The sequence below is a fragment of the Peromyscus leucopus genome, chromosome 6 (genome assembly GCF_004664715.2).
Source record: "Peromyscus leucopus breed LL Stock chromosome 6, UCI_PerLeu_2.1, whole genome shotgun sequence".
In the NCBI taxonomy this organism is placed as follows: domain Eukaryota; kingdom Metazoa; phylum Chordata; class Mammalia; order Rodentia; family Cricetidae; genus Peromyscus; species Peromyscus leucopus.
Genome location: NC_051068.1, coordinates 104,121,613 through 104,177,298, shown reverse-complemented (window position 1 = coordinate 104,177,298; position 55,686 = coordinate 104,121,613). Strand labels below are relative to the sequence as shown.

Genomic DNA, 55,686 nt, shown 5'->3' with positions numbered 1-55,686 from the left:
TGTTAATAAGACCTTATGGATGTAGCTTCTGACATGACATCCCTAGAAGACAGTCTCACAGCAAACTCCCCGGGCCTCTGGCTCTTACAGTCTTTGCTCAGTCTCTTCTGGGGTGGTCCCTGGGCCTTAGGTGCAAGGAGTTGTGTTGTAGGTGTGTGAGCACCTATGCTTCCTCACGGGACCAAGGTCACCTGATATGGCCTCGAGGAATTAAAATCTGGCCAGTTGGAGGGGCCACAGCACAACTGAGCCTGTGACAATTTTATTGAGAGCAATCAGACTATTTGTACCTTTATCAGATACAGACTATAATGACAATTGCCAGGATCATACAGCTGTAGTTGCCAGGATACAGTGACGTTTGCAAGTCATACAGGGTACACAAGGTTAATGTCTAATATCAGTTGTCCTGTCAAGCCTTCATGCTTCCTTGACTACTAAGGGAACGTACAGAGAAACACAAAGCAGTGCTTTGCTGCCCGCGGGAGTGCATTGGTCTCTCAGGAACTGGAAGGTACATTGTGCTCCAGGAGCCACGGACTCTAACCTGCAAACCCTGTGATGCATACCTCTCGAGGCAGCTAGGCCAGGCCAGCTCCATGGTTCCCTGTATAAATGTGTCCATTGGGACTGAGCTCCACACTCTGCACTTTGATTGGTTGTGGTTTTCTGTAATTGTCTCCATCTGTTGAGAAGTTTCCTTGACGAGGGGTGAGGACTACATTCATCTGTGGGTGTAAGGACAAACGTTAGAACGTAGTTAGCAATTATGCTGGTTTGGTGAGGTGGTGGTGGTAGGTTCTTCTCCAAGATCCATGAATTAACTATCCCTGGGTACTTGGTAAGTTTTCCAGTATCAGGCATGATTTCCTACTTGTTGAGGAGGTCTTACGTCCAATTGGACAGTTATTGGTTACTACCCAGGTATACGTGTCTGTCACTCCTGTGCCCTGAGGGTAATTGTGTCATGTGACCCTTGATGTGGTTCATAGGTGTCAGAGCTGGGTAAGACTATCGGTTGCTTCTATCCCTTAGAAACTTGCATGCCACCGCATGGTATCCTGAGAGCTAGTCCTCAAGGAGGAGGCATTTGGGTCAGTTCAAGTTCAGGGGCCTCTGGGCCTGGTGTGTGAAGTGCATGGAAATTCAGCTAAGGAAATCAAAACCAACACGCTTTAATTAATGGTAATACAAGGCTGGAGAGATGAACCAGCCAGTAAGATTGCATACTGTTTTTCCAGGTGACCAAAGTTTGGTTCCTGGCACCCACTCCAGGCTTCTCACAAGCTCCTGTGTCACCTCAGGAGATCCAGTACCTTCTGGACTCTGTGGGCACCAAACTTGCCACTGCATATGTGCACTCGTGTGTACACACACACATACACACACACACACACATACACACACGTGAGCCTTAAAATATGTTTTTAACCTCTAATCTTAAAAGAAGAAAGGAAAGATGTTAGAGACAGTTTGGGCATCCTTAGCTCAAGGTAATAGAGCTCAAAGTAATAAGAATCTTATTCACAAAAGATTCAAGGTGATAGACATGCTCAGCTTTTGTCCCAACATTTAAACTGAAAATAAAGGAAAGGATACTGTGAAGCTACATTAATAAATTTGCCCCTAAAACATATATGTACTTATGGTAGAGGTTTAGACAATTGTCCAAGTAAGTTTTATCAAATTACATTACTATTACTTACTTTTATTTGTTATTACTTTTATTATCAGGATCTGGAAGACATCTTCCAGGTGTTCATTTTTCTCTTTGACCCACATTCTCTGCAGACACGTGCATAGGCGTTGCCCTTGGAAATCACTGTACATCTAAATACTACAGCAGCCAGCTCTCCTCTGCAGAGGGGAGCATCAGCTCCTTCAGGAGCCATGGCGAATTCCTTCAACTCTTCAGTCCTCTTCAAGTCTTCCCTCTCTTTGTGATCACTAGCAACATCATGGGCATGCTTAGTGCTGGCTGCTAAGGGAGGCACACACCTTCATGGGTAAGCTCACTAAATGCTCAACAAATGGTAGCTAGAAGTCAAAATAAACAAATTCCTTAAAAGTGATAAACATCTAATATTTTTTTTTTCCTCACACAAAACCCTTAAATGACCAAAGCATCATTTTTGCTTCATATTAAAGACTTGACTCAGCTGGGCAGTGGTGGCACATGCCATTAATCCTAGGAGGCAGAGGCAGGCTGATCTCTGAGTTCAAGGCCAGCCTGGGCTACAGAGGGAGTTCCAGGATAGCCAGGACTGTTCCACAGAGAAACAACAACAACAACAACAAAAAAGACTTGACTCCTAGGCTGGGAAAATGAGTGTTGGCGTACCACACAACCAGGAGGACATGAGTTCGGATCCCCAGTACTCATTTAAAAGCTGAGTGCAGCCCCATATGTCCATAACTCAGTGCTGGGGAGGCAGAGACAGGGGGAACCCTAGAGCTTGCTGGCCAGCAATAATAAACTCCAAGTTCACTAAGGGACCCTGTCTCAAAAGATAAGGTGGACAATGACTGAGGAAGACACGTCCACATTGTACATACATACATACACACATACCAGCATGCACACATGCCCACATACATACACAAACATATGCATAACACACACAAAGATGAAAAGTAAAAGATGGACTCCTCATGTTATTTGTTCATCCTCAAGTATTCTGGCTGTTTGGTATTTTCTCTATGTCCTCCTACAAATTAGAAATATACATCTTTAGTAACCTGCTGTTTTCTTTCCTCAGTTTTTAAAACACTGCTCAGCTACTTTGATGGTTTCTCCCTTTATCTAAGCTTGGTGGTGCATGCCAATAATCTCAACATCAGTAAGAATATGGCAGGGATATCACAGCTTGAGGCCAGTCTGGTCTCCATAGTGAGGCCCTGTCTCCTGGAGGGCAAGAGGGTAGGTTAGAAAACTGGGAGAGAGGAGGGGAGGGGGAGGGGAGGGGAGGGGAGGGGAGGGGAGGGGGGAGGGGAGGGGAAGAAGAGAGGGGAGGAAGGAGGCCAGGAGAAGAGGGAGGAGGGGAGGAGAGGGGAAGAAAAGAGAGGAAGGGAGAAGATAGGAGAGGAGTAAAGTGTGAGGGGAGGAGATGAGAAGGGAGGAGAACAGAGGGAATGGAGGAGGAGGGGGAAGAGGGAACTGAGGAGGAGAAGAGGAAAGAAATTCTTGATTTCTGGTTCTGACTTCAAATTTCCGTCAAGACTCTACCTACATTTTGAAGTAATCCGTTTAGACGGCAGGAATTTTACAAATAAATTCTGAAGTCGGACACTAGATGGCAATGTCTGTAAACTACGCTCTTTGCGGGGAGTTGGTGTCCGATGGTTTCCTCTGTTTAGGTTTCCTGTGGGGATGGGCTGTTTGTGCTTAGTTTTGACTCTAGTGGGGTATAAAAATGGATGATTATTTAGGCTGTTCAGATTTTTTATGTTGTTTTTAAAAAATCAAATCATTTTTGAAACAAGATTTTCTCTCTGTGTAGCACAAGCTAGTCTGGAGTTTCCTGTATAACCCAGATTATCCTTGAATTCACAGTCCTCCTCCTACCTAGACTTCCCGAGCTCAAGCATCGCAAGTGTAAGTCACCAAACCTAGAAAAAGACGTATTTTTATTAGTCGACAAAGAAACCCTACCTTTCATTCTTAAAAGTAAGTTCTTTTTATATCTTGTATGATCATTAATTTAAATATTTAAATATTTTCTCACTTTTTAAAAATAAATTTAATTCATGGCACTTTAAGTAGATTTATTTCTTTGAAATAACTAAGCTTTCTTATTTAAAATCACAGAGGTGCAAAAGTGAAACCAAATGATATACATAATAGAAAGACATGCTTTTCCTTATTTAATATATTTATATTATGAGAGTTTGGACACAGAGACTAGAAAATAAAATGGAATACTTCTTTGAAACGCAATTTTTTTTCGAGACAGGGTTTCTCTGTGTAACAACCCTGGCTGTCAAGAACTTACTCTAGATCAGGCTGGCCTCAAACTCACAGAGATCCACCTGCCTCTGCCTCCCAAGTACTGGGATTAAAGGTGTGTACCACCATGTCTGGCTGAAACACAATTATTTTAAGGACATACACCTTGAATTCTGGCTCTCCAGAGGTTGAGACAAGAGGACATCAGAGCAAGGCCAGCCTGAACCAGATAGTTAAGACAACTATATCAACAAATAAAGCAATAAAGTCACTGTTCCATGAATCTTCTATTTTTCTTGGGAAATTAAACTGCCAACTGGCATTTAGTTCATAGTAAACATATAATCAATTAAATAAAATATAGTTATAATAGCCAAAGAGTTTTCATTATAAGAAGTCATATAGAGTTCTTAGACAAATATGCCAAACCCAACTCAGAAATTGACCTTAGGACCTTGGTCAGATTTTTGGGCTTTTCTGTAACACGATTTTATAATATCTGAAATCATGTTGTCTTCGTTCGTCTTGTTCTGATATAATAGAATACTCCCAGAGAAGGCATTTTGGTTTATAACTTGAAGGTCCAAGGCACAGTGGCTTCTGAGGAGGACCGCTCATAGCAACACATGCTGGATAGGGACTGTGAAAGACACTGAGGACAGGAAACAGGAAACAACCATACAAGAAGACAGAGGCCAGGGAGGAGGCGGGCTTGCTATTCCTGAGAAGTCATTCTCAAAGACTAACCAGTGCTGAGAACTCTGTACCTAGAGATGAGCATGAAGAGTACCTTCCAAGGCTGGTATCCTGTCATCCAGTTGTCTCCCACAAAGCTTCACCTCAAAAAGCTTCTCCCACCTCTCAATATTATTCTACCACAGAGCAAGTTTCTAGGGTCTGATCCCGTGTGGAAACAGACTATCGCAAGCCACAGCGGAGGTTCTTCAGGAAAACGGACTAAAATGAACTAACGTGAGCAAAGGTCTTAAGAATACTCACTGAACTGACAGTATTTGAGGTTTACAAGTTAAAGAAAACACACTGCTGTGTATTTTTAAAAAGATTAACACGTATGCGTTTACACAGACAGTTATTATATGTAACAGTCATACTAACACTTTGTGAACGCTACCTCTACGATGTCACCTGTCTAACTTTTCCAGTAGAATGAAGGACCGAGTAGTTGTCAGAGGAATCACAGAACTATAAAGATAAGCAGATAAAAGTCTAACAGAAAAAATGGTCTGAAAAACAGACAAAGGGCTTTCTAGATGCTTAATTGCTTAAGTTGTTTGTTTTGAGACAGGATCTCACTGTGTAGACCAGGATGGACTCAAACATACCTGCTTCTTCCTCTCAAGTCACTGTTCATATTTTTTTTTAATTTTTAAGCAAGCAGGTTAATGTATTAAAGATATCTATAAATAAATCAGAAAACAGTAATTATAAACACAAATGAACTAAGCTCATCGGTTAAGTGCTCAATTGTCCAACTATATCTTATTAAATCCAGATAAATATTGCATATTAGTGAAAATATATGCTTAATAGATACTAGCCAAAAGAAATCTTGATACATATCAATATTAAAATAATTGTTATGGCCCCAAACAAAAACAGACTATCTCAAAACTTTATTATGGGAGTCTGAGTTCATTGAGAAGCTTTATAAATTTGATGTGATGATGCATGTCCATAATCCTTAGGAGGTAGGTGCAGGAAGACCACAAGTTCAGGGTCATCCTCAGCTACATAGAGAATTTGAGGCCAACCTGGGTTCCGTGAGCTCCTGATTCACAAACACAAAATGAAAGCAGAAATGAAACTACAATGATTTTAATCTTGTATCCATCTGATGAAAATGTCCAAAACTGTCAAGTCATTGGCTGATAGAGTTCCAGAAGAAACTGGCAAATATACCATATAAACAGAAATTTCAGTATCTATTCACTCACTTCCTTCAATATCTGTATGTTTCCTTGCTAGGAATCATTATTATTGGTAGTGTACCTGCGGGCTGAATGATAAAAACCCTCAACTCTTTGAAGCCTAGATTATAATGGAGGGACAGAAATATATACAAGTACATAAATACAGTAAAGCCTTGCTAAATACACCTAGGATATCATGAATTCTGACACAGAGTAGGTGTTTTCCTCCTGTCCACCACAAACCCCAATATCTATACTCAATTTTCGCAAACTGGGCCAACAACACTACGTTATGTACCAAGGAATTCCCAAATATCATTGATACTTTCCTGAAATTCATTTAGAGAACAGCCACCACCAGATGGCGCCAAGCCAAACTTAGGACCACTGGACAGTGGAAAAAAAGTGTTATCAAGATATCAAATTTGTTTTTAAAGTCAAGAAAAAGTAGATCACAGACAACAGTTTGGAGAGAAAGGGGACTTTTTTGCTGTTTTCGGAGACAGGGTCCCTCTGTATAGACCAGGCCTGCCTCTGCCTGCCAAGTGCCGAGATTAAAGAGAGATGATAGTTTATATAACAATCCTAACCTCAAGTAATAAACACATGCTGTGGGATGTTCTGTATGTCCTGTGGGAGCCCTTCTTGGGTTCTTTGTGGCGTTACCCAGCAGGTCCGCATAGAGGATGATTAGGACCATGGGCCTGAGTGCAGGTGTTTGAGATGGTCTGCACTTGGCTGTGCTGGGGGATGGTCTGTATGTCAAGTTGTTCTGATTGATCAATAAATAAAACCTGATCAGCTGTGGCTAGGCAGGAAGGATAGGCGGGACTAACAGAGAGGAGAAATAAAAGGACAGGAAGGCAGAAGGACTGACTGCCAGATGCCGCCAGCACAAGAAGCATGTGAAGATGCTGGTAAGCCACGAGCCACGTGGCAAGGTATAGATTTTTAGAAATGGGTTACTTTAAGATATAAGAACCGTTAGCAAGAAGCCTGCCACGGCCATATAGTTTGTATGCAATATAAGTCTCTGTGTTTACTTGGTTGGGTCTGAGCGGCTGTGGGACTGGCGGGTGACAAAGATTTGTCCTGACTGTGGGCAAGGCAGGAAAACTCTAGCTACAGACACACCTCTTAAAAGTGCCACTTTCTTCAAGCTTATGGGGACCAATTACAGTCAAACTACCACAGTATCTCATACCTCTAATCCCAGGACTTCAGAAACTGAGGTAAGAGGTTTCCCATCAGGGGCTAAATAACATGACCCTGTCTCCAAAAAGGGAAAAAAAAAATGGGGGAGACTTGACTAATCAACATCAAAACCAATGATTAATCTATAATAAATAAAGTTTTTGAGCAGAAAAAAAAATGACAAAACAAAGATACCAGGAAGGTCAAAAAGCATGTGAGAAGACAGGATTATTAATACCAGCCGGGGAGGAAACACTGAGATTGAATAGATGGGTTTCTGATTTATAATGAATTCATAATGAATTGGGAAGAGATACTCCTCTCGTGTAGAGGGAACGATAGAAGTAAAACATCACCATTTGGCAACCTCCATAAAAATAATGCATTAGGACAAAATTGCCAACCTATGCTAAAACTATTGGCTTGAAATTTGGTGAAGAACAGGATAGTCCTATAGCCTCAAGAGATCTCTCCACAGATTATTACAGAGAGGGAAACAGAACCATGAGAGACCTGGAAAACAACCGCAGAAGCAAAGTTGGCATCACTCAAAATGGAGAAAATTGACATTTTATGGTTCCTGGAATGTGGCACTCAAAAGAACACCCCCCCCCGTTAGTGTTCTAGCTAAGTATGAGTCATCTAAATAGAATGGACGAGATAATTTTCTTGTGAATAAGAACTATATTGAGAGACATTTCATAAAACAGTTCACCAAGACTGTAAAAATTATCAAGAATCGTGGCAGGAGCCTGTGGAAGTATCCCAGATCAAAGAAACAAACGGGGCAGCTAAACGTAATGCCTGGTCCTAGACTGGGCTCTGTGCTAGGTCAGGGAGGGGCGGGAAAGGGTGAAAAGGGAGGATTATAAAAGACACTGGGACAATTGATGAATTTTACAATTTACTGTTGATTAGATATAATAAGCTGTGTTAGTGTTAACTTTTCTGACTTTGATAATTGAATATCTTCACTCTTAAAAAATATAGCTTAAGGATTTGAAGCAAATTTGGATCATAACTCAAATGATCCAGAAATAACATACATAAAAGAGAGAATGAGATATCAACGTGGCTAAAATGATAACTGAACTGGACTGGTGAAGGGCCTCCAAGAATGCTTTGTAATGCAATCTAAACCTTTTTAATGCCTTGAATTATTTTGAAATTAAATGCTAAAAATAGGAAGGAAATAAATGAGAAAAAATAAAAATAGTAACCATTTGCTTGCATAATTTTCTCCATAGTTTGCCTCTTTTTCATATGCCAAAAGCCTAAATGAAAAACTTCAACCAAAGGCAAACTGGCGGGAAAAGAAAGAAAAACACATTTAGCTGTACCAGTAGAAACTTCGATTTCCTGAGTTAAGTGGTGGGATGACGTACATTTATTATTTTATTATGCATACATATTTGCGTACACATCAAATACTGTATCTTGTAAGAGAATGAGACTGGGCATAGAGGGTGGGGTGAATCTCAGGAGCTGTGTGCCCTTGAGGCATCTGGCCTTGAATATGTTTCTCTCTCTGTACTTGAGGTTTCTCAGCTGGAAAATGGAATAAACCGGTCTACTGTGTAGTTTTGTTGGAACGCGCTTGGCAGCAAGGACATGTTAAATGGTATTGTTATTACTGTCTTTTCTCTACCAGGCAGTTCTCCAAAGAAGGCATAAAGAAACATCTACTCCTGTTCACCACAGACAAAACAGGATAGACCTAAGAAAAGACTGCACCCATGTGCAACTTGGTGAACCTAGGTGTTTATTGCGGTGACTTATAGGAACGTGGATGACTCAAAGGCAGGTAGTTACACTGTGGAAGAGTCCCACGCCCAGCTGACATGACTCACAAAAAGCACCTTGAGGAACTGAGGTGGCTAGGTTAGGAAAGAGTCCCCAGCAGCGTGGATGTCTCTTGAAAATGCTATAACCGCTGAAGAGGCCGAGGGCAACTCTCAGGCACCTACACTACTGAAGACTTCCGCTCCATCAACTGTTTACCTCCAGGAGAGGAAGGACCTGGTGATCCTTGAGGAAAGAAAGTTCCTGAGCACCTGGAGCTCCGCCTGCCCCAGGAGTCCTGTGAGCACCTGCCCTCCTCCCACAGGAGAATATTAATAGGTCTGACCTCTTGATGGTCTTCTGTGGGTGATCATTACTGCTCTAATTCAAGATGGCAACAGTTACAGCCAGCCCCCAGAAAACAACTGTGTTGTACAGCCACAAAGATGGGGCTTGATGAAAGTGATAAGGGTTTAGAATAATTCTGATAGTCAATTGGTATGGAAGTTATCTAGAAATAAAATTAATGTAATGTTTGAAATCATCAGATAGTTATAGCACCAAGAAGCTCTGTGTATCATTTCCCAACTCACTCCATAGCCTGGAAGGAAGAGACTTGGAGAAAAAAAAACAGACATTTCTATGGAAAGGTCCAGAGGAACACCCCACAGTAAGAGAACCATGCAGGAAGTACTGCCTCAGAAGAGGTGGATGTAACCAGTCAGGGATGCTGTCACGGGCGTCACCTTTCTTTGCACTCTTTGGGAGGCCACCACTCAGATCCCAAATAAAAACACTGAGGCCTATTCTTAGTTATGAAAGCCTGGCCTCTGTTACTAGAAAACACAGTGCTTTTCTCCTGAGCAAACTCCCTGTTCTAGTCATATCGGTAAATGCAGTCTAGCTTAACTTGTTTCTAGCCAACTTTTCTAACTTAAACTATCCTGTTTCTCTTTAACTGTGTTTTGTCTCTGGGCTTTTTACCTTTCTGTATTCTATATATTTTTCTTTCCTTCTTACTCACTGGCTGGCTGTGTAGCTGGGTGGTTGGCCCCTGGCATCCTCCTTTCCTTCTCCTGTTCTCACTCCTCCCTCTTCTCTAGATTTCTCCTTCTATTTATTCTCTCTACCTGCCAACCTCACCTATCTTCTCTCCTGCCTAGCTATTGGCCATTCAATTCTTTATTAGACCAATCAGGTGTTTAGGGCAGGCAAAGTAACACAGCTTTACAGAGTTAAACAAATGCAACATAAAAGAATGCATCACATCTTTCTATCACTAGACAAATATTCCACAGCATAAACAAATGTAACACATCTTAAACTAATATTTCACAATAGTTGGGTGCTAATTTCCTAGATTAACTAGGAGTGTCTCAAAGCATGCCTGACAGGATCATTTTCTACCATAGAGTAAGTGAATCCATTTTGGCATGAAGGAAAAAAATGAATCTTACATGTGCCCACCTTGCTTAAACAATTTCCCTAGAGTATATTTACTTTAGGTTTTTATTATATAAAACAAATTTTTTTAAAAAGCTCATCTCTCAGGCCGGGCAGTGGTGGCGCAGGCCTTTAATCCCAGCACTCAGGAGGCAGAGCCAGGCGTATCTCTGTGAGTTCGAGGCCAGCCTGGGCTACCAAGTGAGTTCCAGGAAAGGTGCAAAGCTTTACAGAGAAACCCTGTCTTGAAAAACAAAAAAAAAAAAACAAAAAAAAAAAAGCTCATCGAGAGAGAGAGAGAGAGAGAGAGAGAGAGAGAGAGAGAGAGAGAGAGAGAATATTGTGCCCATGTCATGAGACCCCTGAGCAAGACCACCACAGAGCCAATATCTGACGAAAAACACACAGGGGTTTATTGATAACAAGCAAGCCCAGGCTTGGTCCATGTCCAACACTCTGACACAGTGGGTGGAGGAGGACGGCCCTGAGCTCTCAGACTGAGGGGTTTTAAAGGGAGAAACCGCAAGCAGGGTGGTACAAGCCTTTCTGTCATATGATTGGGTGAAGATGTGTAACCTCTGAATTTACTGGTTGGGAGTTACAGTTATCTTTTGTTCATGACCCTCCCAGAAACTGCTTGCTCAAGTCTCGGGAAACTGAAATTGAGGCCTGATCTCTGAGAGAAGACTGAGCAGCCTGTTATGGCATCTGCTTGGTCCTTTCAAGAGCAATCCCTTCATTCAAGGACAGTTTTCTGTCAGGGATCTAGAAGAACTGACTGAACATTTAGTCCTTCTGAATCATTTGTCTTATGAAAACGGAGTTCACAGACAGCTAACCTGAGCTGGTTGAACTTAAGACAGTACGAACAGAAGAGCAAATCTGCCATTAAAGAACATAAGCAATACCAGCTGTTTGGCATTGCAGATCCCAAGCATTTTCCCCCGGGCATAAAGTAGAGGCAACCTTTCTATCCAAACACTAGGAATGATTGCTGATGAACTGCTGTGCTAGTCACGGCTGTGTGGGAAACACTGGTGGTCACTTGTTTCAGTTTTTTGTTTGTTTGTTTGTTTTGGTTTTTTTTTTGAGACAGGGTTTCTCTGTGTAGTTCTCACTCTGTAGCCCAGGCTGGCCTCGAACTCTCAGAGATCTGCCTGGCTCTGCTTCCCAAGTGCTGGGATTAAAGGCGTGCGCCGCCGCCGCCGCCGCCGCCCTCAGTTTTTAATTTCATCAGTATTGGTGATTAATATTCAATATCAGCTGCACACCCTCTTGTTTCATATCACTGTGATGAGTGTTAACTAACACAGTTCTACCCCTCCTTTGTCCTTTGTTGCTTTCTATATACAAGTGGAGGCAATTCAGAGATGATGGCAGATAGTACAGCGGGGGGCTTGTAAGGAAATTCATTATCAAATCCTTAGAGCTACAAGTGTAAGAATTAAACACCCAACCGTTGTCCTGTGTTTACTCTAAGGGCTTTGCCTCAGGTCATATGCTCTGCAGATGGTGGACTCTGCAGAACCCTCATAGCAACTAGAATAAGTGTCCTGAGAGATGTAATTATAGAGGGGTTGCAGGTAGTGTGGGGGACCGTGCTCAGAGCCATGAATGCTGCATTTGAGTCTGTAGAACAGGCTGCTGAGGAAGAAGCATTAGTAACAGCAGGTAGTTTTCAAGGAAAGGATTAAAAAGTCACTGTGCGGCTAGAGAGCTAGTTCAGTGGTTAAAAGAGTATGCACTGCTCTTGTGTAGGACCCAAGTTCAGTTCCCATACCAGGTGGCTTACAACTCATCATAATTCCAGATTCAAGGATCTGATACCTCTACTCTCCTCTGGCACTAGCACTCACATGTACATGCCCACACACACACACACATAATTAAAAATAAATATTTTTTAAAAGTCACTTTGTGGCTGGGTGGTAGTACATGCCTTTAATCCCAGCACTCAGGAGGCAGAGGTCAGGCAGATCTATTAATTTGAGGCCAGCCTGGTCTACAAAGGGAGTTCCAGGACAGACAGAGCTACACAGAGAAACCCTGTCTTAAAAAGCCACAAAGAAAAAAAAAGGCACTTGTTACCAACTAAAAAGATCACATGTCCAAAAGCATCTCAAAGAATGAAAATTCATCTCTCTTCAATTCCCATATTAATGAAAACAGAGATAATGTCTCAGTTCACTAATTCTATTTTGGGCAAATTATCTTTAAGAAACAAATATAACAGTACCAGATAAAGGAAGATGTTAGTGCATTACCACCACAAGACTGTCAATATTTGAAGTGGGAACTCCTGATTCACATGGTGAACTGAATGGATGGACCACTTCCGTTCTCTCTTAAATGCCTATTAAAATGATGATAATAACAATAATACTGAAAAATAAACATGCCTAAAAGATCAGAACAGCGGGAGAAAAAACTCAGCATGTGAGGCAATGCACATGTATTGTGGAGTAGGAGCCAGTTACTCAGCACTGAGGGAGAAGGAAGCTGGAAAGACCCGTGAGCCAGGCCTGCAGGAAGGGCATTCGAAGTCGGCCGTGAGAGAAGTTGGAGATGCTGCCAAAGAGGCAGATAGCCTCTGAAGAGCCCAGCATCGTCTTCCAAACGCCCAGGCTGCAGATTCCTTCCTTACAGAGCAAGAACCAGACAGAGGCAGGCACAAGACAGCAGCATTTCCCTAGGCAGCAACTGGAGAAATGCATACCCCTGACTTAGCCACTTACTCTCGGAAAAGTCTATCCTTACGGGATCATTTTAGAGATGTGTAGATTGTACGTATCATGTTTCTCTTTGCTGGATCATCTAAGGGAAAAGTCTGAAGCAGGCCTAAATTACCAACCATAGGGTGAGAGCAGATAGAGTGTTATATCACTCAATGTGTTAGACGCCTACTTATAATAATAAGTTGACATGGAAGATGGCCATGACAAATCAATGAGCAGTAGAGTCAGAGAAGAAAAATAAACTTTAGGTAGACATTTTGTAGGAAAAATATTATGTGTGTGTGCTTTTGCTTTCTCTGTGTGTGAGAGACAGTACTGAGAACTGAACCTCGGGGCTTTGCACATGCCAGGAAGGTGATCTATCATGATCTGACCCCTGACCCCTTTTCTACTTTTGAGTTTGAGACAGAGTCATGCTAAGTTGCCCAGGTTAGCTTGGAATTCACTGTGTAGCTTAGGTAAGCTTTGGAATTGCAATCCTCCTGTCCAGTTGGAATTAAAGGCCTGCACCACCAGGCCTGATCTATATGTGTGTATTTATAATAGGCATGCATAATTTATAATCATTTTAGAATACGTATTTCATTATGTAATACTTTTATTAATCTTTGTACAATAGAGTTTGATCATGTTTCCCCTCCCAACTCCCCACAAGTCCTCTTCACCTCGCTACCCACCCAATTTCATGTTCTTCCTCTTTCTTTCTCACCTCTCTTTAGTCAAAATCAAAAAAAAAAAAAATGAAAATCAAAACAAGCAAAAAGCCAAAAAATGAGACCAAAAGAAGCCAAAACAAAAAGTACACACTTGACTATACACACACACACACACACACACACACACACACACACACACACAAAACCCACAAACAAAAAAATGTCATGGAGCTCATTTTGAGTTGGCCAGTTACACCTGGGGCTTGCCCTGGAGTATGGCTGATGTACCCAGTGACACTACATTGAAGAAACCTGCTTTTCCCTTTGCCAGAAGGCATCAATTTCAAATAGCTTCTTGGTTAGAGAGAGAACCCTGTGTCCACTCTCTGCTCTCAGTGCCAGGACCCTGTCAGACTTGTGTCTGTGCAGGCTGCCTCAGTCTCTGCCAGTTCATGTGTGTGGCTGTCCCGTTGTTTCTGGAAGACACTGTTCCCTTGGAGTCATCAACCACATCCGGCCGTTACAATCTTCCCACCTTGTCTTCTGTATAGATCCCTGAGCCTTGAGGAGAGGCCTTTGATGAAGACATCCCATTTAGGACTGTGCTCATGAAGTGCTCCAAAGTCTCTCACTCTCTGCACATTGTCCAGTTATGGGTCTTCTCTGTTAATTACTACCTACTGCAGGAAGAACCTTCTCTGAGGAGGGTTTAGCAGGATCTATGAATTTGGCAATGTCGTTAGGAGTCATTGTATTGCTATGGTCCTTTGTCAGAACACTAACAGTAGGTCTTCCCTGAGGCCATCCCCTCTCTAGTCTTGGTTTTCTTAGTTTCCACTTTAGCAGTCTCAGGTATGTGTCCCATCTCACCCAATCAAAAGTAACTGCGTACTCCCATAACATCTGTGCCGCTATTATACCAGTGTGGCTTGCCGGCAGGTCACTATTATAGCTTTCAGGGTTTCTATCTGAGTGATACTGATTATCTTTCTCCTCCAACAGTGTACAGAGTAACTTCTAGCGGCATGAATTCTAGGTCAGCAGCAGCTCAACTTTTCCATGTTTGATGACATAAATAAGTGTTATTTTCAGCAAAAAGACCTTGAGCATCAGGGTATGGGGAAAAACAGAGCCTGTGGTGTCTGGGGAAGGAGTGTAGTGAGATATTGTGTCCCCCAATATATTGTGTACCCTAATAAAACTTACCTAGGGTCAGAGAACAGAGCAGCCACTAGATTAGACATAGAGGCCAGACAGTGGTGGCACACACCCTTAATCCAGGCATTCCAGAAGCAGAGATCCATCTGGATCTCTGTGAGTTCAAGGCCACACTGGAAACAGAGCAAGGCATGATGACACAAACTTTTAATCCCAGGATTTGAGATCTCGTGTCTTGCTTGGGAAAGACACATGCCTTTAATCCCAGGAAGTGATGGCAGGAAGCAGAAAGGTGTATAAGGCATGAGGACCAGGAACTAGAAGCTTTTACGCTTTTAGGCTTTTAAGTAGTTCAGCTGAGATCCATTCGGGTGAGGACTCAGAAGCTTTCAGTCTGAGGAACAGGATCGGCTGAGGAGTTGGTGAGGTGAGGTTGGGTGTGGCTTGTTCTGTCTCTCTGATCTCTCAGCTATCACCCCAATATCTGGCTCTGGGCTTTTTATTGCAAGACCTTTTAAAATTTGTGTTACAGACCCCTTTGACCAATGAATTAAGAGGATATACCTCTCCTGGCACTGGAGGTTTTACTTGGTGGCATAAGATGTCTAGTTGATCCAGGCGGTGGTGGCGCATGTCTTTAATCCCAGCACTCAGGAGGCAGAGGCAGGCAGATCTCTGTGAGTTTGAGGCCAGCCTGGGCTACAGAGCGAGTTCCAGGACAGCCAGAGCTACACAGAGAAACCCTGTCTCAAAAAACAAAAACAAACAAACAAAAAAAGATGTCTAGTTGGGGTATTGTTCCCCTCCCCCATTATACAGTGACCCCATTTTAAATATCTTTGATGTATCTATTTTAGGATACTTCTACAGTAGTAGGTTCCCATGTGGCTTTTCAAAAGGCCTTTAGTGTTAGTTAATTGTTCCTCCCCATACTCTCTTTTACCCTGCCTAGTTCATCCCTTTGCTCTAGTTATTATATAATATATAAAATATATAAACTCTTTTTTTCTTTAGACAGAGTCTCATGTGCCCCAGACTGGCCTCACACTCACTCTCCAGCCCAGGATAATCTTGAACTTCTGGTTCTTCCCTCTGCTTCCCAAGTGTGGGGATTACAAGCGTGTGACACCGCACTTGGCTGACTTACCCAGGCTGGGGGACTGAATCTAAGACCTCATGGATGCTTCACAAGCACTCTACAAAATGAGCCACAACCCCTGCCCCGAGTCAGCTCTCCATAGGAAAGGGTGTGACGTCAGGCAGGGAGAGAAATTCACTGTTTACTTTTTCTGTTTCAGTGCTGGCCAGGCACAACTATGTTGCTATTGTTTTTTTGTTTGGTTGTTTTGTTTTTTAAACAGAAAAAGTGTAAGTCCTATGAGCAAAACTCTTGAGGGAATTGTTGCTCATCTCCAAAGACCCCCACCCTAGCAGCGCCAGATCATCAGGAGACTCGCAGCCCAGCCAGGAGTCCGCTCTTAAGGAAAAACAGAGTGCAGTGTTCTCTGAGGCTGACCGCATTCTGCATTCAGTGTGTTCCTTAAGAATGAGAACTGTGTGCTGTCCCAGTCTGGAAGTGCTCTATGTAAGCAGGGGTGAAAAGATCAATCAAAACTCTAGCCTTCTCCAGCTTCTCCCTTCTCAGGATTTTACAGATAGGCAGAATCCCCATAGTCATCCTGACCTCTCAAGTTAGATTTTGTGGCCTTTTTAAAAAAAAAAAAATTCTATTACTTTATAGAAATTAGAATGTAAACAAAGACACAATAAAATTCCTAACTGAAATTTTTTGTTAAAATTTTTAGAAAAGTATGAAATAAATGCAAGTATATAGTAAGATTTCCCAATATTCAACTCTTGATATTGAGAGGCAAATAATGCTTTGTTGTAAGGTTAGGCCTCTGAATTCTATGCCCTAGATGCCAGAAGCAGCTCCCTATCCCATATGACAACCAAAAGATATCTTCTGAAATTGCCTAATATCCCTTGGAGGACAAAAGGGGCCCCTGTTGGGAGCAAACTGTAATGGAATAATATTCAGCTGCCAAAGGATGGGTTATTTCTATAATCATTTATAAAACAATTTCTAAGATAAAACAATATATAAACAGTGAAAAATAGAAAATTGCATTATTTTATGCCAATATTGTAATGATTAAAGGCCTGGGCTTTGGAGCCAAGTTGCCTGGAATAAAATCTTGGATCTTTCAAACCAGTTAGGTGAGTTGCTTAGACAGTTACTAGATTCCTTTGTTTAAAAGGATTTATAATTAAGGACAGTGGATAAATCTGGTGTGAGGATTATGTGAGGTGACTTGGGTAAAGTCCCCAGGAGAGTGTCTAGCATAGATGTTATAGTGTGTGACCATCATACTGTATCATCACATGTGAATGTGTATCATCACAGTGTTCATAGAATATCTCTGGAAAGACATGTGACAGAAATGATCTCCAGGCAATGGAATGGCTGAGTGAGTAGGGGACATGTATTCTATATTGGATACTCTTTGGTACAGTTTGAGTTTTTCTAGTATTAACTATTCAGACAACTTCAAAAAGATAATTTGGCTTAAAGAAGGTATATAAGCCTATATTCCTTTGTAAATGCACTTTGAAATTTCTGAGTAGCTATTTTGCTCTCTTACTACTATAACGCAAAGGTGCTTGTTGGTAGAGAACAACTAATAGTCCATTGTGTTTCATTCCCAGTCACTTTTTCTTACTGGATAAATATTTTGTTTTGGATTGAGCTCAATGCTTACAGAAATAAGCAGACAAACTTTCAAATGGTTTAAAAGAATGTATAACCTATGGTGTGGATTGTGTGCTTATTTGGATTTGAGTGTGTCTCATCAATGTAAATATCTACACAAACATAATTCTAATTGACAAATGCTGGGACTGAGTTTAGTATGGCATGGTAGCAGTTTATCAGCACACCCAGTATTATGAGTGACAGGGAGACATTGTTAATCCCACAGGTCAAGAATAAGATCAGTACCACAATTTAAAGCCACATTCGAAGCATACTTTAATTAAATACTGGCCAAGTTGATGGACTTTCTGGCCAGGTCCATCTCTGGTTTCTCAGAAAAATGGCCCCAAGTCGTGGTTTGCAGAGGCTTATGTATTTCCCATCAGGTCCAATCAGGGGCAAGCACACATCCTGATGTATTTCCTGCTGGTGAACCTCCCGCCCACATGTGATCAAGCACATCGGTGCAGATGAGTCAAAAAAACTTGTTCAGGGGAGTGAAATCATGTGGCTTGTTATCTCCCATAAACAATAGCCTCCAGCATTTCAGAAACTATCTGTCCTTGGGCAAGGGGCTTGCAGATCAGAGGCATTTTTGTTTCATGGATCTCTTAGGTATAGTAATTAAAACTTAAAATGTAAGTTTGGCTCTCACAACATCTATTTACAGTGTTTATAACTACAAGAGCATTCTCAGGAACTACAAGAAATAAACCAAGGATTAAAAACCACAGGGTTAAGCACACTCAGTCAGTCCTCTATCCTGTGGAAGAACCAAAGTTAGTGGGGAGATCTGGATCTCTGTCCAGGATATAAGAAGTTTAGATTTGGAAAATAGCAAGAGAGAGACTTTGGTGGGCTGGAGCCAAGGTGACCCATGGTGGTAAGACAGAGACACACCATGCAGACAGTGCTCACATGGCGAGTTTTATTAGTGGTAAAGGGGGAATGGAGAGGGAAAGGAAGTGCAGAGCTGCCTTGTGGGGAGAGAGAGAGAGAGAGAGAGAGAGAGAGAGAGAGAGAGAGAGAGAGAGAGAGAAGACTGAGTAGAAAAAGAGAGAAGGTGGTGGGCAGGGCCCACCTTTTATGAGGGGACTTCAAGCATGGGCAGAGATACCACGTAGCAATGAGCGCATGACATAGCCAGGACCTTGAGCCAGCCAAGGTATTTATTGCTTGCATATTGGCCAGATCCCCAGGGGTCTTTTATCTATGTTAATCTCACCAGAGTGGACATCATGTCCTTAATAATAAGCCCCAGTCAGGTAATCATTTTCCTCAAGCTTGCTTCTTTGGAGGATGGTGTTTTCTCCGACTTCCATCATTTCCTAGAATTGTGAACAAGGCTCTTCATGATCTGACCTCCACCTTCCTTTCCAGTCTTTGATTTTAAGATTTAATTCTTCCTTTTCCCTAAATTCTATTCTCCCTGCCCTGTTTCCTTGGTATTTTTGTTCGCCTCACCAGCATGGTCCCCTCTTACCAGGTCTTCTTACTTACACACATGGCCTGTCCTGCCTCAGGTCTTGGCAGATAGAGGCCACAACCTCCAAGGAACACCTCCATCACAGCCCACGAGGAATGTTCTGTGACCCCGAAACACAGCACAGGTGTCTCGGTGGGCTTCAAGAAGGCCCACCCCTCCTTATGTTCCAGCTTGAAAATGAGCGCTGGTTTACAGCTTTCTTCTTGTTAGAGACTGGCCTCCCCTCGTGGGCTCGGTGTTCAAGTTTTAGTGATGGGTTACCATTCCTCAGCATGACTCCTGGCTCCTATCTGTATGTGTAACTGTCACACGGCTGTGTTAGAAACGTCCCAGCAGGGTGTGATGGCGTGTATCTATGTACAATCCCGGCACTCAGGAGGATGAGGTAGGAAGATGGTGAGCTGGAGGGCAGCCCGGGCTACGCAGGAAGCCCTGTCTCAAAGATACCACAACAAACAAACAAAACCCCAGGGGTTCTATGGGTGGAAAGGAGGTTCAAAGATTATTTGTGACATGGTTAAGTACACCTTATCTGGAAGGCTTAGGAAATGGCCAGAAGTATTTCAAATTTCTATTGTTCTTTTGAAATTTTTGGAACACACCTTTAATCCCAGCACTCGGGAGGCAGAGCCAGGTGGAGCTCTGTGAGTTTGAGGCCAGCCTAGTCTACAGAGTGAGTCTACAGGACAGACAGTTTCTTGTATGGCTTAGTTTATACATATATAATATATATAATGGAATGTTTGGTCGCTTAGACCAAAGTCCCCATTCCCTCAGGGTCTTGAAAGAAAGTTCCTGCTTGCTTAAAAGGGGGGTTCCTATCCCTGGCAGAAGGAACTTGGGGCCCTCCCTTAACATATGACTGCTGCCTATTAACTTGTCAAGGTCAATGCTTCCTTAACCCCTGATCATGAGCCACACCCCAGCTCACATGCCTGTTTTCTCCCATTTAACCCTATATGCAACTATAGAATATAAAAGGTGTATTCTTTTTCAATAAATACACAGGCAGCCATCTGTAGCTGAAAATTTTCCTGTGCTCTACCCAGTCTGCAGCCACTCAGACCCAAGTAAACACACAGAGGCTTATATTAATTAAAACGGCTCGGCCATTAGCTCAGGCTTACTACTGACTAGCTCTTGCACTTAAACTCAGCCCATTTCTGTTAATCTATATGTCGCCACGTGTTCTGTGGCTTTACCTGTGTGCCATTACATGCTGCTCCCTGGACGGATGGGGGTGGGGCGGCTGACCTCTCCTGATTCAGCCTTCCCCTTCCCAGAATTCTTCTTGTCTGCTTATCCCACCTTTATTTCCTGCCTGGCTACTGGCCAATCAGCATTTTATTAAACCAGTATACAAAAGCATTATCCCACAGCAGCCATCCCAATTCACCCTCAGATTGTGTCAGTCTCCTCCTACTCCCAACCAACCCTCCCTTCTGTTCAGACAATGAAGATCCTCTACCCCTCATCTCGGTTACGAGAGTCTTCAGAGTCCTTGTACCATGGAAGAGAGATGTGTATTCAGGCAGCGTCCTTGGACACTATATAAGCAAGGCATTGGCTGCCTTAGTGAGAGGGACAGCAGGACTTAGAAATTCCAGGCAAGAATGGCCCAAGTGTTTTAGGTTGATCAGCTACTCCACATCCCACCCCACCCCTTTCCCTTCACACCTATGGCACTGAGATCTTCAGACACTAAAAAAAGTGTTGGTGTATCACTGACTATAGAGGGGCCCCAAACAGCTTGACCACACAGCTGCCATGACAGGCTTAGAGGCCCAGTCACAGTTTCTGTGACAGGCTTACTGGCAGGCAACATCCAGACCCAGAAAAAGCCATAAGCTGACTCCACCCAGGGAGAGCCTGCATCCAAGGGTAAGTACCTGACATCCCAAACATTCCAACCATTAGATAAGGTGGCCAGATGTCCCTGAGTTTAGCACACACTTATTTTTGTTTTACAGAGATGCCTAGAAAAAAAGTCAGCCAATTGGGGTCCTAAACCCTGAAATCCCCTCACACCAACCTCTGCTATGATAAAAACTCTACTCTGCCTGAGCTCAGGGCTCTCTGCTCTCACTGCTGCGTCAGACAGACAGAGAGACCAAGCTCAGAGCTTGAAAATAATAAAGGCTCTTTGCTTTCACATATGGGATTCAGTTTCTGTGGTGGTCTTTTGGGGGTCCCCACGATCTGGGCATAACATGATCTCCTTGTAGCACTAAGTGTCTTTTATTAAATCTCATTTTTTTTTCTTCTATAGCTTCGCTTAACAGAAGTCCTGGCTCATAGCTTCAAATAAGCAGTAACTTCATAATCATTTTTATTGCTGTTATTGTCACACTACGATAACTCTTTGTTTACTTTTCAAATTTACAACTAAGTCTTCCAACACAGAATATTAAGTTGCTGTCATAGGAGAGGTTAGATCTCTCTCACTCATATTCCCACAGCTAGCACAGTATTGGTACACAAATCAGATGCGTTTTTCTCACAGTAAGTCCTGTCATGGTACACATAGACACACACCCACACACAAACACACAAACACGCAGAGAAACTGAAGTAGCCAGCTTTATAGTCTGAAACATGAATGTTCAGATAGGGCTTTGTGTATAGATAGCACATCAGTTCCCAGGCAGAGGGATTCCTTTATCTATCTGAAAAATGGCCATGGGAAATGCTGGTTGTGCAATATTAACCACCTTTTCCTGAGGGAACACTCTACCAGGGCTTAGACATGAAATTTATCTTCACTAGCCACAGATCCTTTGCCAAACCCATTTGAAAGCCATTCATTTGGAAGGGTTTTTGATCAATCTAGTTTGCAGCCAAGGCACCTTCCTGTCCTGTAATCAAAATCCAGAGTACAAAGCAAGCAGACCTGGATCTCAGACATGAAAAGACAAAGAGGAACCGACCCTTGGAAAAAACACTAATAGGAACACAATTGAAATGAAAATACACTCCAAATTACGTTTATATAAAAGGCACAGAAAACTATTTTTACCACCCAAAACAAACAAGATATTTAATCTGTTACCTTCTCTGCAGCCAAAAGAATTTCCCATTGTTCAGAGCAGCTCAGGGGGTATGCAGGTTCTGGGACCAGACTCTCAGCATTTGGGTACCACTTCCAACCCCCTCCAATGCTGCGCTTCTGACCACATCCTTAAACTTCTTCAGGCCTTACCCACGCTTGTAAATGAGGGGATGCCATCATGTAACAGGATGGTTGTGAGCATACGTTAGATAATGCAGATAGAATATTACACCCGTGTCTGGCACGTAGAACAAACACCTCTGCTCACAGTATTATTAATAGTAGCAATAAATCACAGTACTAGTTCTTTGTTGTCATTATTGTCTTAAGACAAAGTTTCACTATGGAGCCCTGGCTGGCCTGGAACTTACTATGTCAACCAGGATGGCTTCGAACTCACAGAGATCGGCCTACCTCTGACCTGGGTGCTGAGATTAGAGGCATGTGCCACCGTTCCCAGCCTAATAGTAGTTTTATAGTACAATAATAGTAATTAATAGTTATTAATATTACTGGATTCATAAGATTATAAAGTAATAATCCTTACGACTATTGTAATTAATAATATAGCATTAAAGTAATTAATCATTCTTAATACTATTATAAGTCATACTATTAAAACTCTTCACTGAGTTTTCCAACTCTCCACCTGAGATTTCCAACTTAGAAAATAACATCAGCTCCTAATTATCCATCTATCTACCTTACAATGGGTACTGTCTTTATGTATGTGTATGTGTGCATGTGTGTGTCTGTCTGTCTGTCTGTCTCATTCACTGTGGAATGGATACCAGTGTTTTACTACAAAAGAACACAAAGAGCCCTTTAATTCTGGTGGCTTCTACCCTTGGGTTATAAAAACAGGTTAACATTATGGGAAATAAAGATTAGAAGACCCTGTCTGTAGTTGTACGCACAACTGTCATCCAAACCAGCTACAAAAATAACATGTTTTGAAAACATCACACTGAGAACTACGATTTAAACCCCTTAATTTAACTTTGCTTTGCCTTTAAAGGACAAAACCTCCTTGAACTTTAAATAGCTCCAATTTTAACTCTGCTCTCTCATCGAGGTTTCCAGGTCCACAAGCCACTGTTTGACTACAGAGGGCATGTGAAAGATGGCCCCTCGCGACCACTGCTCATGTACTAACTCGCCAGCTACCATTCCGAGCTAATTGCTGCTCCAGACCAAAGCGCTCCAGGGGGGAACAAGGGCTACACCAGCCAACTGCAGCCTCCCTGGTCACTGTCCTTTTTTTTTTTTCTTTCTGGAGCTGAACTCTCCCATGCAGTAAAAGCGGAGGAAGGAAGGAAAAGGGAGGGCTATTTTACTTTCCAATCCACATACCTGGGAAATGTCTCCCTGCATTCTTGTATCAATCCTGGGTTATTAGCTCTTGTCACCATCACAGATGAGAAAATGTAATCAGGTAAACGTTGAAATAACATTCAAAAGAGTTTGGCCCGTGTCAGTGGTTCCCATTGCTGGCTCCTGGGCACTGGGCCTGAGACCCCATTTTAGCTCTTCTCCATTTTAGCTCTTCTCGAGCTGCATTTATAATCTAGCAAGGTGACTTTAATATGCAGCCATGGCCAAGCCCACAAGTCCACTCTCTCTAACTGAACCTTTGATAGACTTAAGGAGCCAGATGCTGTAGCACCAACCAACATCTGCTCAGGCCCTGGACATGGTTAGATGCTGTGCTGGGCTCCAAGCACACACAAATATCTGAAAATTGAAGACTGTATAACATACCTGTTATTCAAATTTCTACAAAAGTAATAAGTTTTAAAGAAAAATTTTCCTCATTTTTACTAGGATAGGAATATATTACAGCAAGTATTTCTGATGAAGCAAATAAACTCATTACAATCACCAAGCTTGATTTGAAATTAAATCAATATTTGAAAAATATGGGACTGGGCATGGTGGTTCATGCCTTTAATCCCATTGCCTGGGAGGCAGAAACAGGTATGGGGGGGGTCAGCCCACTTTCCATAGAAAGTGTGGTGGTTTGAATGCTCGTAGGGAGGGGCACTAGTAGGAGGCGTGGCCTTGTTGGAAGTGGTAGGAGGAAGTGTGTCACTGGGGGTGGGCTTTGAGGGTTCACATGCTCAAGCCAGGCCCAGTGTCTCTCTCTCTTCCTGCTGCCTGCCAGCCTGGGTGTAGAACTCTCGTCTCCTTCTCCTGTACTATGTCTACCTGTGGTCTGCCATGCTTCCCGCCATGATGATAAAGAACTAAACCTCTGAGCCTGTAAGCCATTTCCAATTAAATGCTTTCCTTCTTTCTCAAATGCTAGATTACAGGTATGCACCACCATATCTGTTTTATGCAATACTTGAGGTCAAACCCAGGGTCCAATGCATCCTAGATAAACACTCCATTAACTGAGCTACATCCACAACCCTGTAAGTAGCCTGTAACAAAAAAACCTCCCAGGAGTAATGTCCATCATTTTGACTGTGAATATGCTTTCTAAAATCCTAAGGAAATTGAAGTCACGAATAGCAAGAAAAAAATAAAAAGACAAAAACACAGACAAACAAACAGGACAGGGCTAGAGAGATGACTCAGTGGTTAAGAACACTGCTGCTCAGTTCGTAGCACCCAACAGGGCAGCTCACAACTGCCGGTAACTCTAGTTCCATGGGATCCCATGGCCTCTTCTCAACTCCTGGAGTGACTGCACCTACAGGAATAGGCTTCCACACACATACACACAATCAAAGGGAACAGAGCCGAGTGTGGTAGCACACACCTTTAATCCCAGCACGGGGAGGCAGAATCTAAGGCTGTCTGTGAGTTCCAGGCCAGTCTGGTCTACATAGTGAGCTTCAGGTCAGCCGAGGCGGTATAGTGAGATCGTGGCTCAAATAAATAAATAAATCCAATCTTTCTCTAAGCCCGACAAGTCTATGGACCACGCTTAGGCCAGCGCTTTGGGACAGAGTAAAGAGGCAGCAGAAGAATGGATGGTGGGTAGACTTGAGACAACGAGACGTCACAGAGCTGACCACCTCTCCAGCCTCCTCAGACGAAAATTGAGTTTTTCTACTTCGATATGCATATTTAACTATGAAAAGGAAAATCTCCAAAGTGAAATCCCCTGTAGATTTAAACATTTAAACTAGAGTTGTGATAGGGATGGCCTGGAGATTTGAAGCACAAGAGGGCGCTTTCACAAAGCTCAACACCTCTTGGATTCTATTTGATTACCCAAATGATAATTGGTAACAGCGATAATGAGTGTGGCAAGTTTTAATAAAGGGTAGAGAATCCTATGTTAGAGCAACATATGTTAAACTACATGCAAATCAGATTTGTCAAGGTAAAAAACAAATTATGTTAGTCTGGAGAAACTTGGATCCATTATTCATTTCCAGATCAAGCCATTTTGACATTGTAGAGGGAAACTTCATCAGAACCAAATCCATCATAATATCAGAAGCTCCAGATTTGGAAATTCAGAAGTTCACTGCAGAAGCAAATGGTATATCCTTAACACTGGAGGAAATTCAGAAATCCACTGCAGAAGCAAATGGCAGATCCTTAAGGCTGGAGGAAATCTTGAGGTCAGTTCTAACTATTGGACTCTGTTAACATGTCCACCAGCGAGCATGCATGCATGCATGAAGGGCATACTATGTTCCAGCCCATACTGGGTCCTTTCCAGGTTTTCTGAGGAAAGTCTCCAAAGGAAGGAATGTCCCACTATCCCTGAACAGAAGAAGTTCCAGCAATCAACGCTGAACTGATGATGGCCACTCCCCTTCTGCTTGTCCCCTCTGCTATGACCACACCCACTGCTGACCTTCTGATTGCAAAATTGAAAGATTCGGTGCCCTGAAGTACTAGGACTACAGGTGTGCACCACCATACCTGCCTCTTTTTTCTCTTCTTTTTTCAATGTGTAATACATTTCATCACATTTATTTGTGTGTGTGTGCATGTGTGCATGTGTGTGTGTGTGTGTGTGTGTGTGTGTGTGTGTGTGTGTGTATGCATATGTACATGTAGAGAAGTGAGAAGATTTGTGGAAGTCGGTTCTCTTCTACTACGTGGGTTCTGGGAATCAAACTCAGGCCATCAGGCTTGGCAGCAAGCAGCTTAACCTGCTGAACCACTTCACTGGCCTTTTTTCTCTTTTAAATGTCCCATTTTTATTTCCCATCACTGGAATAATTGGAACATTTGACACTAATGGCTGCAATGTGTATTTAACTTGAAGCCTAATTAAATTTTTTTCTCTTTAAATTAGATAGTTACCCCGTCAGATGCTGTTATGACAGCCTATACTTTCCTACAGAACACTTGCTAGAGTGTATAAACAAATACTTAAGAGCTTGGGTCTTGCTGCCAAACACGTAGGCTTCAGACCTTGGCACAGTATGGAGTAGATGAATGAGCTTAGCCACACTTTCTATAGCTCAGTGTCTTCAGTGATAGAGCGACAGTGATACCCACCTCACAGATGACTATAAATGTCAATAACAATATTTACAGATTCCTTAGGACGTTTTAACTGTCCAACAGCGAGTCTTATGTATATATAACCTAATAGAAAAATCTGTTTTCCACCGAGCTCTGAGCTCTGTGAGGACAAGAATCATGTCCGCTCTGCTTAGCATTTTATGCCTCGTGCTTAGCTTCACCTTCTGCATGGAACTGTCGTGGAACTGTTTGTGACTGAGTGAAGGAATACATGTAGAAGCGGAGGGAGAGGCAAACAATGCTGGTGGAACACACCCTGCTACTGTCTCCTATAAAGAGCACAGTGAGGCTGGGGAGAGAGCTCGGTAAGGTAAGAAACACTCACTGGCTGTGAAAGCTAGAGGACCTGAGTTCAAATCCCCAGCACTCACACCACGCCAGGCATGGCCGCGGGTGTCTGTAACTGCAGCCCACCCCACTCACACCACAGCCAGGCACGGCTGCCGGTGTCTGTAACCGCAGCCCACCAGGAGAGCTGGGAAGACAGGTTGATCCCAGGAACCTAATGACCAGTTAGACTACCTGAATGGTGAGCTTCAAGTTCAGTGAGAGTCCTGGTCACAAAAAGCTAGCATGGATCCAGGCATGGTGGGGCACACCTTTAATCCCAGCACTGGCTGGAAACAGAAGCAGGTAGATCTCTGTGAGTTCAAGGCCAGCCTGGTCCACATAGTGAGTTCCAGGCCAGCCAGGCCTATCTCATAACTCTGTCTGAAAAACGAATGAATGAATAAATAAATAAACAAACAAACAAACGAAAGAGTTAATTGAGAAAAAAACCCGCTAACAATATCTCCTGGTCCCCACCCATACACACACATGCGAATATGAGAGAGAGAGAAGCAATCTTCCCACAATTGATCCATAAGTTCCCTGGAACATCCTCTCCTCAACCATCAACTCGCTCCTCTCTTCCTCCAGGTCAGTTCTCCTGGCTTTTGTGTCTCTGGTTACATAAGCTGAGCTATGAGCAATGCTTCGGCCCTTCGGGAGTGGCAACCTGAATATTGCCTGAATGTTCAGGACAGGCAACCACGCTGCTAAATATTCTTTCCTGGCCCTCAGTGGTGCTCACTCCCTTGGTTTTGGTGTCTCACAAAACCACAGCCCACATCTGTGTATTCAAGCTGGAGCCCAGGCTTTCTAGCTAGTGATAGATGGCGACATTTTAACTCTAGAAACCTGCTATTCATACGTAAAGACACTTGGCAGTCTCCTGGTCAGTTACTTTCTGAGTTGAGACCTTTTTGGGGCCAGATCTAAAGGTGTGGCTCCCACTCGGGATTGCATATCCACTCAGGAGCGGGTAAAGATGGGCTCTTGATGAAGTCAGCTGGCATGAGCAGCTTCGCTCTGTTCTGGTTTTGCAGTTTTTGCATTCGCTGTAATCTTTTCAAAAGAGCCCTTAATAGCATTTAGACCTTGCAAAACACTGACAGTGCCAGACACCATTTGCCTAAAAGGGAAGGTTACGGGCGCAGAAAAAGTCATCACTGCTCTTGACTGGTGGCCAAGATCTTCAGATTCTTTAGGGTGTGAGCTAATAGGATCCTGGAGGAAGGGATGACAGCAAACAGGCTTTGTCTAATGATCCTGAGAGTGGCTTCCCCGTGAAGCGTTTCCTCACTAGCTTGTGAATCTGGGCAGCAACCCAAATTTGGAAACAACATATCCGTGAGTATCCAAATGAGTCCATCTGCACTTGCTCTTTCCCTTCAGGCAGAATGATTCAAGCTTCTTTGAGGAGTAACGTCTTGGTCTTTGAAAATCAAGAGAATTAAACACGACAGAACCATAGGATAACTAGGTCAAAGGTCAGAAAAGAGGCTTCAAATAAGACCTCATTATCTCTACATGCCCCCAATCACTTGTTTTATATAAAATATAATTAATTTGTATTACATGTAAATATAATACGTATATTACTTTTGCCTCAAAACAAGGCCTTCTCTAAACCAAAAGTAGTCATAAATTTCAAATTATATGTTTAAACAATTTTTCAGGATCTCAGCAGGTAAGGGCACTTGCCACCAAGCTTAAAGATCTGAGTTTGATTCCCAGATCCCACATGGTGAATAGAAATAACTAAATTGTCCTTTACCTCTGAGTGAGTGCTGGGGCATTCACCACACACCCACACACCTTCCCTTGGCACCCACACACCTTCTTGCACCACACACTCCTCAGCACACACACACACACACACACACACACACACACACACTACATTTCTCTGCTCATTTAAGAATTTTTTTTTTTTTTTTTTTTGGTTTTTCGAGACAGGGTTTCTCTGTGTAGCTTTGCGCCTTTCCTGGAACTCACTTGGTAGCCCAGGCTGGCCTCAAACTCACAGAGATCCGCCTGGCTCTGCCTCCCGAGTGCTGGGATTAAAGGCGTGCGCCACCAACACCCGGCTTCATTTAAGAATTTTTAATGTGTTTGGTGTAGCTCAGTTGATACTATACTTACCTAGGAAGAACAAAGCTGTAGATGTAAACAACCGTCTTATTAAATAAGAAACACAGAACCAATGCAAAGAAGAAAGCCAAGAGATCAGAACTAAGAGCCTTACCGCCTGCTGCAGCTAGCCTCTTCAGCCAAAAGACCTCTCCAAAAGGACCTACTTCCTGTGTGTTTGTCTTTATATAGTCTTTCTGTTCTGCCTTCTCATTGGTTATAAACCCAAACACATGACTGCCTCGTCTCTGCCTGTATGTACAGCCCTCCAGGTCTTCTATGGTATTGAGATTAAAGGCGTGTGTCTCCAATGCTGGCTGTATCCTTGAACACACAGAGATCTACCTAGCTCTGACTTCCAAGTGCTGGGATTAAGGCATGCGCCACGAACACCCAGCTCTGCTATGGCTTGCTATTAGCTCTGACCCCCAGGCAAGTTTATTTATTAACATACAAATAAAATCACCTTTCAGTACAAATAAAATACCACCATACTTCCCCTTTTCTATTTTAATAAAAAGAAAAAAGGAAAAAGCTTATAATTAACATAAGAAAAACTATATACAAAAGTACAATAACTATATACAATATATACAAGTAATAAATACCTAAACAATGTCTAGTCCAGAGAAAATAATTCCATTATCTATCCTATTTTGGTAAGTCCAAAATGTATCTAATTCACTTTCTATCCTAATTAATCTTCAACTATAACTAATCTTCAACTATAACTAACTAATCTTCAACTCCCTCAGAGACCCAAGAAGGAAACAATATTACCTAATAAAAATAAAAACAGGAAGTACATGCAAGCAACTTCCAAAAAATTGTGAGTTGACAGAAACAGCCAGCTGCCTGGACAGTCACCTGAGATTCCTCCGCAGTGTTGGGGCATCATCTTCAGCCTATAGGCTTAGCGTATTGACAGACTCATTTGTGAAGTAGGATGTACACAAGGTCAACAGTTCAACCTCAACATTGGGTGAGAGCAGTCCATGTACCAGAAACACCTGAATTCCACTAGTGTCCTGTCATGATTCAGGATTTTAAATTCTGGAAATTGTTGATGTTTTTTTTAATTCAGCTGTCCATTCTTCTTGGCTGTGTATATATGGCTTCACCTCAGCACAAAGCCCTGGGTTCAACTCCCAGCACTGCACAAAACAGGTGTGTTGCTCACATCTATAATCCTAGTACTTTGAAGGTAGAGCCAGGTAGATCAGGAGTTAAAGGTCATCTCTGGCTACATAGCAGTATGAAGTCACCTGGGTTACATGAGACCCTATCTCAAATAAAGTATTTTTTGTCATATTAATTTGGTTGTTAGAGATCTGTCTGGAGGTAGCATTCACTATTTGCCTGGGGTTATTACAAAAGTTTAAAATTGTGTAAAGAGACTCAATACTTCACTAGACTTCTTTTTTTGTTTGTTTGTTTTGTTTTTTTGTTTTTGTTTTTGTTTTTTTGAGACAGTGTTTCTCTGTGTAGTTTTGGTGCCTGTCCTAGATCTCGATCTATAGACCAGGCTGGCCTCGAACTCACAGAGATCTGTCTGCCTCTGCCTCCTGAGTGCTGGGATTAAAGGCGTGCACTACCACCTCCCGGCACTCACCAGACTTCTTAATAAAGTCCATTTTTCTTTCATTTTCCTTCAGGATGGCTAAGTGAGCAGTCTGCTCCACAAAGAGTTTATGATATTTTAGCCAGAGAATTTGCACCTTTAAAACCTCAGTTATGCCAGGCAGTGGTGGCCCACAACTTTAATCCCAGCACTTGGGAGGCAGAGCCAGGCGGATCTCTGTGAGTTTGAGGCCAGCCTGGTCTACAGAGCGAGATCCAGGACAAACACCAAAACTACACAGAGAAACCCTGTCTCAAAAAATCCTCAGTTACAATGGCCATCATTTCCTGCAGCTGTCTGTCTTAAGGGTATCCAAACAAATGCAATGTGTGAGTTCTAGGGAGGGAGATGGGATAGCTCAATTGTACCCTTAAAACCAGTATCTCAGCCAGGTGGTGGTGCATGCCTTTAATCTGAGCACTTGGGAGGTAGAGGCAGGCGGATGTCTGAGTTCCAGGCCAGTCTGATCTACAGAGTGAGTTTCAGGATGGACAGGGCTACACAGAGAAACCTAGTCTCAACACAAACCAATATCTCAAGTATTGTAAAAGGTCAGCTTCCATGTGTCATCTCCAACCTGTTCCTCTGAAAATTCCTGGAAGCATCTGACATAACTTATAAACCCATGGAAAGTCAATGGACAGGATATGTGTATCTGTCAGCTTCCGGTCACTGTGACAAAACCCAAAGATAACCAGCCTGTTTATTGAAAAAGGCTCTCACCATGCAGCCCTGGCTGGTCTTTAGCTCACAGTGCCCTGCATCAGCCTCCCGAGTGCTGGGATAAGAGGCTCTCACTATTGTGTTCACCTGAGATAACCAACCTTTAGGAAGGGTTAGTCAGGTTCACAGTGTCAGGAGGTTCAACCCATGGTTGGTGGCCCACGACTTTGGGGTCTATGAGACGTACATTGTGGCAGGGGAGAGCATGGGAGGGCAAAGCTGACAAGTTCGTGACAGCAAAGGAAGACAGGAAGTGGCGGGGTCCTGATACCCTACAAGGGCACCCCAGGGCCGGAACTTCTATCCATCAGGTGCCGCATCTTAGAGGTCTCACCGCCTCTTTGTAGGACCATAGACTGGCAACTGAACTCTGTTGTTTTCTTTTGTTTTTCCAGACAGGGTTTCTCTGTGTAGCCCTGGCCATCCTGAAACTCGCTCTGCAGACCAGGCTGGCCTCGAACCCAGAGACCTGCTTGCCTCTGCCTCATACATGGGCCTTTGGAGGAACATTTCCTGTCCAAACTATAACAATACACAAAGTTAATTTGTATTTACTATTGAGATTCTTCTCTTCTTGATAGGAAGATCACAAGCTCCGTTTGCTGAGAAACTGTTTCTAGCTTGCTGCGCTCAGTGTTTACTTGTTCTCATTTTTAAGGACTTCACAACTTATTGGGAGATTACAAAGAATGTTTATATGAGAATGTTAATAAGACAGGAGATTTAAGGCATATTTTCCATCTTGGTAGTATACCACTAATCTACTTGAGCTGTAATGCCAGACAAGCTGCCAAATCAGGAAACTGGAGCGGCTCCCTCTACAGTTTTAATTAAAGTGGTGTTTGTTAGAAGCAAGATGATCATTTCCCCCTTTATTAGCACACTTCCCAAATATCAGTAAACCCTGGAGTCAACCCTCTTGTGGCCATTCCTTAGGAGATTGAGATGCTGCTTCGGTGAAACGTTACTGAAGCAACTGGGGAAAAAATAATTTATGTTGAAACTTTGAATCATTTGGATTTTAAATAGTAATCAGAATTGGACTCACTCTTCTCCATGCCTTCATCATAAGACCTAGAGGGCCTTAAAGCACCCCAGTTAGCTGTCTGTCTTCAAATGTCATCAGGTGGAGTTGAAGAGACCTTTTACTGCTTCAGATCAAATTGCCACATGTTACTTTTTTTTTTTTTTTTTTAGTTTTTGTCCCTTTTTTTTTAAATGTAAAAACATTTTATGTATAACTGCAGGAGAAATAATACACAGATAGCTTGAACATAAAAACAGGTTATAATTAAAAGTTCAGGGTTATTTGAAACTGGAAAATATTTTCTCTGTAGAAAATAGTAAAAATGATAACATTTCCCAGTAAGCCCTTTTAAGACAAATAATAGCTGGATTATACATATAAATATTGATTAGATTCTGGGATACAGAAGAAACCTATCTTCATCTGTTCAGAGAGCTATGTTTTACTTAAGTTGTTACTTAAGTCTGGACTCCGTGGAGACCGTCTCACATAAATGCCAGTCCATTCCGATCCCACCTGTGAGGGAGCTGGAGTGCCTGGCCCTGCTTTGCGGCAGGGTAGCCTTGGCCTCATGGCTTCCTTCAGCAGCTAAGGGACAAATGGCTGCGAGGATAGTCTCACCTGTGGTCTCGGATGTGGTCACTTTACTACCCCACCTCTAGGTGGCCCCTGAGTGCTGTGTTCCCTCCCCACAGCCAACTTCTCACCCACGGCTGTGCTCACATCAGAGATGGCCCTTAGTGGTCTCCAAGGCCGAGAGCATGGCTGGGAGCCTTCCATAGGATTATTGTTAGAAATTCTTCCTCTGAGCCAGCTGACTCTTCAGTTCTTGGGCCATTTCCTTTAAGTGTCGTTCCCTACAATTCCTAAGTGGCTTTGGCCATGCATAATTTATGGCTTCTATTTTTAAAGTGCAATGAGAAATCAATAAGACCATGAACACACCCGCTGTTATAAATGTCCTCGAAACAATCATCATCCTGGGCCATGCTACCCTTTTCACAGAGGTAACCAGAACAAATGGCACCCTCTTAATGCCGGTTATTTCATGCAGGTTGAGCTGTGGTCGAATGAAATATTCAGTAGCAATAAGGAAGAACGTGTTACTTTGGAACTGTAAGTTTGGATGAGCCATCTGAGGCAGCATGGGAACACAATGGTGCTGTAGTGAAGCTGAGGTTCAGATGTTAAAGACTATCTACTCTACAGGTTATTATGGGATGCTCTCTAGCTAACAAAATCCTATTGAAATTTCTACCATGCAACTCACAGTATAATATTTATTGAAATCTTTGACTACATTACATGTATTTGAAAAGTTAAAACTACAGGATGGCCTTGGGCAGTGGTGGCGCACGCCTTTAATCCCAGCACTCAGGAGGCAGAGGCAGGCAGATCTCTATGAGTTCAAGGCCAGCCTGGGCTACAGAGTGAGTTCCAGGAAAGGCACACAGAGAAACCCTGTCTTTAAAAACCAAAAAAAAACCAAACAAACAAAAAAAAAAACCAAACAAACAAACAAACAAAAAAACCCTACAGGATGATCATTGTTTTGTTAACATATGGCTAAGAACTTCATTAAGTTATTCAATAAACAGTCATTAAATCCGTACAGTGTGCCAGCCGCCTTGCTGCGGTAGGTATTGATGCTACAGTGATGGAAAGGTCTCCCTTCCTGCCTTTAAGGTGTTCTCAGTCTACTTCATCTGTGTCTCAGGCTTCCACTGAGTGCCTTGCAAATCATGTATCACTGAAAGCTTCCTGAGTGAGCCAAGAAACAGACTAGAGAATCAAGAAACAGAAGCTTACTGAACAACTATTTAAAGATCCAGTCAGACCAGAGGACACTGGGCCAGAAAGCAAGAGGTGGTGTGTCTGTCTGCACCCTCTGCCTTTCTGTCTGTCTGTCTCTCTTAGTTCTCTCTGTGTCCCTGTGTCTGTCTCTGTGTCTCTCTTTCTGTCTCTGTCTCTGTCTCTAACAAGGTTTCACTTGTAGCCCTGCATGGCCTGGAATTCACTATGCAGACTCTGCTAGATTCAGACTCACAGAGATCTGCCTACCTCTGCCTCCTGAATGTTTGGGTTAATGGTATGTGCCAACACCACCACCACCAACACCAACACCCCTCTAATTTTCTTTCTTTTCTCCTCTTTCTTCTTGTTCTTTCAAGTCTTTCTTTCTTTCTTTTAGACAGGGTCTTGCTATGCTATCCAGGCCAGCATTATCGATATGCACCATCAAACCTGGAGCACGATTGTTATCGCTCTTCTTTGAGTTTAGGAAACAGAACATACCTAGTCTTTGCCCCATGCCTACCTTTTGACACCACTCAGCATCCAGGACTTGCCGTTTTCCAGTTGATATACCATCCCCCTTGCTCGCTCTTCTGTCCTTTAAGGAACAAAATGGCCAGAGCAGCACAAGGACCAGCTGCTTTGGTTTAATAAAGAACTAATTAACTAGGGCTTCTCGTCTCAGCTCCCCAGGCAGGTCACATGATCAGTTGGCATCAGATTCTAATTGAATAACCTTCTAATATATAATTTTCTTTGAGTTTAGTAGACCATGACTGGGCTTCAAGGGTCTCAGAAACAGGGCACCTTGTGAACATTACAATACAGCAAAAAGGCATTCCCTTCCAGCTAGGTTAGGGTTACTATTGCTGTGATGAAACTTGGGGAGCAAAGGGTTTACTTCACTCACAGTTCCATAGAGCAGTTTGTCATCAAAGGCAGTGAGGGCAGGACCTCCTTCAGTGCAGGAACCTGGAGACAGGGCTGACACAGAGGCCATGGAGGGGTGCTGCTTACTGGCTTGCTCCCCATGGCTTGCTCAGCCTGCTTTCTTATAAACCCCAGGACCACCAGCCCAGGGATGGTACCACCCACCATGGGCTGAGTCTTCCTCCATCAATCACTAAGAAAATGCCCTATGGTCAGATCTTATGTCAGTTTCTCAGTCTCCTTTCAGATAACTCTAGCTTGTGTCAAGTTGACACAAAACTAGACAGTACACCTTCTCTGTCTTGAGTGGTGGCACCAGAGCGGTGTATGGCTCCCTGTTAGCAACAGCCCAACGAGTCACAAGGAGTCTAGAGGGAGACTTTTAGGTGACTGTTTAGCAGGATTCCTGGAAACACTTGAGTACCTGGCATGAAACACCACTTCCATGTGGGGAAGCTGGGTTTGTCGATGGAAACTGTAAAGAAAGTGCCAGTTAGTGCAAAAGAACGGGGCTTCCAGGGCCTTGTCACCAAGCCTCAGGACCTGAGTTCAATCGTGAAGACCCACAAAGTGGAAAGAGAGAACGGACTCCTGCATGTTGTCCTCTGACCTACCTACACACACACACACACACACACACACACACACACACACCAAAAAAAGTTAAAAAAAAAAAAAAAAAAGAGAGAAAAGAAGGAAAGAAAGAAAGAAGGAAGGGAGGGAGGGAGGGAGGGAGGAGGGAGGAAGGAAGGAAGGAAGGAAGGAAGGAAGGAAGGAAGGAAGGAAGGAAGGAAAAAAAGAATGGGAAACTGGAGAGAGCTTGGTGTTTTGGAGCACTTTTTCTCTTGCAGAGAACCCAAGTTCTAGTCCCTACACCCACATGGTGGCTCACAACCACGTGTAACTCCAGTTTCAGAAGATCCGCTGCCCCCTTTTGAACTCTACAGCACCAGATACACACATGGTGGATATACGTGCAGGAAAAACACTCATACATATACAATAAATTAAGTAAATCTAAAAACTAATTAAAAGAAAAAGGATGGCCAACATACTGTCACATTTCTGAGTACAGACGATCGGCCTGGGTATTTTTGTTTCTGTGTTTGAAACAATCATGGTGCATAAAACATACAACTTTCAAGACTGAATTTGTGTATACCAGGAAAGTCACGAATCAACTCTTTGGTGAGAGTATCATCCATCTACTTAACTAAAAATTCCACCACAAAGTCATAGGCAGAAAACTAAGCAACAAAGTTGCCTGTGGACCAGTTTACCTCCTGAGAGGTGATAATGTAGGATTTATAATCTAGGATAACAGGATGTGTGGTGGAGGGTAGTGATTCCAAAGGTGCTAAGTAGTGCTGGGGGAGAACTTAGCCAATCTGCTCTCCGGACAAAGAGGGAAAGACAGTCCCTTCCCCCACACACACCCCTCCCCCGCTCCCATGGAACCCTGTGGTTACCAGTGTGGAAATTGAGAACACAGGAAATTATTCTTGTCATGCCCATAAAAACAGAGCCAAGAGGTCTCAGGGGAAAATGTTCCTGGTCACAAATGACTGTTTCAGGAACTTCTAGAGCCTGCTTTATCTTCTTACTATATTTTTTCTTCTTAACAACTGTCAATGAACTGCCAACTGTGACCTTAAACTTTACACAGTCCTTGCTATGTTCTCTAATCAGAGTTTGCCAGATCCCTAAGACAACTTGCATAAACTTCTCTGTCCTAGTAAAGCCTCAACTTGACTTCCGTTCTCCAGGCCTCTGTACGCATGTTCCACATTACATTCCCAGTTTTTCCTTCTCAAATGAAAGTTCCTCTATCGGAGGTTCTGCTCTGAACTTGTGTTTGAGAAATACATACCTTAGAGATAGATTCTCCTGCCCGTGGCCCTCACCAATCAAGGTCATGTAAATGTTCAACCAGGTTAGCTTTTCTTCGTTCATGAAGGTGTCAAGCTTGCTCAGCCAGATGATATCTCTTTTTATTTCTTCCTTTCTTTTGTTTTAAGGTTTATTTATTTATTTTTATTTAATGTGGGTAGGTGTTTTGCCTGAATGAATGTCTGTGCAACACATGCATGCTTGGTGTCTGTGGAAGCCAGAAGAGGGCACTGGACTCCTTTACTGGACTTTTAGGTGGTTATTAGCCATCGTATGTGTGATAGGAATTGAACCTGGATCCTCTGCAAGAGCAGACAGTGCTCTTAGCTGCTGGGCCATCTCTCCATGATTGTGTGTGTGTGTGTGTGTGTGTGTGTGTGTGTGTGTGTGTGTGTGTGTGTGTGTATGTGTGTGTGTGTGTGTTATGTGTGAGTAATTGTGCATGTGGAAACCAGAAGACAACCTCAAGTGTCATCCTCAGGAATGTCATTCACTTTCTTTGAGACCGGGTCTCTCACTGGCCAAGAGCTCACCAATTAGGCTAGGGTGGCTTATTAGCAAGGCCCAAGGATCTGCCTGTCTCAGCTCTGGAAATATAAGTATGTGTTGCTGTGCCCCATTTTTCACAGGGGTCCTGGGGATCTGAACTCAGGTACCCAGGCTTGCATGATAAGCACCTTACCAACTGAGCCATCTCTCCAGCCTCCTCCACTGTTGCTTAAGATAGTATCTTTGCTTCGTGTACCACTCCATTTTTTTTCAATATTAAATATTCACTCCTCTCTCCAAAATCTTAATTGAAAATCTAAGTACATGTTGTCATACATTAGTTGCTAACAGCTAGCTATTTCTAAGACCAGCGAGAACGTTGACAACAACCAAGTTCAGGCCTGAAAGGACCAACTCCCTAGGGGATGGCCAACTGGAGGTGGCCCCACGTGCACCAAGGAGCACTCTGGTTTCTGGTGTCTAGGTAACCAGGTTTATCAGTGCACACAGGTACACATTTGGGCCCAGGAGAGACAGAATACTCCAACAGACCATTTTAAGCCAGGACCTCTAGCAGTTCCAAAGAGCTAATTGGCCCCACAGCCACCACTGGGTGATGTTTTGGGAATGGGGCAGCCTATTTCTAACTCCTCATCTTCAAGAGGGAGGTGTGGGTAATCTCTAAATTCCAACCCTTGGAGAAAAGGAAGAGCTAGAAATAATCTGGACATGCTTGGCTTCTGTGTCTTCTCCCCCAGGAAAGCAAAAATGATGCCCTGCCTGGCAATGAGGAAAGATGGAATAGTGCATATCTTTAGCTCCCTGGCTCCTCATTTTAGAGGGCACGGTTTCCAGGATATTATGAGTTGAACTATGTTCTCCTAAAAGGGATATGTTGAAGTCCTAACCCCGAACGTCTCAGAATATAATGACATTGGAAATACTGTGGTGTGGTTTGGATGGTTCCAAATCCTGTATGACTGATGTTCTTACAAAATGAAAACATTTGGACACAGACCCAGGCATGACCAGAGGGCAGGCAGCGTGCAGATGTAGAGAGAACACAATACAATGGTGGAAGCAGCAATTAGGGTGATGTGGTCACAAGCCGAAGGCTATTTGGGGCTCCAGAGGTGAGGCTGGAAGGGCCAGAGGAGAAGCAGTGCCCTAGAGGCTTCCGAGGGACATGGCCCTGCAAAGGCTTACCTTCAGGCTTCTGTCTAGCCCCTGGAACTATGAGCCCATAAATTGCTGTTACACTCAGCCCTAGCAAGCTAACCCACAAGATAACCGGTCTTTCTGCCCAGTACCACCTTCTCTGCAGTGGTGCTGGCCTGGTACCAGTGAGATGGCTGGGCAGGGGACAGCATTTGCTGAACAAGCCTCGCAGACTGAGTCCCTATCCCTGGAAGCCATGGTGGAAAAAAAAAAGTGATTCTGGAAGGATGTTCTCTGACCGTGGGACGCATGTATGCGTGCACACATACCCAATAACAACCACAACAATAATAATAGCTATTATTATACATAAAGATTTTAAATTAAAAAAGCAAAGGAAGCCTGGTGTGTTTCTCCACATGTAATCACCGAGAGTGTTGAGTTGGAAGGGTGTGAAGTGGCCGTGAGGGCTGGGAAGTGATGAGACTTCGCTTCTCTCCACAGATTTTATCGAAAGCAACGCCAAAAGTTTGGTCAGTATCCTATTTCTCGGTTGTTTCTAGATTAGGGCAGAGATGGGAGCGGGAGGAGGGCTGGTTTTCCAACATAAACCTCTAAACCAGACTGAGGTACACAGTGCTTGCATTAACGTTTCGTCTTCCGACCAGCCCCGTAATAAGGTGTCTCCTCCCCCTCGACTGTGGTACCCAAGCATTCAACTCACAAGACACGGCACCCAGCATGCCGAGTCCAAGAAACAAAAGCCAAATCACTTCCGCGTGGACTCAGAGCAAACCAGTAATGAAGCCAGGTGCTTCATTCAAGAGAAGCAGTTGGAGGAGCACCTACTGGAACCACATGGCATTGACATGCTAGATCAGGGTCACTGCCATCTCACCTGTTAAGCTGAAATGCCGCTACTGTCTGGACAGGTGAACACGCTTTATTGGGCACCTGACCTGCACTGGTAGGTTAGTTCAGTGATAAACAAGTGATGACTTCTGCTTGGGGAGAGACACTGCCGCCTCCTGCTCTTGGGTCCATTTTGTAAAGCCAAAAGCTTGGGCATGAAGTTGTTCTCTGACTGAGCCAGGAACAAGGAGAGCTGAGGGTCCTTGCCCACCATGGGATACTGCCACTTAGAGGTGGCAATCCAGGGAATGACCGGCTACATGGGACTCCGTGGTCAAAGACATGAAAAGAACTTGCTACAAAAACAAGATAAAACCTCCTCTTCCATCCCCACCCCACCCCCTCACCCCGGGTCTCCTCAGACCCCTGACATTGCCATGTGCTTTGTGGGTTTTCCTTCAGGATGTGGAACAGAGCATGTGGCCTCGGGGCTCTTTATAAGGAGCAAGGAGCTGGTCTCAGGACAAGTCTCCCAAGGGACACTGGCTAAGAAACGTGGAGAGAATACCTTGGGAGGTAGTCTATGTCTTTCTGCTCTGTACCACCTCTCCTGCAATTGTGCTGGCCTGGTACCAGAGACATGGCTCGGCAGGGGAAAGCATTTGCTGAACAAGCCTCACAAACTGAGTCCTATCCCTGGAACCCACGGAGGAAAAAAAGAAGTAACTCTGGAAAGCTGTTCTCTGACTCCCATAAGTGTGTGTGTGTGTGTGTGTGTGTGTGTGTGTGTGTGTGTGTGTATGTGTGTGTGTGTGTGTATACATATACATGTAATCTGGTACATATACATGTAATCTAGTCAGGATACTCAGATTTCCTTTTTTTTTTTTCTTTTTCTTTTTGTCTTTTGAGACCAGGTCTGATGTAGCCCAGGCCTTGAACTCCCTATGTATTCAAGGCTGGTCTTGATCTCCATGCCTCTGTCTCCCACATGTTGGGATGACAGGCATGACCCACAACTCCCAGCCCATCTGTGTTCACTTCCCAGGCCGAGCTCTCCTGTCCACCTTCTTTCTCTACGGTAATGTAGACCTCGTGATCCTCTTGTAATTTCCTCCGACGTGGGGCCCACAGGGCCGCAGCAGCAGGCACTACAGCCTCAATCACCAGGATCTCTGAATACTGATTATTTCTCAGAAATAGATCAAGTCTTAGCCAGGTATTGCTCCAGGGTCTACATGATGCCCTCAGATACGCCGTGTGACCATCGATGTTCCACAGATTATCAGGACTGCAGTGTTCCTTCTAGAAGGTTAATGTTTCCCTTGCTGGAGGGAAGTACACCCACTTCTTAATAAATCACAAGGTACAAACTCCTTCGCCACCGGATCACCTGACCTTCAGCTATCTCAAAATAATCCATCAGAAATGACTCTGCTGTTGGGGAAGGGGTGTCCCCCACACTCTACCTAATCCACCATCACAGTTTTGCAATGCTACATGGCATCACTCTTTTAGAGCTATGGGATGTGATAAGTTAAATGAGTAATAAATATAGTCCTTATTCAGCACAGCCATTCTCCTTGACTGTTTTCCTCCTGGAACATTACAGGACAGGCAGACACACAGAGGGGTCACTTTTGTAGTAATATTTTTTTCTGAGTAGAGAACCTAGGTAAATAGTCTCAAGAAAAATTAATAAGAGAGGTTAGCCTTTCACTTCACTAATGATTTTTTTTTTCATTCTCAGCCTTCAGTGCTCCGACCCCACATTCTCTTTAAACAAGAAGGAAAATGAATAAACATTCACAATAAGACATGTGTGTGTTGGGTAAATTTTTTTCTAAGATAGGGTCTCATTAGGTTGCCTACCTTGAACTCGTGATTCTCCTGCCTCATCCTGCCCAGGAGCTGGGAGCACAGGTGTGGTCCACAGCCCCCAACAGCATGTGTTTCTTTGTCCAGGGAAGCAAAGGTAAGCTCAGGCTCCAAAGACAAGAGACATTTCCTGGGAAACATGGATGTGGGGGTCATAAAAGGATCTGGAAAAGGTGTGAGTCAGAACCTGCCTAGCCTAGAAGAATGTTCCATCTGAAGCTATGAACAAGTCCAACCACAGACAGCTCCAACGGTGCCCTTCTCCACCTCCCAACACTGTAGCTTCAAACCCTTAACTGCCATACCATAGCTTGTTCCCTGCAGTACTTAAAAGGGCCCCATTGACCATGACTGGGTCCAATCTTATAACCACTGTGCCCACTCTAAACTAAGGATCTTCTAAATCTCTCCCTGATAACCATGTCCCAAACTCACACTTCCTAAGGATGAAACGCAGGCTTTCCTAGCTTCGGGGCTTCTGTGGTGCAGCCTGAATTCCATTCCCTCAGTAACTAAAGTCAGTGAGTTTCTACTCAGACCTATTGCTCTCACGGCTGGCTGGACATTGGAATCATTTGGGGAGCTTCTGAAAAATCATTGTGTCCTGGACCCCCAGAGAGTCTATCTAACTGGACCAGTTCGGAGTGAAGTTTAGACCGTGGGACTCTAAGGCTCTATAGCCATCTAATGCATTTCTGCAGGAATGAGAGAGCCAGGAATCCAGAAAGGGTGTATGTTCTAGTAAATTCAAATTCACTGTGAAGCCAGGGCCACACAGTCACATGGTTCCCCCCCCCCTCTCTCTCTCTCTCTCACACACACACACACACACACACACACACACACACTACAGCTCCACCCTCAGGTTCACACACACACACACACCACACACACACACACACACACTACAGCTCCACCTTCAGGTTCTCACACACACACACACACACACACACACACACACACACCACTCCCCCTCAGGTTCACACACACACACACACACACACACACACAACACTACAGCTCCACCCTCAGGTTCACACACACACACACACACACACACAACACACACACACACACTACAGCTCCACCCTCAGGTCACACACACACACACACACACACACACACACACACACTCACACACTACAGCTCCACCCTCAGGTTCACACACACACACACACACACACACACACACACACACTACAGCTCCACCTCAGGTTCACACACACACACACACACACACACACACACCACACACACACACTACAGCTCCACCTCAGGTTCACACACACACACACACACACACACACACACACACTACAGCTCCACCCTCAGGTTCACACACACACACACACACACACACACTCACACACTATAGCTCCACTCTCAGGTACACACACACACACACACACACACACACACACACTACAGCTCCACCCTTCAGGTTCATCACACACACACACACACACACACCACACACATAGCTCCACCTCAGTACACACACACACACACACACACTACAGCTCCACCCTCAGGTTCACACACACACACACACACACACACACACACACACACTACAGCTCCACCCTCAGGTTCACACACACACACACACACACACACACACACACACACACACACACACACACTACAGCTCCACCCTCAGGTTGGCCTTCACCATTGGCAGTTTTATCTCCTGTCAGCTCCCTTTCTCCTTTTGGACAGTAGATATTCAAATCTTTCCTCAGACCCCTAACCAGATCCTGCCTCACTTTTCCAAGCTGATGATTCAACCTCCTCTGAATTATCAAAGAAAATAGCAGGTGTAGGCATGAAGTCCCTGGGTGTTCTTCCTTCCTACTTTATCAGCACGCGCCATTTACCTCCGTTCCATCTCTTATTTCATTCTCTCCCTTTCCCATTTTCCACACGTAACTCCAGAACCTGCCTCTGAACTGTGTTTAGAAGCAGTCTGTCCTCCGTCGCTTCACTGATGTCCCCTGGAAGAGTTTTCTACGGTGACAGCCAGCACCTCTGTTTCTCCATTTGACCCCCGGAGCTGCAATTAGATGTCCACACCATCGCCCTAAAGCAATGCTTCCCAACTTTCCTGCATGGCACCCACAGCTGAGTGCTCTTCTTTAGCATCCTGAGACAGCGCAAAAGGTCACCCAGCACCCCTGCCCCATCAGGCGCGGAGGCTCAGCTTTAACTCCCCTGTGATTGTTCATGGCTGCCCAGCCAGTCTTGGCAGTCCAGATGGGGAAGCCTGCACTGAACTGCTCTGGCAAGGGAAACCAGGGGTCTCGGTGACAAGTGAGGACACCTTCTCCAGTCTGTTTCTGCTTTTTAGCAGACTTTATCGAGCATGAAGAGTCCTTAGTTGATAATATCGGTCAAGCTCATTTGGAATTGGAGGCCAGAAGGTAGGTAAAAGCAGACTACTTTGTGTTTTGCTGTCTTCTTAATTAAACTCTAGTTGTTTAGGAGAACTCTTCTATCGAAGGCAATGTCTGGGAATCTCTAGTCAGATTATGTTACCAGAGAAGGTAACCACTGTGGGCAAAGGAGCCTAGAGCTCTCACTGACTAAGCAACTGGTGAATGGTGATGCCCAAACAATAATTTATATAAGGCCATGCCTAGCAGCATGTGCCTGTAATCCTGATATTTACAACGTAGAGACAGAAGGAGCAGAGTGTAAGGTTATCCTCAATGACAGTGAATTTAAGGCTAGCTTGGGCTAAGTGAGACCCTGCCTTTAAAAAATACCTTTTTTTTTAATTGCCACACCCCTAGGATAAGTCATAAATGAATTCTAAGTAAGATAGATCCTGGACACAGATAGTTGTCTGGATGTTTTGGGGGAGGAGTCTTCTGAGGAGTTCATGGATCACAAATCTTATGATGACCTGGGCTGTGTGTGTGTGTGTGTGTGTGTATGTGAGTGTGTGTGTGTGTATGTGTGTGTGTGTCTGTCTGTCTGTCTGTGTATGATGTTGGAATGGAGTTGGTAAAGCCTGCACAGCCTCTTATCTTACTTTGACGATGGCTTTTTGTTTCTTCCCTAATTGGCACTTACTAAAAAGAAAATCTTTGGACAGAAAGCCATTTTCTCACCAAAATAAGAGGATAAAGGCTAACAGCGTGGCCACAGCTGTGTGTTTGCAGTGTCTAGGAGCTGGTGTGGTGAGAGACAGCCTGGCTGAGGTGCACCCTGAGGTCATGGTCTCCTCTATTTGCCCCTTGTCTGTTTTTTGTGTTGGAGATGCCCAAGTGGCTGCCTCAGTGATGCACACGCTGCTCTACCGCAGATCCCAGAGAGCGACAAGCCCCAGCGCTGACCGGCTATTTAACTAACACTTGTCCCTCCTGAGTCATTTTCTCAGCCTGGTCCCCCAGGCTGGACACTTAGCCTTCACCAGCACCATCCCCTGAATTTCCTCTTCCTTAGGCCTCTAGAAGAGGACAGTGGGGAGGGCAGGAGGACTGAGAAGAATTGGAGAACTTCAATTCTCCCTTCTGCTGTAGTTCTGTATGGCTACTACACTCTTCACTTAAGATAGCCTAGCTCTCCCGATCCCATAGTTCCAACCTCCCTGTCTCTGGAATTTTCCCTCGCTCCCCTTCAAGTGTACAGGTGAGAATGACTTCCCAGCATCTATGGGATGCCATTTTCTGACATTTATTACTGTATCCTTATTCTGGTCTCTTTGAAGACATGTAAATAGAATCTGCATTAAACTCATTTTGGCCAGGCGGTGGTGGCGCGCGCCTTTAATCCCAGCCCTTGGGAGGCAGAGACAGGCGGATCTCTGTGAGTTCGAAGCCAGCCTGGTCTACAAAACGAGGTCCAGGAAAGGAGCAAAGCTACACAGAGAAACCCTGTCTCGAAAAACAAAAACAAACAAACAAACAAAAACCTCATTTTGGTTAAATTGAATATGAATTTTTCTCCTGCCATGATCCTGACTATATGAGTACACTTATTTCAGTAATCCTAAGCACCACTGTTAGCCTAGAATTTTCTTATCCTCTCCTATTTATATGGTTGTCTATAGCTTAAATTACTTACCATGTAGGAGAGGCAGTGGGAAGCCAGAAATTAGCCTGTTGGGATTACCAAAGAAGTTAAAACCAATGAAAAGCAGACTGGTATGTTGCCCATAGCTTGGGGTAGGTGTGGGGGTTCGGGGTGAAGATGACAAAACTTTGAAAACAAATACATTAAAACATGATCACATGGGGGTTGGGGATTTAGTTCAGTGGTAGAGCACTTGCCTAGCAAGCACAGGCCCTGGGTTTGATCCTCAGCTCAAAAAAAAAAAATGTATAAAACATGATCACATTATGATAATTGTAATCCTTATTATTTATCTTATTTTTTTCAATTGTATTGGAAACCCTGATTACAAGAATATGTTCTCGCCCTTTCTCTCCCTTTTAAAACTCAGCATGTAGTGGCTACTTGCTATATGCCTGTAGGACTGATGCCTTCACAAGTGGGTGAAAAGTACAGATAGTCACATGTAAATAGTAAGTAGGCTGCTACTAAAAACACTTAAATATAAAGTATGAAAATAAAGGTAGTTCTTTCCTTTGAGTTTAACTAGAGGAAAAGTAAATATATCAAATAAAACCAGACAAAGGAAGACAGCCAAAACTAAAAGAAGGACAAGATTAATTGTCCCCAAGACCCAACGGAAGAGGCTGGGGTGGGTAAGGGACTCGCCATGTGAGCTGGAGGACCCGAGTTTGCATCCCCAGAGCCCACAGAAGGTAAACATTTGTGAATCTGTGGTCCCAGTGCATCTGTGGAGAGATGGGAGGGAGGAACAGGAGACTCGTGGGACCGTACGTTCCATTCATCCTGGTGTACCGTATACAGTGGCAAACAAGGGAAACAGTGAAGCCTGTCATCTGGGATTATGCAGTGGGTGGAGCATGGGATTGGGAAATTAAATTGAAAACATTGAATTTTAAGAGCATAAAAGAAAATACTTTTAAAAGGATGATAGACAACTACTTTCTCCTGAATCTATAAGCACTTGACACTAAATACCAAACACAAACTAGGGAGCCATAGAAGCTTAATTCAAGAAGACATGTATAGATATGATAAATGAGTTAATGGCCCCTGAAAGGCTCTGGATTCTTTTCAGCAACACCATTAGTATAAATGCAAGGTGTTGTTCCATGCTGAATTTATAGACCATATTTGTGACACAGACTGTAATGGCCACTGTTTGAAGACACAGGACGGACTAAGACTGCTGAAGAGGCTGCAGAGAAGGCAAAGACTTAACCCGTTATTACTCACCCTTTATCGACTTTTTATCCTCGATCATATTTAAGTACAGTACTAGGAAGCTGTAAAGATAATTGATGGAGGATTTATTACATGCTTGAGGCCATCGCCTGGACTCCTTCTTATGGAAAGCACAGCACTGTGTAATTATTACCACCCCTTCATTACAGAACCAGTGTGGATGCACAGACCAACTTGGCACACTTCTCGTTAGGTATTTCCACTTCGGCAACGAGCGGGACCCTCAGGTCTGGGTATCTACGTTAGAATCTTCCAGGAAGGCCGTCCATCTTCACACACTTTTAAAAAAGCCTGCTTTAATTTGCATCTCCAGTCTCTTTAGGAAAGGTCGTGTGGAGAGGTCATCAAGGGTGGAGGGAGGTCATCAATCGTGGCGTAATAAACTCTGTGGAGGAAGGGTACGTGTGAGAATTTCTAGTTGAAACAAAGCTAGGGAGATGACTAGAAACCAGCTCTGAAGCAAAGAGGAGAATTCTGGCAGGCTGTCCTCAGGAGCCCTACGGGGATTTGCTCTCCTGGTGGACACAGCAGGATCTGAAGGCTGACTTCAGTTTTATAGCTGGAGACGCTGCTGCGCCAGGTGACTGGCCTCCTATAGACAGATTTACAACTAGTAACAGAAGCCTCTGAGAAACATGAGCTGCAAGGGTTCCTGTCAGTAGAGTGCTTACCTTGCAAGCACTGTAGACTTAGCGTGATTCCCAGAGTCCACATCGGAAAATCTAGGCATGGCGATGGACACTTGTAACCCCAGCACTGGGGAAGAGGACACAGGAGGATTCTCCTGGGCTCCCTGGTCACCTAGTCTAGCATAACTCCAGGCCAAGGAGAGACCCTACCTCCAAAGAGGTGCACAGCATTCCTGAGGATGACAGCTGGAGTCCTTTGCTGGCCTCTCTACAAATGTGCACCATACACACATGCACGGGCACGCTAACACCTTGAAAAATAATTCTCTTTAAAAAAACCAGAATATAACTATTTAACTGGTTAGTGACTTCTTGTCCTCTAGCCTAGAGTTTATACCAGCGACTGTCAAACAGAAAACCATCAACAGTGGGGTGGTGGGGGTGACCTTCACTCTTTAGGAGAGGGTTGGAAAGTCCCTCTCAAGAAGGCATGGCCCCTGATGGAAATCATGGTTAATGTTTATTTAGCATGGTATAATTTACCACATTGACAGTCAAAAAGGTAGAGGATCATTATTTTAGGTGAAAACGTTCCAGAGTGTTCTTCGTGTAAGAGTCATCTTGGGCACTTCCCTAGATCAGTGCTTGGACTCTCTCCTCTAAAGATTCATTAAGTCACAGATGGACTTCATGATAAGTCCGAGGAAACCAACAAGTTTAGACAATGCTGTCTCAGATTAACCTTCCTGGGAATCATGTCATTATCAAAATATGGCCTCCTTTGCTCCTGCTGAATGGAAGGAGGCATGTTTCCCCCACCATCCTGCAGTAGGCTCTAAAGGGGGTCTGCCCTGTGCCATAGGAACTCCATACTCTTCCACTGTAGCGGAAGTGAGGCCATCCAAGAAGAGCAAAGCAATTTGTTAGTCAATCACAGCGCCCCATTTCCTCCTCAATCACTGGGGTTCAGCCAGCCAGAGTCCCCTGAGTGAGGCGATGTGTACCACCCTCTACCCTAACCACTCCTGCTCTCTCCTCAGCTATGAGCAATCACAGTGGACCCCAGGCTTCCTCTTCTGATCAATAGGGAGTGGAGCCCCGACTTCTGCCCTATTGGAATCAATTGCACTCTTTCTCTTCTCCCAGAAGTGGCTCCTGATGATCCCCATGATACTTGTCCTTCACTACCAAGCATATCAAAGTACACAAGGTTAGTGGTCCTTGGATCCTGAGTGAAGAATGACAAACAGATTAGTCATAGCGGTTTGGCCTCTGAATGAAACGGGAAATAGAAAATAAGACCGTTTGTACTGGTGCAATGATCCTCCTTGAGACAGTGCTCCTCAACTTACGCTAAGTCTGTCTCCACTTTAGTCCCACAGGACTCCCACCTGTTGGAGTGGGAGTTGGTTTCAGGCTGCTGGTTCCAGAGAAGTCAGGAATAACTTCTGGAAGTCCCTCTCCAATGCCACTGTCCTAGTTAGGGTTACTATTGCTATGATGAAACATCATGATCAAAAGCAAGTTGGGGAGGAAAGGGTTTATCTGGCTTACACTTCCACATTGTAGTCCATCACTGAAGGAAGTTGGGACAGGCACTTAAGCAGGGCTGGAACCTGGGAACAGGAGCTGATGCAGAAGCCATGGAGGACTGCTGCTTCCTGGCTTGTTCAACATGGCTTGCTCAGCCTGCTTTCTTATAGAACTCAAGACCACCAGCCCAGGGGTGGCACCACCCACAATGCACTGGGCCCTCCTCATCAATTACTAATTAAGAAAGTGCCCCACAGGCAGATCTTATGGAGGCATTTTCTCAATTGAGGTTCCATCATTTCAGAGGACTCTAGCTTGTGTCAGGTTGACATAAAACTAGTCAGCACACACACTCACGAGCTTCTCCTACATATCCCCTTCACCCACTGTTTCCATACTGTTAGAATCGATTTTTGCTGGCCATACCCCACCCCACCCATTGCTCCCACACCCTTCTGGTGCATCCTCCAAGATCCTATCTCACGATCACAAGCTTTCTCATCTCATTATACCCTTGATCTGTGGTCCAGATTAATCTCGCTCCCCTTTAAGTTGCTTTTGTTGGAATATTTTAACATGGCAACAGGAAAAAGCAACCAGGACAGGGGTGTTACGGTAAAATGTCGGTAAAATGTCGCAGATGAAGTGGCTTAATCAACTAAAATTTGTTTTCAAACATTGGGTGCTAGACGTCTTAGATTGAGGCTTCTCTCCTGCCCTTGTGAGTGTTCCTCTTAGGACTACATCCTCTGTGGTCTTTCCTCCATGCGCACCCGTCCCTGTTAACTCTGTAGGTTTCCATGCCCTCTGCCTATAAGAATGCCACCAGCTAGGCGCCCCTAACAGCCTCACTAAACCTCCCCTAGAAAGGCATTGCCTTCAAACACACACAGGACCGTCCCTTCAGGGCCCTGCTTACTCTTTCTGACTTTACAGTGGCTCAAAATCAATCTGCACAACTTAGAAAACATACTTCTCCAATAAGGATCATTTCCCGAGCCAGCAATAAGTAACGTGATCCTAGTTTCTGAAACCAGGCGGCAGCAGTCCATCGCAGCAGCTCCCAGATAGCCATGAGATTATAATGGCCACCGGCCAGCGATGCACAGGGTACTACTATGCTGTTAAGGTGTCAGTTTTAGTAGGTAAGTGTTTGAAATGCATTTTCAACTTGTATTTCCAGACTACGATGGGTTATCAGATAAGGCCCTAATGAGCCAAGGAACAGCTGTATGGTCACATTCTGGTGTCTGGGGCAAGGGCTTCACTATGTAAATTGGGGAGAATCACAACTCAGCCCATAACTGTAGGGAGCCGCTATTCAAAGATGGCGCTGGCTTCCTGGTAGCCTAGCTGTAAACAACTCCATATTTGGCTATGATGCACGAGTATGGTAGTTGGCCTTATGTCCTCAGCCTATCCCGTGGCTCCCCGTGCTAGCATTCTGGCGGGACCCAATCACAGTACGGCACGTTTGCCTGATTCCCTATATAAGCAGCTGCAGTTTAGTCCTCGGGGCCCCTCACCTCCCGCTCTCCCTTAACCAAGAGGCGCTCCAATAAAGTGTGTTCTGAGAAGAATCCTCGAGTCGTTCTTCCTCGCTGGCCGAGGAGCGCGCCGCAACTGGTGCCGAAACCCGGGAAGGAAACTTCAGACAGCAGCTGGTGCCGAAACCCGGGAAAGGTAACTTCGGACACCAGGTGAGGGGTCGAAGAGGATTCAGAACTCAACACACGGAGCGGTGACGTCGGTGAGTTCTCCAGGAACGGTGACGTCGGTAAGTTCTTCAGGAACAGTGACGTCGGTAAGTTCGCCAGGAACGACGACGTCGATAAGTTCTCCAGGTATGCTGATTGCTGGGATTAATCCGCAGCCCTTTGCTCAGACATGGTAAACGGGTATCGGTAATGCGGGCGTTACCGCTACACATAACAGCGACCTAAGCAAAGGCAATGTTCCTGCTTCCCAACTCCTTCTTGTTGTGTTCCCATTGGCTACCCCGTCACCCTGCCATTATTTCTCCCCACACCTTCCTTTCTCATTCCCTCCCTCCCTTCAGCATTCCACCGTTTTTTTTTTTTTGGCCCTGGTTTTTTTTTTTGTTTTTTTTTTTTTTTTGTTTGTTTGTTTGTTTTTTACAAAGGGTCTCCAGGAGCCCACACTACCCTTGAATTTGCTATGTAGCAAAAATGACCTTGAGCTCCTAATCCTCCAGCCTCCACCTTCTGGGATTACAGAAGTGTGTAAGATCACCCAGTTTATGCGGCCCTGGGGATCAAACCCAAGGCCTTGTGAATGTCAGGCAAGCGCCTTCCCAACTCAGATGCACCCCCAGCCCTCAATCCATCCAATTCAGAACCTTTTCACCATCTCCAAAAACCTGTGCTCATTAGCAGTCACTCCTCATTTTCCATCAGCCGCATTGCATAAATTTATCTTAGAAATGCACTCACATTCCTTATTGATCAGTCTACAGGAGGTCTCCACATTGAATCGGGATTCCACTCAATCACGGCCCAGCCAAGACCTCAGTGTCACCAAGTCTGAGAATCATCTTCGTCCGTCACTGTTTATTTTCCTTGTTCTCTCAGGAACATCTTCCTTGGAAGGAGGCTCTTCCTGGGCTCCCTGACATACCTTCCGGCTTTCATCTCTCCGTGGATATGTATTTTAGCCTCGTCTGCCGTGGGTCCCTCTTGCCTCACTTGTAACATTTGGTTCTCCTGTGGACCTCCTCTCACTCCTTCCAGTATGTCATTTTCCCCCAGGGACATTCATTGCTATTATTTGCTGACTGTTGTTAAATGTATATCTCTACCTCATGCTTCTTTTCTGAGTCCCAGACGAATACCAACTTCTCGTGTGACATCTCGGTTCATACACTTCGCACTTCAAATACATCATCTCCCCTCACAATGTGGACTACTCAGCATCCCCTGCCCTGCACCAGCACCCTGTAAGTGCTCAGACAAGAGGAGGAGCCCCGCTGGCTCCATCTCTCCATCCGACTGATTGGCAGTTGCTGTCCATTTCCTTTCAAGACCACTCGTGTTCCCTGCTGCCATCGCTGCTGGAAGGGGGCAAGGCTTCACTGCTCTCATTCTGCCCCGCCCCTCATCCTCTCCAGTCAGGAAGTGACATGGGTGGTAACGCCAGCAAAAGGTGGTACACAGCCTCTGGGTTTCTTTTCTGAACGCCCGAAATACAGTTACTCAATACGCAACCATTTTAGTCACAGTGTAGCAGGTTCTGACTATAAAGATCATCCAATAAGAAATACTAAACAGAAGGATGCAAAACAATTGCCCTAAGCGTTCTCAAATGAAGAACTAAACTACCAGGTTTAGAGAGACTCAGCATGAGGCGATTGAAAGCACACGCATTTTCACGTACCAAAGAGCCGCTAACATGATCCCAAGAACAGGACGGATGGTGTACAGATCAAATTCCCAAGGTGAGATGGATACGGTGGTCAGTCTTCTCCTCATTTTCGGTTGCACCCTCACATGGCGTTCTGATTCTTTTCCTTTGGTTCACCAATCAGCCGACTCTATTGACAAGATCCAGGTTGGTTACATGTTGTAGAAAGTGTACAATACAAAATCCACAAAAAAGTTCTCCCCTTCGGCGGTGGTGGCGCACACCTTAAATCTCAGTACTCGAGAGGCAGAGCCAGGCGGATCTCTGTGAGTTCGAGGCTACAGAGTTCCAGGACAGGCTCCAAAGCTACAGAGAAACCGTGTCTCGACAAACAAAAACAAAACAAAGTTCTCCCCATCATTGTCTGCCCTCTCCTTCCTTAGTCCCCACCCAAATATTCATTATCATGATTTAGTCAAAACAGGGCTCAGAGCCATCTGATGTTTTTAGTAACTTAAAATAACCCCATTTAACTTTCTAAATTTCATTTATTTAGTGTATGTGTGGTGTGTTGTGTTGTAGATGTGTATGTATGTAGCATAGGGCACATGTGGAGGTCAGAGGGCAACTCTTTGCTTCCACTATGTGATGTGAGAGCCCACAGAGGTGTGTATATATATCAATTTATTAAGGGATGGGATGGGGAAACAGGCTCACTGATACAAAGCAAGGTGGACGTGCTGCGGATCCGCTGCTGATCCAGCTTCCTCAAGGCCGGTGGGGACCAACAACAAGCCACTCCCTGCCGCCTGACCCAGTCTGCTCACCCCAAGAGAGAGTGTCACCCCTTCTCTCTCTCCTACTAAGCAGTCAAGTACCGCAAGACAAGAGGCTTGTACCCCAAAACTATTGGCAGAATGAATTTCCACAACTATGTGAATCCCAGGGATTGACCTCATTATCTGGCCAGGAGCAAGAATCTTTATTTACTAAGCTATCTCACCAGGCTTTAGAGTTTTTTGTTTTTGTTTTTAACTTCTATCCCACTTTCTAAAGTGGCCTCACTGTTTACCCCCTCAGAACAATGTACAAGGTAGAACTATATTATCCCCCCACTCACTGGTTATGTGACATTCCATAACACAGAATTTTCTTATTGTTCCTGTTTGTGCATTCCTTTATTCCCTTAATAATTACTCCAGGCCGAATACATGACATGAGGGAAGTCACAAAAGACACTTCCACAAACATCCTCATATAATTCAAAAAAGAAAAAAAAGGAAGAAAACACCTTTTCCTATTGCTTAGGCACGCTTAGAAAGGACATAGGGTGATCCTTAGATAAACAACCAAGTGGAAACTTGATAAAATTTACTGGTTAAATACCTGACTTCAGGTAAATTAAAAGCAGATTAAAAAGATAAGTATTATAGATCTATTTTCTCCTGCCTCAATCAGTTTGTTTTATCAAACCAAAGAAATAGTTGTAGACGCTGATTTACAGTGTGGTGCAGTTTAGAAAAGGCAACCGACATGAACCATTACCTACAAGCTGTCCTTCCCCGACCTTCTTCTGAAACAGGGTCTCCGAGTGCAGTCCAGGCTGACTCTGACCTCCTGGTCCTCTTATGTAATCCTACTCAGGACTTGGATTACAAGTATGTACCACCACACCCAGCCCTACCAAACAAACCCTACCACACCTTTCTCTCAGAGACACCGGTCCCCTGCCCCCACCCCACCCCACCCCCCTGTGGGAGGCCTCCGGCTCTCAAATCTAGTAAACACTGTATCACTGAGCTTGATTTCCAGCTCCTGACCCTCCTTTAGAAAGATCATCAACATCCTTTATGTTTAAAGAGTTATTTATTTTATGTGAATGGGTGTTTTGCCTGGTGCCTATGGAGGCCAGAAGAGGGTGTCGGGTCCCCTGGAACTGGAGTCACAGATGGTTGATGGCCCACCTTACAGGTGCTGGGAACGGAACCTGGGTCCTCTGTTAAAGCATCCAGTGCTCTTAACCTCTAAGCCATCTCTCCAGCCCAAACAAGCAACATTTTTGAAAGTCGATAAACCATGATTTAGCTAACTTGATGCACTGCAAGAAAAGGTAAATTGAAAGAAAGAAAAAGAAGTCACCTCTTTGGTGTAAAGTCATTGTCAAACAATCCGCTTTCTTTTTAAAAGTTCGTTTGTTTTTATGTGTACGAGTGTTTGCCCTCATGTATATCTGTGCGTCACTCGTATGCAGGGCCCACAGAAGCCAGAAGAGGCCACTGGAGCCCCTAGGGCTGGAGTTACAGACAGCTGTGAGCTGCCATGTGGGTGCTGGGAACTGAACCCCTCTTCTTCCCTGTAAGAGCAGCCAGTGCTCACTCTTCACCGCTGAGCCATCTCGTCAGCTGCACACTTCGAGGTTTTTTTAGTCTGTGAGTATCACAGAGAAACTATACAACGCTCATTCATAAATACACTCTTACTCCTTTGTCTTTTTTTTTTTTTTTTTTTTTTTTTTGGTTTTTCGAGACAGGGTTTCTCTGTGTAGCTTTGGGCCTTTCCTGGAACTCACTCTGTAGACCAGGCTGGCCTCGAACTCACAGAGATCTGCCTGGCTCTGCCTCCCGAGTGCTGGGATTAAAGGTGTGCGTCACCACCGCCAGGCTCTCTTTGTTTTTAAAACTTTTAGAGTCAGGGTCTCATGTAGCCCAGGTTGGCCTGAAGTCCCTATCTATGAAGGAGTTTGGTCTTGAAGTCCTGCTCCTTCTGACTCTGCCTCTCAAGAGCTGGGACTATGGGGGTGTCCCACCACACCCAGCTTTATTTTTTGGAAGAGTCAAGACAGGACAGCCACCTGAAGCACAAGAGGACCGAATGTCCCAAGCCGCCTGTTAAACAGCCTTCCGCACAGAGGCCCATGCAGACTTCAAACCCTGCAACAGTGCACACAGGACTGAAGGCTTTTCGGCTTTCAAAACTTCATCCAGGTACATAGTTCAAAAAACCCCAGCATGTCATTTTTTTCTGAGTTCTGTAGAAATGTTTATGTATCTCTACCTCCCTGTTGTACAGATATTTGAGCCATGAAGTAGGGAGTCGGTGGGCTGGTCACCCAAATTCACCTACATAGAATCGAGACCCTCTGTGTCACCCATGGATCAGGCACTAAGCTTCTGCATTACTTCTGTGGTTGTCCAGAAAAAAAAAAATTGTTGGTTCAAATTTCCATTTACTCGGACAGCATGCTAGCAAACCAATCCATTTCCATTGCCTTCTGGGCAAAATGCCTGGGCTTTGTAAATGTAAAAAGGAACTCCTTATTGAAAAGGAAAAATAAACCCAAGGAAAAGAAAGTTCATTGCTGATGCTCTTTTCTGGATTCCTAGCTTCC

General features: G+C 44.2%; 1 long non-coding RNA gene across 1 annotated transcript; it reads right to left on the bottom strand.

The window, feature by feature from the left end:
- Window positions 1-225: 225 nt before the first annotated feature.
- On the bottom strand, window positions 226-34,893 carry LOC119088224. The gene is made up of 3 exons (XR_005091849.1): window positions 34,781-34,893; window positions 3,566-3,609; window positions 226-728 (listed from the first exon to the last, which is right to left on the bottom strand). It is a non-coding gene; the product is annotated as an uncharacterized LOC119088224 (long non-coding RNA).
- Window positions 34,894-55,686: the final 20,793 nt, after the last annotated feature.